The sequence below is a fragment of the Kogia breviceps genome, chromosome 15 (assembly GCF_026419965.1).
Source record: "Kogia breviceps isolate mKogBre1 chromosome 15, mKogBre1 haplotype 1, whole genome shotgun sequence".
In the NCBI taxonomy this organism is placed as follows: Eukaryota; Metazoa; Chordata; class Mammalia; order Artiodactyla; family Physeteridae; genus Kogia; species Kogia breviceps.
This window is the reverse complement of record NC_081324.1, coordinates 27701767-27773855: the sequence shown is the minus strand read 5'-3', so window position 1 is coordinate 27773855 and position 72089 is coordinate 27701767. Positions and strand designations below refer to the sequence as shown.

The window sequence follows — 72089 nt, the reverse complement described above, 5'->3', positions numbered from 1 at the left end:
TTGTTGTAGATTAATTGCCCATAAAAATGTGGGTTCATTTCTGTGCTGTCTATTCTGTTCCATTGATCTGTGTCTCTTTTTGTGTCAGTACTATATTATTTCGATTACTGTAGTTTTTAGTGTAGCTTGAAATTAGGGAGTGTCTTACTTCCAGGTTTGTCCTTATCTCTCAAGATTGTTTTGGCTATTTGGTGTCTTTGGGTTTCCATAAAATTTTAGAATTATTTCTTCTAGTTCTGTGGAAAATGTCATTGTTATTTGGAAGGGGATTGCATTGAATCTGTACATTGTCTTCAGTAGTATGCTAATTTTAATAATTTCAATTATTTCAGGCTATGAGCATAATATATCTTTCCATTTGTGCCATCTTCAATTTCTTTCATCAATGTCTTACAGTTTTCTGAGTATAGGTCTTTTACTTCCTTAGATTTATTTTTAGGTATTTTATTCTTTGTGATGTAATTGTAAATAGGATTGTTTTCTTACTTTCTCTTCCTGATAGTTTGGTATTAGTGTATAGAAATGCAACAGATTTCTGTATATTTTTTGTGTACTTAGCAACTTTACCAAATTCATTGATGAATTCTAATAGTTTTTTGGTGACATCTTTAGGATTTCCTATTTGTAGTAGTATGTCATAGTTTTACTATTTTTCCAGTTTAGATTCCTTTTCTTTCTTTTTCTTCTCTGACTGCTGCTATTAGGACTTCCAATACTATGTTGAATAAAAGTGGCAAGAGTGGGCATCCTGGTCTTATTCTTAATCTTATAGGAAATGCTTTCAGCTTTTTGCCATTGAGTATGATGTTAGCTGTGGACTTGTCATATATGACCTTTATTATGTTGAGGTGTGTTCCCTCTATGCCCACTTTCTGGAGAGTTTTTGGATGTTGAATTTTGTCAGAATGTTTTTCTGCATCTATTGAGATGATCATATGATTTTTATTTTTCCATTTGTTAATGTGGTGTATCATGTTGATTGATTTATGAGAATTGAACCATCCTTGTACCCCCAGGATAAATTTCACTTGATTGTGGTGTATAATCCTTTTAATGTATTATTGAATTCGATTGGCTAATATGTTTTTGAGGATTTTTGCATCCATGTTCATCAGTGATATTGTAGAATAATTTTCTTTTTCTGTAATGTCTTACTCTGGTTTTGGTATCAGGGTGATGTTGGTCTGATAGAATAAGTTTGGAAGGTGTCCTTCCCCTGCAATTTGTTGAAATAGTTTGAGAAGGATAGGTGTTAACTCTGCTCTAAATGTTTGGTAGAATTCACTTCTGAAGCCATCTGGTCCTGGACTTTGATGGAATTTTTTTTATTGTGAATTCAATTTCACGACTGATAATAGGTCTGTTTAGATTTTCTATTTCATCCTGACTCAGTCTTGGGAGATGGTATATTTCTAGGAACTTACCCATTTCTTCTAGGTTGCCCATTTGATTGGCATATAGTTGTTTGTAGTAATCTCTTATGATCCTGCATATTCCTGTGATATTCATTGTAGCTTCTTATTTTCCACTTCTGATTTTATTGATTTGGGCCTTCTCTCTTTTCTTCTTCTTCTTTTTTTTTTTTTGCGGTACGCAGGCCTCTCACTGTTGTGGCCTCTCCCGTTGCGGAGCACAGGCTCCGGACGCACAGGCTCAGTGGCCATGGCTCACGGGCTCAGCCACTCCATGGCATGTGGGATCTTCTCGGACCAGGGCACGAACCCATGTCCCCTGCATCGGCAGGCGGACTCTCAACCACTGCGCCACCAGGGAAGCCCTCTCTTTTCTTCTTGATGTGTCTGGCTAAATGTTTTTCAATTTTATTTATCTTTTCAAAAAACCAACTCTTAGTCTCACTCATCCTTTCTATTTTTTGTCTCCATTTCATTAATTTCTTCTCTGATCTTTTTTATTTCCTTTTACTAACTTTGGGTTTTGTTTGCTCTTTTTCTTATTCCTTTAGGTGTAAGGATAAGTTGTTTATTTGATTTTTTCTTATTTCCTGAGGTAGGCTTGTATCACTATAAACTTCCCTCTCAGAACTGCTTTTGCTGTGTCCCATAAATTTTGGATTGTTGCATTTTCTTTATTTTAAAGTCCATTTTGTCACATACAAGTATTGCTTCCCTGGATTTCTTCTGATTTCCATTTTCATGGAATATCTTTTTCCATCCCCTCACTTTCAGTCTGTGTGTGTCTAGATCTGAAGAGAGTCTCTTGTGGGAAGCATATATCCATTCAGACACTCTGTTTTCAGATTGGAGCATTTCATTCATTTACATTTAAAGTAATGATCGAATGGTATGTACTTCTTGTCATTGTGCTGTTTTGGAGTTGTTTTTGCATTTCTTTTTTGTTTCTTGTTTCTTCTTTTGTTGTCCTTTCCTTGCAATTTGATAATTATCTTTAGTGTTATGTTTGGATTCCTTTCTTTTTTCTGTGTGTGTTATCTGTTATTGATTTGGTTTGTGGTTAACCTGAGGTTATATTTAACTGTATAACTATATATATAAAAATAAAACTACATATATATTTATATTTATAAAATTATTTTAATTTGCTGATCTCTTAAGTTCAAACATGTTTTTAAAATCCTGCATTTTAATTCTACTCCCCAAAAGTTCATTGTTTTTGACAACATATTTTACATCTTTTTGTTTTGTGTATCCTGTAACTATTTATTGTGTATGTGGATGATTTTACTACTTCTGTCTTTTAACCTTCTAGTAGCTTCATACATGGTTGATTTACTACCTTTACTGTATATTTGCACTTTCCATTAAGATTTTTCCTTTCATAATTTTCATATTTCTAGTTGTGGCCTTTTCTTTTTGACTTGGAGAAGTCCTATTAACTTTTCTTGTAATGCTGGCTTTATAGTGCTGAACCCTTTTAGTTTTTCCTTATCTGCAAAACTTTTGATTTCTCCATCAAATCTGAATAAAAGCTTTGCCAGGTAAAGTATTCTTGGTTTTAGGTTTTTCCCTTTCATTATTTAAAATATGTCTTTCCACTCCCTTCTGGCCTGCAGGATTTCTGCTGAAAAGTTTGCAGAGAGCCCTATGGACATTCCCTTGTACATAACTTGATGCTTTTCCCTCACTGCTTTTAATATTCTCTCTTTATCTTTAATTTTTGCCATTTTAATTACAATATGTCTTGGTGTAGCCCTCCTTGGGTTAATCCTGTTTGGAACTATTTGTGCTTCCTAGGACCTAGATGTCTGTTTCCTCAGGGCAGTTTTCAGCTACTATGACTTCAGTTACATTCTTTGCCCTTTTCTCTTTCTCTTCTCTTTCTGAGAACACTATAATGCAAATGTTATTAAGCTTGATGTTGTCCTAAAGGTCTCTTAAACTGTCCTCATTAGTATTTATTCTCTTTTCTTTTTTCTGTTCAGCTTCAGTGATTTCCACTACTCTGTCTTCCAGCTCACTCATCCATTCTTCTGTATTATCTAACATACTGTGATTCCTTTGAGTGTATTTTTCATTTCAGTTATTGTATTCTTCATCTCTTTTTGGTTCTAATTTATATTTTCTAGCTTTTTAAAAAAAAAAAAAACTTCTAACTTCTCACTCTTTCATCCATTCTTCTCCTGAGTTCCTTGAACATCTTTAAGATCATTACCTTGAATTCTTTATTGGATAGATTGCCCATCTCCAATTTACTTAGTTCTTCTGTAATTTTATCTCATTTCTTCATTTGGATCATATTCTTCTGTTGCCTTATTTTGCCTAATTTTCTGTTATTTCCATGGGTTTGGTGGGTTGATTATGTTTCCTAACCGTGGAGAAGTGGCCTTTTGTAGGAGATGTCCTATGGCTCTCAGCAGCATACTCTCCTCAGGTAACCAGAGCTATATGCTCCAGGGTTGCCTCTACGTGAACTGTGTGGGTCTCTCTGTTGTGGCAGGATGACTATCGTGAGTGGCCTGGTAGTCATGGCTGGCTCCTGGTCTAGTTGGTTGCCAGGCTCTGCCTGTGTAGAGGCTGCTGGCCACTGGTGGGCAGAGTTAGTTTATGAGGCAACTGGCTGTGGAGCTTTCAGGGGTCCAGGGGCTAGTGTGGAACACTGGTTGGTGGAGTCAAGTTCTGGTTTGCGTGGTGTGAGGCCAGGCATCTCAGATCTAGTGTTTGCCTGCTGATGGTGTAGCTTGTTCCTGACATGGCTGGCTGAGGGGTATGTAGTATGTCAGAGGTGGTATCAGCCTGTTGATGGGCAGGGCTGGGGCCTGGGTGTTCTGGAGGCTAGTACCAGCTCACTGGTAGGTGGGGCCAAGTCTTGGAGTCTCTCACTGTGGGGACCTGGGGTTCCCAGAACTGGTGTGTCAGCTCATTGGTCAGTGGGGCTAAGGCCCAGGAAGTTTTGAGGCTTGTGCCTTTTCACTGATGGGTGAGTCTGATCTTTGGACTAGTGCAGGCCCACTGGTGGGCAGAACCAGGTCCTGGGGCCAATAAACTAAAGGAAGGACTCTAAAATAGCACTTGCCAGCACCAGTGTCCATGTTGTAGAACGAGTTCCCCAAAATAGCTGCTGCCAGTGTCTATGTCCCCAGGGTGAGCTGCAAGTTCCCTCCTGTCTCTCCAGAAGGCTCTCTAAGATCAGCAGGTGGGTCTAACTCAGGCTCCTTTCAAATTACTGCTCCTGCCCTGGGTCCTGGAGTGTGTGAGAGTAGAGTCTCTATTTCCCATAGTCCTCTGGCTCTCCCCAAAGTAAGCCAAACATTCTAAGCCAAACTAGACTTCAAAGCCAAATCTTCTGGGGGCTTATCTTCCTGGTGCAGAACCCCTGTTTGGGGAACCTGATATTAGCCTTGGGCCACTCACTCCTTGGGGAGAATTGCCGCAATTATAATTATCGTCTTCTTGTGGGTCACCCACCTGGGTGTATGGGTCTTGACTGTATTGCATCCCCACGCCTCCTACCCATCTCACTGTGGTTCCTTTTTTATATCCTTTCTACTAGTCTCGTGGTTTTTCTCATCAATAATTGCTCTGTAAATAGTTGTAATTTTGGTGTGACCATGGGAGGAGGTGAGCTCAGCATCTTCTTACTCCACCATCTTGTAACCAAACTCTAAATATTTCCTTAACTGCAATAAATGCAAATAGACCACATTTCCCAGTTAAAGGTAAATATTTCTAGACTGAATAAACAAAAATCCAGCTATATGTTGCTTGTAAAATTCACACCAAATTTGACTTAAGAAACAGAAAACTCGAATAGTCCTATAACCTTTACATAAATTGAATTGTTAATTAAAAAATCTTCCAACAAACAAATAACCAGGCTCAGACAGCTTCTTTATCAGCTTGAGCAAATTCTATGAGACAGTTACAGAACAGAAATGCCAACTTACTCCTCCACTCTTCCAAAGGATAGAAAAAGGGGGAAGACTTACCAACTCCTAACACAACTTTTTCCAAACCTGGCGTGGAGTTTGAGAACTTTCAATCACATTTGCCTCCTCATGACCCAGCAGCTCTACTGTTTTTCATCACTCCCTCACTTCTGTACGTTGGACCACAATGGATTGATCACCGACTCAGGAGAAGTGCTCCAGCTCCCTCCAATGGGAGAACATTCATGTTCTTGCACCTTTACACCTGCTGTGACTGACTTTACTTCTAATAATGTTCTTTATTGTGTTTACTATCAATATCATTACACCAGATTTCTTTTTGTTAGTAGTGCCTGACATATCTCCTTTTGTTCTGTAATATCACCTTTTGACCTTTATTAAGATATCTCTCTTGTAAGTAAGTTGGATTTGCCCTTGAATTTGGAGTAGAAGCTTCAGCAACCATCATGACACAGATCTTCAGAGTCCAACTCTTTCAGACACCTGATTTGAGTTCAGCCACTGCATGAAGAACTGTATCCTTCTGTCTGCCCAAACTTCATGGTAATTTAGCCCCACCAGGAGCCCCAACACCCTCAGTTGACCCCTAACACCCTCAGTTGAGCCCCCAATGATGTGATTTCCACTGCTTTTCATTTTCTTCTATAGATTCAGGTTTTTCTGTAATATGATGTTACTTCTGCCCAAAGAACTTTTAAGATTTCTCTTAGTGTACATCCACTGGTAGTGAATTTTCTCAGTTTTTGTTTGTCTGAAAATTTTTTTTATTTCCTCTTTATTTTTGAAAGTCCCCTCCCCACCCCTCATGGGGTAGAGAATCCTGTTAACTTTATTTTTTTTAAGCACTTCAAATTTGTTCTCCATTGTCTTCTGGCTTGAACAATTTCTGATGAGCAGTCTGTCTGGTATAATTCTTATCTTGGTTTCTCTATATCATGTGATTTTTTACTTTCTTTGGTTCCCTTCAGGATTTTCCCTTTACTTTTGATTTTTAGCAGTTCAACATGATGTATGTATGTATTTTTTTTGCAGGGGGGTGTAGTGTAGTTATTTATCTGGACTGGTGTTCTCTGAGCTTCTTGGAATTGTGATTTAGTTGTTTTCATTAATTCTGGAAAATTCTTGGTTACTATCTCTTTTAAAAAAATACTGGTCTATATTATTTATTTATTTATATTTATTTTAATTCTTATTGAAGTATTGATTTACAATGTTGTGTTAATTTCAGGTGTAGAGCAGAATGATTCAGTTATAAATATATATATTCTTTTTTTACATTCTCTTCCCTTATAAGTTATTATAAGATGCTGAGTATAGGTCCTTGTGTTATACAGTAGGTCCCTGTTGGTTATCTATTTTATATATAGCAGCATGTATATTTTAATCCCAAACTCCTAACTTATTTCTCCCTCCCTTTACCCTTTGGTAACCATACTTAGAACATTCTCTAACACGATACACAAAAATAAGTTCAAAATGGATGAAAGACCTAAATGTAAAACTGGAACACTATAAAACTCCTAGAGGAGGGCTTCCTCGGTGGCGCAGTGGTTGAGAGTCCACCTGCCGATGCAGGGGACACAGGTTCGTGCTCCCGGTCCGGGAAGATCCCACGTGCTGCGGAGCGGCTGGGCCCGTGAGCCATGGCCGCTGAGCCTGCGCATCCCGAGCCTGTGCTCCGCAATGGGAGAGGCCACAGCAGTGAGAGGCCCGCGTACCGCAAAAACAAACAAACAAACAAACAAACAAACAAAAACTCCTAGAGGAAAACATAGGCCGAACATTCTTTGACATAAATTGCAGCAATAGCTTTTTGGATCCGTCTCTTAGAGTAATGGAAATAAAAACAAAGATAAATAAATGGGACCTAATTAAACTTAAAAGCTTTTGCACAGCAAAAGAAATCATAAATAAAACAAAAAGGCAACCTATAGAATAGGAGAAAATATTTGCAAACAATGCAATCAACAGGGGATTAATCTCCAAAATATACAAATAGCTCACACAGCTCAATATCAAAAAATCAAACCACCCAATCAAAAAATAGGCAGAAAATCTAAACAGACATTTCTCCAAAGAAGACATACACATGACCAAAAGGCACATGAAAAGATGTTCAACATCACTAATTATTAGAGGATTGCAAATGAAAACTACAATGAGGTATCACCTCATACCAGTCAGAATGGTCATCAACAAAAAGGTCTACAAATAATAAATGCTGGAGAGGGTATGGAGAAAAGGCAACCCCCCTACACTGTTGGTGGGAATGTAAATTGGTACAGCTACTATGGAAAACAGTATGGAGGTTCCTTACAAAACTAAAAATAGAGTTACCATATGATCCTGATTTGAAAAGAAACATATACCCCAATGTTCATAGTAGCATTATTTACAATAGTCAAGGCATGGAAGAAACTTAAGTGTCCATTAACAGTTGAATGGATAAAGAAGAAGTGGTATATATACAAAATGGAATATTACTCAGTCATTAAAAAGAATGAAATAATGCCATTTGCAACAACATGGATGGACCTAGAGATTATCATACTAAGTGAAGTAAGCCAGACAAAGACAAATATCATATGATATGGCTTATATGTGGAATCTAAAAAAATGATACAAATAAACTTATAAAACAGAAATAGACTCACAGACAGAGAACACAAACTTATGGTCATTATCTCTTTTAATTGTTTTTTTCCTCCCTTCTGTTGCTATTCTTCTTCTGAGATTTCATTTATATGTATGTTATATTGTCTAATATTGTCCCACAGCTCTTGATGCTCTTTTATGCTCATTTTCTTCTTTTTCCCCATTCTTATTTCTTTCTGTTTCAGTTTGGGTAATTTTTGTTGAACTTTCTTCAAGTTCACTGATTTATTTTCTCCCCTGTGTAGACTCTTCTTATGAGTCCACCAAAGGCATTCTTCATTTCTTTTTTCTCTATTTTTTCATTTTTTGCATTTTCATTTGATTTTTTCTTATAATTTCTATCTTTCTATCTGTTCCATAAAATCTCCTGTATGTTCCTGAATATGTTCCACTTTCTCCACTGAAGCCAATAGGTTATTAATTAAAGTTACTTTAAACTCTTCATTTGGTAGTTGAAGAACCTGGATCATGTCTGAGTCTGGTTTCGTTGACTACTTTTTCTCCTGATAGTGTGTTGTATGAGTTCTTGCTTCATAATTTTTTGTTGGAAGCTGAGTATTTTGTGTAGAACAGTAGATACTAAGACCAATATTATTTATTATTAGAAATAAGTATGCATTTTCCTTTACTATGCCTTTAGTGGTGGGAGGGGAAGTTTAATCACTATAGTTTGGTGTTGAGCTACGTTTGGGCTTTATTCTTGCTATGTTTACCCTTGGCCTACCACAAGCTTCAAATTCCTCTAGCATTACCTTGTGTATGAGACTGGTTTTGTCAGAGGCCTTTTCTCAGTGTCTGACTTGCTATTAGCATTGAGTCTTCTTGTGGTACCTGAGATTTATAGAGGCTCACTCCCTCCATCCCTATAAACTGCTGTTATTTGTTACTCAGTACTTGCTAACCTGGTTAAAGGCAGGGAGAACAGGTGGACATTCTCTGTTGTCCTGGTTCAGCCTCAGTCTTAGATGCTTTGTCCCTGGGTCCATGATCCTGCCTATTTCTCAATGGTATGGGATCTCTATTGTTCTGGACACAAGACGTTTTCCTGTTCCCTTCTATTCCCCAAGTATAGACCATTTACTCTTCCCCCTATTGTGATGTCATCACTTGTACCTTATCTCTTGAAAAGTACAAGGTTTTGTTATTTTCTTAACCTTTTGTTCTCTAAGAGAGACAGAGAAATAGAATACTTGTGGGATTTCATGCCTTTCCTGCAGTTGCTGCTGCTCCCCTCTTCCAAGGCCAGTACCACCTAGGAGGCTTTCTCTCACCTTCCCCCATCTTTTTTGTGAGTATCCAGTGTGGCCCATGGAAAGAAAAGCCTGAGAATAAGAGATAATTTCCTTGTGTCTGTGGCTCCAGTATTTCAATATTCTCACACTATGTGATACTTAGCCTTTAGCAATTGTTACCAATTTTAGCTGACTACTTCTTACCAGCTTGAATGATGCTCAACACATGCCCCAGATGGGCAAGTGCTTATGTCCCATCTCTCCTTGGAGACTTTCCCTTCCCATAGGTCTCAGGCTAGTCAGTTGCCCTGCAACATTAACTTTCTGATTGTATCAAGAAAAAATATATTTTCATAGATTATCCAGATTTTTCTTGTTTTAAAGGTGAGAATGAAATTTTTTCAGCTTTCTACATGCTAAGCAGAAGCCAGTTATTTGTTTCCATTGTTGTTTAATCTGCTAACCTATGTTTTATGGTTTCCTGTTCCCTAAAGATATTTTCAAGAGCTTTTAATATTTTGAGACATAGATATAGTAAACATTTTATAGTATTTCTGTGATGTTTATAAAATATGAAATCTTTGTGATGATATTTTTGCTATCTATTGTTTCTGCTGCCTTGTAAATGTATTCACTTGCTTGTGAATCTGCTTATATTAACTGCAGGCTGGTTATTTCCCTTGAAAATTTATTTGTGGAGGTTCCCCAAGTCTTAAGATGAAGATATTTTCCCCCAGGAAAATTTGTATTTATTTTGCTGAATCTCTACTTTTTAAAGTAAATTGATTGTTTTAAATCAATTCATGCATGATTTGAGGTTTCTTTGGTCATCCTGGGGATACAAAGGTGGGATGTATATCTGTACATAGGTCTACCATCTTGGGATTAGACTGGCTCTCTCTCTCTCCTTTCTGTCTCTTTTTCTTTTTTCTCCTTTTTTCCTTGTTCTCCTTAATAACAAGGCAATTATCCCTCAGTTTTAGGAATGGAAGCTGTCAGGATGAGGCAGACTCATTCACACTGGGACATAGAGGCATAAGAATATGGAAACACTTGAATCCAAAGAATCAGTACTTTATGATAAAAATCTCATACCATCACAGCAGATTATTAAAGGAGAAAGTCTATGGAAGAAAGGGGAACAAAAAGGGAACTCTTCCAAGGAACCTCCAATCTCTGTTATTACCTTTTTCTTATACAGACAAGTAACAGCTGGCACAGAAGACAAATGTGCTGCACTGTATGCTACAGGCAAGAAATAGCTGGATGCTGGATCAACAACTTGCTGGGTGGTCTAAGAATCAGAGGGTAGAAACCTGGGTAGGGCCAGAATTATCACTTTGTTTGGAGGCCAGGCTGGGAGTTTTAATTGACTGGAATGCATTCTACAGAAAAGGTCATTAAGACCTGGGCTGAGTCCAGCTTCCTGGAGCCAGTCAGTGGTTTACTGGGGTTTTCTGTATGTTGGTCATTGAAGACTTGTTTCAATAAGCCTATTCAATGTATCTTCCATAGGCTGTTAGCAAGGAACAAGTTTTTTGACATAAAAATCTATACCTCTATAGCTCTCCCTAAAGCAAAACAGAGTTCAGAGTTTAGCAAAATGAATAAAATTTAAGAAAAGGAATATATTACAGCTTGGCAAATCAGGAACAAAAATAAGCTTTCCCCATTTCCTATCTTCTAGATAGAGAATTTCAAGACCTAAAATCATCTTTTTGTTGCTCAGATTTGAAGACTCCAGGATTGGTCTTTGAAATTCACATCGTGGTTTTGTTTCAACTTGTTATGATCATGAAGAAAAAGAAGAGCTTTGCTCCTGTGTTCTTTTAGGCGATTGCCTACTTTTCCAACTATTCATAGACCAACAAAACAGTCAAATGTTTCCCAGAAAATTCATTCCTGAAGGTTGTGATGTGACCCTAGCCTCATGCTAGTCCTCTGCTACAGACTTGGATAATAAAAAAAAGCAGTGCAAATATTACTTTTATTTATTTAGAGGGGATCATTCAGTCTAGAAGTGTCTTAAGGTGGCTTATAAGGATATGCAAAATATAGCAAAATGGCAAAAAGAAAGAAAGAAAGAGGGAAAGAAGAAAGTAAATGGAGCCAAATATTCCAAAAGTACTACTTATGAATTTTCCAACAAATTTGATTCTAAAATATAGTCTCCTTTGAAAAGGAAAATCTGATGAATTATGAAAACTATATAGTGTCTTATCAGGTAAGGGATGTATTGTTCAGGAGACCCAGAACTCTCCTGATGTTAACACTGACTAGGACAAGGGAAACAATGATGTTGGAAATCAATATCTTGTACATATTTGAGGTTTTCTAAATGTAATGAGTAAATTCAAGGGAGACACGAAATAAATTCTTTCGGTAACTCTAAATTCCTTGAAGACTAGTGTGATAAGACTTTGTATCCTTAACATAGTGATCTTGATATGGTAAATGCTCAATAAATGGTAGTCATTAAACTAAGCCAAAGTAAGCAGAAATGTACATGGTTGGCACAGAGAATAGTGAGAAGGCTCTTGTTACAGAGAAGTTCAAGCAACTTTTCTTCCAGGAGGCTTTTCTTGACACACATCTTCAAACTGAGTTAATCTTCTTCTGAAGAGCTATCTCGCTGTTTACAATCCAGTCCTACTAAAAATTTTCCCCAGGCATTGTGATTAGTCTCCTTCACTACCAGATCCGGGTTCTTTGGGTACAAGGGCTCAAGATTTTACACTGTTGCATCCCAAGTCTAAATTCTTAATTAATGTTTAATTAATTGAATTAATAGGAATATTAGATGGTCCTAAAGGAGTTTGCCCTACCTTATAGAAAGACTTTATTCTACAGAAAAAAATTAAGTCCATTGGTCAAGTTAGTTAAATAGAAAACTTTGTAGGCATATTAGTTGCAAAAATGCAGGCCTGGAATGATGAAGGCCAGAATCATAGTGAGAAAACACAAAACTAAAGCAATTATCTCAGCAGGTAATTTTCTCACAACCAAATTTCTCATGCAGAAAAAAAGTTTTTGATGAAGTTCTGTTTAAATTATACTTCTTTCTTTCATTATTACACAAAATATTATTTCTTTAAGTCCAAAAATAAATGTCCTTCCTATGTGTATTCACATATCTTAATATATCTGGGGGAAAACTATAATGGCATTTATAAGGCAGTACTGAGAGCTGCCATGAGGTTTGTCTGTTTTGAAGGAATGTGGATAAAAGGGAAGTCACATCTCTGAAAGACTGAGAAAGCTGGGCTTTTTTCCTTCTCCAACACTCATGTTGGAAAGTCACTTAACCTTTTTGAGTGTCCATTTCCTTGTTCATTAAAGGGAGAATAATAATATTTTTCACACCTTAGTCATGGGGTGACTGAGGGCAGGGACTCTGAGTTATGACCTGACAGCACCAAGGAGTAGGAGAAAATCCATAAATATTTATGCAAAGAAAAAGGATAAATTATGTAATGAATATTAAAATGTTGAGGCAAGACAACAGATCTCAGGAAACAACATCATAAAAAATAAAACCATCTCATATTTGTGCCATTCTGTTTTGGAACCCCAGCCACAAAGAGGGAAGCAGTTTTTGCTCATGCTTTTGTGCTCACTGAGACATAGCTGATTCTGGGACGGGGACAGGGTACTGCTGATGAGGAAATGGTAAGACACTTTATTCCTTTAGCTCTGAGTGTCTTGGGAGATGTCTACAGAGCTTGGTTGTTTATGTAGAGGATTCTGGATTCCACCCTGCTTGCCAGAGGCTTCTGTGTCAACAGCCAGAATTGATGTGTGTCTAATTTTAACTCAAGTGGAGCAGACATTTATTTTGGGAAGACAGGATCCTTCGGAGAATGGCTGCAATTGCCTGTGGTCTGGGTCAGAGCTGAATTTCTTGATCATCTTCCTTAGCTGGTGAGGAAGATTTTATTTAATTTTTACCTGGCCATGGTATGCTCTACTCCTCTAACTTTCTAAAGGGCCATTAGAATTTATTTTTGACTCCCCAAGATGCCTTATCTATTTCACACTTCCTGGATTCTATCTGGTTTAGCCTTCATATATGACCAAATGAATGTTCAAGCAGTAAACTTTGATGACATTTTGGGGACCACATTCCCCTCACCTTCAGAGTACAGCAGCTGTGATGAGGGGAATGATCCCTGGAGCAAGAATTAGATAAACTGGGGATCCACTGCTAGATCCTCCACTTTTTCACACCATAGCCTGAGTCACCTCAGACACAAGACCTGCTAAGAGTCTCTATTTATTCTTTTATAAAATGTATATTTAAATAAAGTAATATTGCTTTTCTCCTGGAGTTTATGTCATTCATCTTACAAAACTTTCAGGGCATATGTATGTTATTCTTGGAATATCTAACACCTCGATTCCACAATAATTTTTTATATCTCTTTATACTGCCTTAAAGATGGAATGGGTCATGGAAAAGAGGAAGTTATATAGGAAATTTCCCAAGAATGCCTTCAAGATAAGGCTGCTTCTACTTGGAAGCTAGTGGTGTCAGTAAAGACTCAAAGTAGGGCATTGGCAGGTAACTGGTGGCATCTTACTCCTAGTGGGATAAGTGCAAATTGGTGTTTTCTCAAGACTACGTGACCAAGTGATTTTCTCAAGATTAAGCGCTATTGTGGGGGTACTTACAGGTCATGGGACAACTTCATTCTAAGAAACATTTCATTCAGGTTAAGGAATGTCTATTGGAGGCTTCTCTATATTCCTCAGCATACATGCTGCTGGAATAACTATAAGAATGGTCTTGTCCTCAGGAGTTCACAGTTTACTGCAGGTATAGACACAAGAAATCATCAGAGAATACTGATACACAGTGTATATAAAATGTAAGTGGAATGCAACCCAAGTAGGGTGCCAGAAAGAGCAATGGAGGGTCTTAAATGTCAGCTCAGTTTCCACTAGTTCTGTAAACTTAAAAATATCATTTTGTTTTTCTGGACCTCATTATTTCATCTTTTAAATGAGGGGTGGTATAGTGTAGTAGTTAAGTGTGGTCCAGGATCTAGACAGAATTTGAGTCTTTCAGAGACTAGCCTGTAGGCCTTTGGTGAATTAGAAAAAAAGACATCTTTTCCTCCAGGAAATGCTCATTGTTGGCTTGTTGAGCTGAAAATGGGTTAAATACCAGGCTCCAATTGGCCCCATGCTGTGCACTTTGGTACATCACCTAAGTTGCACATGGCAGAGCTAGGTCTATCCTAGCTCTGATACATACTTGCTCTCTGATCTTTAGCAACTTACTTAGCATCCCTAAGCTTCAGCTTTCTTAGCTGTAAAGTGGGAGTAATAATACTATCTACTTAGTAGCATTGTTTTGAGGATTAAGTACAATAACAGATGCAAAGTGCTAGGTGTACACTAAGCATTCAATGTAGGTTATCAGTGAGATCATCAAAATAATTTTGAAAATGCCAAGATGTATTTAACAAACACTGCATTTTTGAAAGCCAAGAAGGGGGAGTGGGTTACCATGAGCTAGAGATGGCTTTGTGAAGAGAGTGCTCATAGGTAGCCTTTAAGGAACAGCTAGAGTTTAGGTGAGCACCTATCCAGGAAAATATATTCTGGGTAGAGGGAATTTCATCGAGTCCAGGGTAAGTGTAACATGTGAAGAGAGCAAGTGAGCAAATTCATTTTTTTGGAACAGAAACTTCATGTCGTAGGAGCCAAGAGGAGGGCATAAGTATTCTGATGCTTCAGGGGATATTTAGGTATGAAAAAGGAGTGGAAGATGGGTACTGATTACTACAGAGATTCTGCAGGTGTTAGGGGTTACCGTTTTGTCTCCACATTGTAGAGAAGTGAAACATCCAAACTACCCCTTAAGTCTTCAGGCTAACATCTGTGTTCTTCCAGGAAGGAAATGTCGCCTCATATGTAAATGTGCTCTGATTTCATGATGAGATGACTGATGTCACTCTATTCTTATCCTTTTGTAGGGAGTCTGCTTTTCCTCTCTGGCAGATTTTAAGAATTTCTTTTCCCTTGATGTTTTAATTTTACAGCTTTGTGTCCAAGTATGTTGTAGTTTGTAATTCTCCTCAGGTTTTCAGATTCTTACAAACCAAGGACTCATGTCTTTTTCCCCCTTCGGTTGGGGATAGTTTCAGGCATTATGTCTTTAAATATTGCCTATTCTCCATTTTTTTTTCTAATTACTAATTCTGGAACTCAGTTAGATGCACTTGGAATTGCTGGATCAAGTTTCCATCTCACTTAATATTAGTCTCTTATTTTCTATCTATCTCCTTGTCTTCTGTGTGAATTTGGCTTAATATTTGCTTACTGGTTTGCCCTTCAGCTATGTGTATTGTTTTTTTTTAGGACTTTTATCATGTCACGTCTTATTGTTATTGTTTTTAAACAACTTTATTGGAGTATAATTGCTTTACAATGGTGTGTTAGTTTCTGCTTTATAACAAAGTGAATCAGCTATACATATACATATATCCCCATATCTCCTCCTTCTTGCGTCTCCCTCCCACCCTCCCTATCCCACCCCTCTAGGTGGTCACAAAGCACGGAGCTGCTTTCCCTATGCTATGTGGCTGCTTCCCACTAGCTATCTATTTTACGTTTGGTAGTGTATATATGTCCATGCCACTTTGGCTGCATTGGGTCTTCAATGCTGTGCGTGGACTTTCTCTAGTTGCTGCAAGTGGGGGGCTACACTTTGTTGTGGTTCACGGGCTTCTCATTGCAGTGGCTTCTCTTGTTGTGGAGCATGAGCTCTAGGCATGTGGGCTTCAGTAGTTGTGGCACACAGGTTCAGTAGTTGTGGCTCGCGGGCTCTAGAGTGCAGGCTCAGTAGTTGTGGCATGTGAGCTTAGTTGCTCTGTGGCATGTGGGATCTTCCCGGACCCGGGCTTGAACCCAAGTCCCCTACATTGGCAGGAGGATTCTTAACCACTGCACGACCAGAGAAGCCCTTGTGTGTTTTTTTTAGTCACTATATTTTTCATCTTTAAAACCCTGGTTGTTTGTTATACTTGCCTACCTTTGTTTCATAATCTCCTGTCTGTTTCATAGCTCTTTTTTAGGGAATATGATTTTTTCCTTTATCTCCCTGAGAATATTTAAGTGTACTATATTAAGAGTTTTTGAGATTACTCTGTTATTGCTGTTCCCTTTCATAGCATTAGCTTTCCTCAGGTTATTGGTGGTTGCTGGCCAAATGCTTGTCTTCAAGAAAATTTTTCTACATGACTTTCCCACACAGCTTTTTATTACCTGTGAGAGCCTCCTTGTGGACAGAGCAACAGGTGTCTGTCCTCGTTGGTACCATGATGTTGGCTTCTCCTGTCAGTCTATCTTTCTCTTTTAGAGATGTTTTCCTTGTTTTTGACTATGGCTTTGTAGTCATTGATTTCTTTTGTATGTGTGTGATAGTTTGGTACAAGATGTGAAAACTTCAGAAAGTGTCCAGTCCCCTTTCTTAAAATCAGAAGTTTTGGATTTTAAAATTCTTAGAAACTACCTGTTTCTAAGATCTCCTGTAAGTCTAAAATTCTATAGTTCTTTAAGTTCCCTTAGGCATAAAACTACACACTGAAATGAAATTTCAAGGTTTAAAATCTTTCACTTGTTTTTTATTTCTTAAAAAAGTCAAATCAGTATTTGCCAAGAAAAAGAGAATCTGTACTAAAATATTACAAAGCACTGAGTTTTTGTTTGTTTGTGTTTAGCTTTTCTTGCTGTTTATTTCCAAACAAAACTGAAGTCATGTTTAATTTTTCCATATGATCTAGAACCACACTCTCCAATATGATAGCCACTAACTACAAGTAGCTATTTAAATTTAATGCAATTAAAATGAAATAAAATTAAAAATTCAGTTTATCAGTAGCATTAGCCACATTTCAAGTGCTCATATGTGAATAGTGGTTACCATATCCAGCACAAATATGGAACATTTTCATCATCACACAGATTTCTGTTAGCATGCTGATTTAGATTATTGAGATTCCAGGGATATAAACAGTATTTGTCCTTATAAAATATATGTATTTATGCTTGTGTGAGTGTGTGATTTCTTATATAATTCTGAGTTTCTTTAGTGAACAATATTGAATATGACTATCATATTTAGATCCTTTAGTTAAAATCTTAACAATATAAATAGGCCGTCTTGAGTTCTTCACTGGTAGAATTCCAACTGAAGTGGCTACTGCTCCCTGTGCTTGTACCATCCTGTCCTGATAGATCAGGAACCAAGATTGATCAGAGTAATGGAAATGACCTACTTGTCCCACCTTTTGGAAGTAGAAGCAACAAATTACCTCTCTCATATATTTTCATCTCCATAAGAAAACCACTTCCATAAAGATAATGTATTAGTTTTCTAGGTCTGACATAACAAAATGCCAGAGTGATGACCTAAACACAGAAATGTATTTTCTCACAGTTCTAGAAGCTAAAAGTCCAAGATCAAGGTGCTGGCAAGGTTGATTTTTCTCTCAGGGCTCTCTCCTTGGTTTGTAGGTGGCTGCCCTGTAGATGTCTCCTCAAAGGGTCTTTTCTTTGTGTGCATTCATCCCTGGTGTCTCTTTTGTGTATCTAAATTTCCACTTCTCATAAAGACACCAGTCATTTTGGATTAGGGCCCACCCTAATGGTCTCATTTTAACTTAATCACCTGTTTAAAGGCCCCATCTCCAAATATAGTCACATGACAAAGTATTTGGATTTGGGGCTTCAACATATGAATTTTGGGGGAACATGGTTCAGTCCATAACAGATAATATCTATAGGACTGAAAAAAAATTATTGTCAACTCCTGTTGTACTAAAAGGCTAGGAGTTCTCCTGGTAAATTTAATTCTTTGTATATTGGAGGACACGTAGAAAGGCCCAGTGGTTTCACCATGTTAAAGTCCTTGTAATTGAAGTCTGTTGTGTATCAGTACTTGCTTTTCCCCACTAATGAGGAGGCTTCAAGGACTGGGAGAGTAAATATTCCTTCTAAAAACATAGAGAAGATTAGAGAGTCACCTTGGGATTGTCATTCAACTTTTAAAAATCTGTGTTCTCCATTATAAAATGGAAATAATCATAATTGTCTTATAATGCTGTTTTCAAAATTAATGCCTGTGAAACTACCTAGCACAAATCCTATCTCACAGTCCATGCTCTACAAATTTCTGTTGGAAAAAGAGGAGATTGAGTTTGTACTGATTTCCAGACAATCTATATTAAAAAAAAAAAAAAAAACTTATCTAGAATGTTTTTCTTCCCTTTCCTGATGTTCAGTAAATGTAGTAAGATTCATGTAATTAAATAGGGTGAAATATATAGAAGACATTTTCCTCTTCGCCGAAGCTTGGTGGTGATCCTTGAGCAAAATTTGTGGGTTAGCTGAGTAAGAGCATAAGGAATCATCTAATCTGAAAAAACTACTATTCCTGATAATCTTCCTTTGGGGAAGTCCCTGTGTTCTGTGTCCATTTGGGAGCTCCCTGGAGGAGTTTTTGCTCCATTACATGTCTTCCTGATTGATTACATCCCTCCAAGAAATAACTAAGAAAAGAACACAAATACTTTTGAATTGGAAGGAAACATAATCCAGCCTTCTACCCAGAGGAGGTATCCTTTCTCCTGCACCTTAAGCTTCCCTTGGGTGTTCCACAGTGTACCAAGTTTACTATCTGACAAGACACATCTTTCCCTTCTAGGGTCTAATTGTTAAGAATTCCTACCATATACTGAGAAAAATATCTTCTTGCCTGTCACTTCTAACCCTGGAAGCAATTGCAACATCTCCCAGTCTAGTCTTCAAAACACTCTGAGGGAGTTCCCTCATGGCCTAAAGGTTAGGATTCTGGCTTTTCATTGTCGTGGCCCAGGTTCAATTCCCGGTCAGGGAACTGAGATCCTACAAGCTACGTGGCATGGCCCCAAAAACAAACAAAAAAACCCCCAACACTCTGAAAGCCAAATTTATAGGCTAGAAAGAGAACAAATTCACTGATTTAATGATAGCATTCACGTTCCACTGGCAGCAGTTTTAAAATGTTGCTCGGAGGACAATCCCTGCAGTTCAAGTTTGCCTGCTGTGCATTGAGTCATTAAAGGTGTGTGGGTGAGTGGGTGATGCCAACCTCATGGAGAGTTGGCTGAATGATTAATGGCCTTGGCTTCTGGTTTTAAAGGTTCCCATTAATTACAAGGGTTTGAGACTTTTTCATGAAGACTCTGTTATGGCTTCTTCTGCCACCTCCTCACTTTCTTGTAAAGTGATTGAGTGTTTTTAATTTTAGAGTGTGGAAACCATTTCTTGTCATTTCCTTTTGGAACTTTCTAGACAAAATCATCCTAAACACACATTTTTTAAATACTATAATATATGAACAGCTCTAGAACAAGGAGAAAATTGGTAAAAATGCCAACAAATGTACTCCTGAAGTTTTATCTTGTGGAGTCAAAATATGGGTCAGGGAACCTGGGTTCGAATCTTCGCTGTGAAATAAACTGGCTATGTTGCACATAATTTTTGTTGGCTTCACTTTTCTCATCAAAATAATAAATGCAAAATATAGATAAGGTTATGTGAAGAACATAGAAAAATCTATATAAATATTAGTCAAATTTTTATTTAAGGCACACTCACCTCTTGTCTTACAACACTTTATGACTCCCAGACTTTTAGCCATACTGTGCAAAATTGAGGTTATCCTCTCTGATAACCTTTCAAGGTCAGCAGCAAACTGACCAACAGGGTTGGAAAGTAGCATAGTGTTGTGGAAAGGGTTTGGAGTCATATGTTCCTGGGTTAAAATTCTAGCTTAACTTACCCACATAATCTTAAGTTACTTTACTTCCTTGATTTAATATTTAAAATGGTAGTAATGTAATTTACTTCATAGGATTATTGTAAGGATAGAAAATGTAATGTGAATAAAGTAACTCCATAGGGCCTGCCACCTAGCAGGTACTTATTAACTATCATGAATATATAAACACCTCTGCTCCCTCCTGCCTTCCCTCCCTTCTTTCCCTTCTTCATTCCATTAAAAATCACTCACTCTCTGACCAGCCAAGATGGAACATGCAATAGATTTGCCTGGATCCAGAGAGTTAGCAGGGCATGAAAACAATCTACCTTGATCTTGTCACTCTGTTAAGGGATAAGAATCTTGTGAGGAATTATTCTCTCCTTTCATCCCAGACCCCTGATGGGTCCTGCCTGCAACATAGAGGAGGAGTAGAAGAAAGATCAAGGAAAGATCCTCGGTCTTAAAACTCTACCATTGCTCTCTTACAGTATCTCCTTTCTCAGGCCAGGACAGTGGGCTGAAAATAAATGCATAAGCTCTCTGAGCTACTTGGAGAAGTGCCCCAAAATTGCATTTTTGACTTATACTTCACACAACAAATGAGAGACCTTCAGATTTTGCTTGCATGTAACCATACTGAGTCTCAAAATTAATCTACTTGGAACATCTTCACAGTAATATTTCCCCAGCATGAGGAGGTTATAAATACTCAGGGTCACGCCTGCTAATCTTCAACAAGCCAAGTTGAAGTTGATCCTGGTTACAGTTGATCTCAGGGCTCCCTGGAGTGGACAGGGTGAAGCCTTGATTAGGCATGCACCTGGGAAGTCCAGGTCAGACCAGAAGCAGCCCAAGGTAATGTGAAGAGCTCTGCATGATAAATTCAGAGACATGGATGCTAGTTCAGACTCCATCATGACTTGTCTGGGACCTCAGGCAGATCTTTTGAGCTTTTAAGGACTTGATTCCTCATCTTTAAAATGTGGATAATTATCCTTATACCTCTTTGCCTCACAATGATATGATGAAGATTAATGCAGATTACAGGTGATTATAGGTATATGTCTTATATAAAACCAAAATGCTATCATTATTTTTAATAATAGTCCTCTGAAGTCTTGCCATAACTGTCCTGGGGCTCTAATCTATGGGAACATTTTATAATGAGGTCTTTTGGGAATTCCAGTAACAAAATGTCCTTGGATGCCATTCAAATTGGACCAGAATCATAGTTTTAGAGAGTATTAGAGCTAGAAGGGATCATAATACCTCTAGTCCAACCCTCTCATTTTACAGATGAAGAAAAAGAGTCCTAGATAAAGAAAGGGACTTGCTTCAGGTCACCTAGCTATACAGTGGAAGAGCTGGTATAGGAACACACTGGCTCTATACACTGAATTTTACTTTTACATAGAGAGTGCATAAACCACTTCTTCCCTTCATCACTGTCACAGCTATAGCTTGACCCCTCCTTATTTCTCAGATGAAGTCTCATAATAGTTCTATCTAGCTTTCAATTTGACAGTGCAATCTCATTCTACTTACTGCCACTGTGAGCTTTTAAAAGTACAGATCTGATTATAAACACACATACACTCACCATTTTAATCCTTTAATGTTTCTCCATTACCATCAATATGAAATTAGAATTTCTTAAATTAGGGAATAAGATACATCAGCCAGGATCCACCTCACATCCAGGTTCCCTTTTACTAGGACTTAACCTTCCAGACCTCCCGACTTGCTTATCATTTATCAAGTGATCCATGCTTTCTCTTCCTCCCTTTACTTTCAGAGTGATCTTCCCTCTACCTGAAGCCCTGTTTCCCCACTTCTTTATACAGAAATTCCCTCCTAGTCACCCATTATGTAACCTCCATCACACCCAAGACCCCTGCTATAGGTGTTTTATTCTCACTCCAGACACACCTTTATTATAACATCTCCACATGGTGGGAGCTGGAAGAATCAGATCAGGGCTGACATAACTGACCTTTAGAGTCTGTGCCAAGGGAGACCTTCAGATGGCAGAAGAGTAAGACATGGAGATCACCTTCTTCCCCATAAATACATCAGAAATACATCTACATGTGGAACAACTTCTACAGAACACCTACTGAATGCTGGCAGAAGACCTCAGACTTCCCAAAAGGCAAGAAACTCACCACATACCTGGGTAGGGCAAAAGAAAAAAAAAACAGAGACAAAAGAATAGGGATGGGCCCTGCACCTCTGGGAGGGAGCTGTGAAGGAGGAAAAGTTTCCACACACTAGGAAGCCCCTTCACTGGTGGAGATGGGGGGTGGGCGGGGGGGAAGCTTTGGAGACACCAAGGGAAGAGCAGCAACAGGTGTGCAGAGGGCAAAGTGGAGATATTCCCATGCAGAGGATCAGTGCCTACCAGCACTCACCAGCCTGAGAGACTTGTCTACTCACCCTCCAGGGTGGGTGGGAGCTGGGAGCTGAGTCTTGGGCTTCGGAGCTCAGATCCCAGGGAGAGGACTGGGGTTGGCGGCGTGAACACAGCCTGAAGGGGGCTAGTGTGCCACAGCTAGCCGGGAGGCAGTCTTGGAAAAAGTCTGGACCTGCTGAAGAGGCAAGAGATCATTGTTTCAGGGTGCACGAGGAGAGGGGATTCAGAGCACCACCTAAACGAGCTCCAGAGACAGGCGTGAGTCACGGCTATCATTGTGGACACGAGAGACAGACATGAAACTCTAAGGCTGATATTGCAGCCACCAAGAATCCTGTGTGCAAGCACAGGTCACTATCTACACCTGCCCTCCCGGGAGCCTGTTCAGCCTGCCACTGCCATGGTCCCGTGATCCGGGGACAACTTCCCTGGAGAACACACAGCGTGCCTCAGGCTTGTGTAATGTTATGCCAGCCTCTGCTGCTGCAGGCTCACCCCGCTTTCCATACACCTCCCTCCCCCTGGCCTGAGTGAGCCAGAGCCCCCTAATCAGCTGTTACTTTAACCCTGACCTGTCTGTCTGGGGAAGAAACGCCCTCAGGTGACCAATATGTAGAGGTGGGACCAATCTGAAGCTGAACCCCAGGAGCTGTGTGAACAAAGAAGAGAAAGGGAAATCTCTCCCAGCAGCCTGAGGAGCAGCGGATTAAATGTCCACAATCAACTTGATGTACCCTGCAACTCTGGAATACCTGAATAGGCAATGAATCATCCCAAATTGAGGTAGTTGAATTTGGGAGAGAATGTAGACTTGGGGTTTGCTTTCTACATCTAACTTCTTTATGGTTTTATGTTTATCTGAGCTTAGTATTTAGAGTTTATTATTATTGGTAGAGTTCTTTATTGATTTGGTAACTCTCTTCCTTTTTCATATATATATATATATATATATATATATATATATATATATATATATATATATATATATATATATTCCTTTGTCTCTTTTTGTGAGTGTGTATGTGGATGCTTCTTTGTGTGATTTTGTCTGTATAGCTTTGCTTTCACCATTTGTCCTGGAGTTCTAACTGTCCAATATTTTGTTTGTTTGTTTGTTTTTGGATATTTTTTGGTGCTTGTTATCATTGGTGGATTTGTTTTTTCATTTGATTGCTCTTCATTCTTTCTTTTGTTCTTTTTTTATTACTTTTTATATTTTAATAATTTTTTTAATTTTTTATTTTAATAACTTTATTTTATTTATTTATTTATTTCTCTTTTTCTCCCTTTTCTTCTGAGCCATGTGGCTGACAGTGTCTTGGTTCTCCAGCCAGGTGTCAGGCCTGTGCCTCTGAGGTCGGAGAGCCAAGTTCAGGACACTGGTCTGCAAGAGACCTCCCGGGTCCAAGTAATATCAAACAGCAAAAGCTCTCCCAGAGATTTCCACCCCAACACTAAGACCCAGCTCCATTAAATGACCAGCAATACACTGCTGTACACCTTATGCCATACAAGTAGCAAGACAGGAACACCATCCCACCCATTAGCAGAGAGGCTGCCTAAAATCATAACAAGGTCACAGACACCCCAAAACACAATACTGGACGTGGTCCTGCCCATCAGAAAGATAAGATCCAACCTCATAGACCAGAACACAGGCACCAGTACCCTCCAACAGTAAGCCTACACAATCCACTGAACCAAACTTAGCCACTGGGGGAAGACACCAAAAGCAATGGGAACTATGAATCAGCAGCCTGCGAAAAGGACACCCCTAAACACAGTAAGATAAGCAAAATGAGAAGGCAGAGAAACACACAGCAGATGAAGGAGTAAGGTAAAAACCCACTAGACCAAACAAATGAAGAGGAAATAGGCAGTCTACCTTAAAATGAATTCAGAGTAATGATAGTAAAGATGATCCAAAATCTTGGAAATAGAATGCAGAAAATACAAGAAATGTTTTTAAAAAAACATAGAAGAAGTAAAGAGCAAACAAACTATGATGACCAGCACAATAAATGAAATTCAAAATTCTCTATAAGAAATCAATAGCAGAATAACTGAGGCAGAAGAATGGATAGGTGACCTGGAAGATAAAATAGTGGAAATAACAACCACAAAGAATGAAAAAAATGGAGGACAGTCTCAAAGACATCTGAGACATAATTAAATGCAGCAACATTCAAATTATAGGGGTCCAAGAAGAAGAAAAGGGCTGAGAAAATATTTGAAGAGATTATAGTTGAAAACTATCCTACTAAGGAAAAGGAAATAATCACTCAATTCTAGGAAGTGCAGAGAGCCCCATACAGGATAAATCCAAGGAGAAATATGCCAAGACACATATTAATCAAACTGTCAAATATTAAATACAAAGAAAAAATATTAAAAGCAGCAAGGGAAAACCAACAAATAACATACAAGGGAATCCCAGTATGGTTAAGAACTGATCTTAGGCAGAAGTTCTGCAAGCCAGAAGGGAGTGACAGAACATATTTAAAGTGATGAAAGGGAAAAAGCTACAACCAAGATTACACTATTGAGCAAGGATCTCATTCAGATTCGATGGAGAAATTAAAACTTGTACAACAAGTAAAAACTAAGAAAATTCAGCACCAACCAACCAGCTTTAGAACAAATGCTAAAGGAACTTCTCTAGGCAGAAACACAAGAGAAGGAAAAGATCTACAATAAAAAACCCAAAACAATTAAGAAAATGGTAATAGGAAAATACATATCGATAACTACCTTAAATGTGAAAGGATTAAATGATCCAACTGAAAGACAGAGTTTGGGTGAATGGGTATAAAAACAAGAATGGTATATATGCTGTCTACAAGAGACCCACTTCAGATGTAGGGGCACATACAGACTGAAAGTGAGGGGATGGAAAAAGATATTCCATGCAAATGGAAATCAGAAGAAAACTGGAGTAGAAATTCCCATTTCAGACAAAAGAGACTTTAAAATAAAGACTATTACAAGAGACAGAGAACACTACATAATGATCAAGGGATCAATACAAGAAGAAGATATAAAAATTGTAAATATTTATATACCCAACAGAGAAGCACATCAATATATAAGGTAAAAGCTAACAGCCATAAAAGGGGAAAACGACAGTAACACAATCTTAGAAGGGAGTATTAAACCCCACTTTCACCAATGAACAGATCATCCAAAATGAAAATAAATAAGGAAACACAAGCTTTAAATGATACATTAAATAAGATGGACTAAAATGATATTTATAGGGCATTCCATCCAAAAAACAATCAAATACACTTTCTTCTGAAGTGCTCATGGAACAGTCTCCAGGATAGATCATATCTTTGGTCACAAATCAAGCCTTGGTAAATTTAAGAAAATTGAAATCATATCAAGTATCTATTCTGACAACAATGCTATGAGACTAGATATCAATTACAGGAAACAACCTGTAAAAAATAAAAACACATGGAGACTAAACAATACACTACTTAATAACCAAGAGATCCCTGAAGAAATCAAAAAATACCTAGAAACAAATGACAATGAAAACATGATGATCCAAAACCCATGGGATGCAGCAAAAGCAGTTCTAAGAGGAAAGTTTATAGCAATACAAGCCTACCTTAAGAAACAAGAAACATCTAGAAGAAACAACCTAATCTTACACCTAAAACAATTAGAGAAAGAATAACAAAAAACGTCAAAGTTAACAGAAGGAAGGAAATAATAAAGATCAGATCAGAAATAAATGAAAAAGAAATGAAGGAAACAATAACAAAGATCAATAAAACTAAAAGATGGTTCTTTGAGGAGATAAACAAAATTGATAAACCATTAGCCAGACACATCAAGGAAAAAACGGAGAAGACTCAAATCAATAGAATTAGAAATAAGAGGAGAAGTAACAACTGACACTGCAGAAATACAAAGAATCACAAGAGATTACTACAAAAAACTATATACCAATAATATGGACAACATGGAAGAATTGGACAAATTTTTAGAAAAGCACAACCTTCTGAGGCTGAACCAGGAAGAAATAGAAAATATAAGCAGACCAATCACAATCACTGAAACTGAAAGTGTGATTAAAAATCTTCCAACAAACAAAAGCCCAAAACCAGATGGCTTCACAGGCAAATTTTACCAAACATTTAGAGAAGAGCTAACACCTATCATTCTCAAACTCTTCCAAAAGATAGCAGAGGGAGGAACACTCCCAAACTCATTCTACAAGGCCACCATCACCCTGATACCAAAACCAGACAAAGATGTCACAAAGGAAGAAAACTACAGGCCAATATCACTGATGAACATAGATGCAAAAATCGTCAACAAAATACTAGTAAACAGAATCCAAGAATATATTAAAAGGATCATGCACCATGATCAAGAGCGGTTTATTACAGGAATGCAAGGATTCTTCAATATATGCAAATCAATCAATGTGATACACCATATTAACAAATTGAAGGAGAAAAACCTATGGTCATCTCAATAGACGCAGAGAAAGCTTTTGACAAAATTCAACACCCATTTATGATAAAAACCCTGCAGAAAGTAGGCATAGAGGGAATGTTCCTCAACATAATAAGGACATATATGACAAACCCACAGCCAACATCATCCTCAATGGTGAAAAATTGAAACCATTTCCACTAACATCAGGAACAAGACAAGGTTGCCCACTCTCATCACTCTTATTCAACATAGTTTTGGAAGTTTTAGCCACAGGAATCAGAGAAGAAAAAGAAATAAATGGAATCCCAATTGGAAAAGAAGAAGTAAAGGTGTCACTGTTTGAAGATTACATGATATTATACATAGAAAATCCTAAAGATGATAACTGAAAACTACTAGAGCTAATCAATGAATTTGGTAAAGTGGCAGGATACAAAATTAATGCACAGAAATCTCTTTCACTCCTATACAATAAAGATGAAATATCTGAAAGAGAAATTAAGGAAACACTCCCATTACCACTGCAAGAAAAAGAATAAAATACCTAGGAATAAACCTATCTAAAGAGACAAAAAAACCCTGCATGCAGAAAACCGTAGGACACTGATGAAAGAAATTAATCATGATACAAACAGATGAAGAGATATACCATGTTCTTGGATTGGAAGAACCAACAGTGTGAAAATGACTATACTACCCAAAGCAATCTACACATTCAATGCAATCCCTATCAAACTACCAATGGCATTTTTCACAGAACTAGAACAAATAATTTCACAATTTGTATGGAAACACAAAAGACCCTGACGAGCCAAAGCAAAAATGAGAAAGAAAAATGGAGGTGGAGGAATCAGGCTCCCTGGCTGTAGACTATACTACAAAGCTACAGTAATCAAGAAAGAATGGTACTGGCACAAAACCAGAAATATAGATCACTGGAACAGGATTCAAAACCCAGAGATAAACCCAGGCACATATTGTCACCTTTTTTTGATAAAGGAGGCAAGAATATACAATGGAGAAAAGACAGCCCCTTCAATAAGTGGTTGTGGGAAAACTGGACAACTACATGTAAAAGAATGAAATTAGAACACGCCCTAACACCATCAACAAAAATAGACTCAAAATGGATTAAAGACCTAAATGTAAGTCCAGTCGCTATAAAACTCTTAGAGTAAAACATAGGCAGAACACTCTATGACATAAATCACAGCAAGATACTTTTGACCCACCTCCTAGAGAAATGGAAATAAACCAAAAATAAACAAATGAGACCTAATGAAACTTATGAGCTTTTGCACAACAAAGGAAGCCATAAACAAGAGGAAAAGACAAACCTCAGATTGGGAGAAAGTATTTGCAAATGAAGCAACTGACAAAGGATTAATCTCCAAAATTTACAAGTAGCTCATGCAGCTCAGTATCAGAAAAACAAACAACCCAATGCAAAAATGGGCAGAAGACCTAAATAGACATTTCTCCATAGAAGATATAGATTGCCAACAAACACATGAAAGGATGCTCAACATCACTAATTATTAGAGAAATGAAAATCAAATTTACAATGAGATATCACCTCACACCAGTCAGAATGGTCATCACCAAGAAATCTAGAAACAATAAATGCTGGAGAGGGTGTGGAGAAAGGGAACCCTCTTGCACTGTTGGTGGGAATGTAAATTGATACAGCCACTATGGAGAACAATATGGAGATTCCTTATAAACCTAAAAATAGAACTACCATATGACCCAGCAATCCCACTACTGGGCATATACCCTGAGAAAACCATAATTCAAAAAGAGTCATGTACCACAATGTTCATTGCAGCGCTATTTACAATAGCCAGGACATGGAAGCAACCTAAGTGTCCATCATCAGATGAATGGATAAAGAAGATGTGGCACATATATACAATGGAATATTTCTCAGCCATAAAAAGAAATGAAATTGAGATATTTGTAGTGAGGTGGATGGACCTAGAGTCTGTCATACAGAGTGAAGTAAGTCAGAAAGAGAAAAACAAATACCGTATGCTAACACATATATATGGAATCTAAGGAAAAAAAAAAGGTCATGAAGAACCTAGGGGTAGGACAGGAATAAAGACACAGACCTACTAGAGCATGGGCTTGATGATATGGGGAGGGGGAAGGGAAGGAGTGACAAAGTGAGAGAGTGGCATGGACATTTATACACTACCAAACGTAAAATAGATAGCTAGTGGGAAGCAGCAGCATAGCACAGGGAGATCAGCTTGGTGCTTTGTGACCACCTAGAGGGGTGGGATAGGGAGGGTGGGAGGGAGGGAAATGCAAGAGGGAAGAGATATGGGGATATATGTATATGTATAACTGATTTACTTTGTTATAAAGCAGAAACTGACACAAAATTATAAAGCAATTATACTCCAATAAAAATGTTTTAAAAAAAAAAACCTCTTTAATGGCCTATATTGGAAAAGAATCTAAAAAGGAGTGTATATATGCATATGTATAACTGATTCACTTTGCTGTACAGTAGAAACTAATATAACATTACAAATCAACTATACTCCAATAAAATGTTTTTAAAAATTTCCAAAGAAAGAGATTAAGATTGCAATGCCTTATGCTAAGCTCTATATTTCACAGGTAAATCAACTAACAACAACAACAAAACTTCTGAAGCAAGTGGAGACAATGTTGTTATAGCTATTTGCTGGATAGGGAAACTGAGGTTAATGGGCTTTAAGTTACATTCCTAATTAGAGATGCTGCGATTGGCAGCCAGGGATCTGACTGCCCATTTTGTGATCAGAAAGGCTAATGTTCTGCCACAAATAGAGAAGGCTAAGCTCTTGTTCCATCACTTCCTAATCATCCCTCTGGTGAGTGAGTGATCCTCTGCCCTAAATAGTTCAAGTTGGTTGAACACCTGACACTTTGACACTGGACAGGTGAGATTGACAGTAGTTTATTTGTAACATATACTCACAGTCGAGGGGGTGGGGAGAGGGACAAAGACACTGCACACTGTGTAAGGCCACATGGGGGTTGCACTTGTGATAGAGTGAAGAGCAGAGGATGTGGAAGGCAGTGTTTGTACTAACAAGAGGATGAGGTGATCCCTGGTTCCTGAAGGAGGATATGATGGACTTGTTTGAATAATTCTACAGTCTGTCAGAGAAGTGAAATCATTGGGCTGAGGACTGAGAGTGGTATAGTTGGTCCAGGTGGGGAGACTTTTGGCTTGATGGGGGTCATATCTGGAGAGAGCAAAGGAACTCACCGTTAGGCCCTTGTGGCCCTGTGGGCTCAAATATGTCAAGGTAGCCCATGAAATTTTAGGTCTTACAGCTCCCCTTCCCTGTGCATCCTGCATCTTCTCTGCTGAAAATACTCTTATCTGCTGTCACTTCCTTTAGGGCTTTCAGTAAGTTTTTCTTTCTCATACAAATGGCTGTTCATAAAAGAAATCCTATCAAGGAGCTGGTCTGTCCCTTGATGGCCCAGTGGAAAAGGAAGCCTGACATGAATTTATTTGCCTAATGAATAGCATGGTAAATTCTTGGTTTGATAAGTGCACCACTTAACCCAAGGTTTAAGTCTTTTAAGTCTTTCATTCACATTCAACTTGGTAAAATGGACATCCCTGTAGAAACTAATTGAATCTTTTTGGTGTCTGGGATAATGAACAATGTCAGCACACTTCAGAGATTAAAGATCCACACCAAAGGGAAGTGGCAGCAGAAGAGATTAGCCATGCTTATTGGATACGTTGGCTGAAGCAGGAGGTCACCGTGGCCTCTCATTTGACCATGCTCCCCACTGCATCCACCGTGATAACCAGTACCACCTTCTAGTTTTTCTTTTCTAAAAGCCTATATTTTTGAATCTCAAGATTTAATTGAAAGCACCTGATTTCCAAGAATGTTCATGTCGAATGAGCTTCACAACAGTTTACAAAACTAAAGATTGTAACTGAATTTTCAAACAGGTTTCCAGTTACTATTAGGGTTAGGTTTTGGTCCTTACTCCGGATCTCCTAATGATTATCAGCAGTGTGACCAGGAAAGAAAGTAAAATCCAAAGTCAAGCAATAAAAGGGCAGCTAAAATAAAGAAGAGGATAAGAATGGCTCAAGACAAGAACATGGGTATGAACTTTATTCTAGATGAGGCCTGTGTTTCCTTAGCTCTAGTCTTATATGCTATATTGTGACAGAGCCAGGGCTCACAGAAGTCAGTTTGGAGTTGTTGCTGGAGTGTAAGATGCTGGGTTTGAACAGATTCTGATTCCAAGGAAGCCCAAGGGTGGGAGAGTTGATGGGATAGTGTTGGTCACAATACATTTTACAGCGTGACACACAGATTCCAAATACAATAAATTTAAGAATTAATGAATTCATGTACATGTAGGTATAACACATCCATTCTGTAAAGTTTTATTGACACAATTAAAATACTTTTATTAGTAAATAACTTATGACAAAACTTTTACTGGGGGATACAAACAAGTAAATTCACTGTCCTCAGTGAATTTAAAACCTGATTTTGGAGGCAAGACTCACATATTGATTACATAAAAGGGAAGGTGAAATCTGTGGGTTGAATTATTCTCTTAATGAGCCTCAACACACTCTCACACTCCAGAGATGCCAACAAAATACCTGACAGTTCCACATCTTCTTGCTTTTACTGATTCTGTACCTTCTGTCTAAACTAATCCCAACCCTCCAAAACCACCTGACAGTGCCTTTGCTTCATTCAAGATTCAATGTCAGTGTCAGTCCTTCTTTATGTCTGTTCTCCACCTCCACCTGTCTGCAGGTAACTGACATTTCCTCATTTTCAGGTCTCTTTTCTTTCTTGAATGAAATCTTTGGGTTAGGATTGGTTAGAAGATTCACCATTGAACCAGGTCATGGCTTTTCCCTGTTGTGTAGGGGTGGCCTCCTCCATGGTTTTTCAAGAAGATGGGAAATAAATACACAGAATGATTAAAACCATGCCTTCTTGTTTTGCTTTATGTGGCCCCCAACTCTGTGGTAAATGCACACTGTACAAGAAGAGCAAAAATGCTGAGAAATGTCAAGGCCATTTCAGAATCAGTAATGAAGGAAAACCAGGATTGGAATGAAGGAATAGAATGCAAAGGTCTTGACCACATTCAGCTTTTGAAGCAAAACCCCTTCACTATCTTATTGTTATGAAAGCAAATATCTTTGTGTGACTATTTTCTGATGTTAATTGTGTATGCCAATATCGATTTAGTTAATATTTACTGAGTGCTCACCATGCCGGGAAATGTTCTACATGTTTTACATGTATCAGTCCATATTATGCATACAACGTTAATATTAGGTAGGTCTTTGTGCTGCTGAAGATTCTGAGGCTCAGAGCAATGCCGCCAAGATGAGTAGATATGGATATTAAATCCAGGTTGTCTGGTTTTGGAGCCTACATATTTAAACCATTTTACAGACTTCTGGTGCTAACTCTGGGAAAATCCTCTGCAACTTGGGAGAAGTTGGTCACTCTAGCTATTCTCCAGAATCAGGGCAACTCCAATAAGGTCTTGAAGGCTATTATTACTATCCTGAGGCTACCATAACAAAGTACCACAAACTGGGTGGCCTAAACAACAGAAATTTATTGTCTCACAATTGTGGAGGTTAGAAGTCTGAAATCAGGGTGTTGGTAGGGCCATACTCCCTCCGAAGGTACTAGGGAAGGATCTCTAGTACCTCCCAGGACTCTCTCCTTGGCTTATAGATTGCCATCTTCATGTTCACACGGAGTTTTCCCTGTACGTGTGTCTGTCTCTTATTCCCCCTTTTTATAAGGACCCTGGTCATGTTGGGTTATCGTCTACCCTAATGGCCTCATTTTAACTGGATTTTTTTTCTGTAAAGACTTTATATCCAAATATGGTCACATTCTGAGGTACTGGGGGTTAAAACTTCAGCATGTGAATTTTATAGGATATAATTCAGCCCATAACAAGGATCATCCAGTAACCAGAAGTCAAGTCAACATCACACCATCAAGTAGATAGGGGTTCTCCATTTTATTGTGTATTAGAATCACCTAGGTGGCTTAAAAGTAAAAAAATAAAATAAAATAAAAAGAACAAATGAACAACAAAAATCAGCAGCTGCAGGCCCCACACCAGGCCAGTTAAATAAGAATTTTGATGGTGAGCCAAACATCGAAATTTTTTTAAAGCTCTCCAGGTTATTCTAATATACAGCCAGGGATGAGAATCACTGATCCCTGAGTTGAGGACACTGCAAGTAACAAGATCAGGAGGAACAAAGTTGGGGAAAGGGTAAGACATTAGCATAAGCAAAGGTACAGTCAAGGGCCCATGTCAATCAATAGCAAAATATGCAACTCTGACTGAGCATGTGGCACAGAAGGTCAGGAGACAGAGGAAGGTGAGATAGGGTCATGCAAAGAGGTAATAGACAGAGGCAGGGCACAGACTTGGACCCAGGTGCTTGGTCATCCAGTCCCGGTATGAGTTATCTCCTGAGCAGAACATGAAAAGTACCTGAGCAATGGCCAGATTCAGGGGCTAGATTTGCTCAAGTGTCCGTCAGAGGTGCCATCTGCCCCCTCTGCTACTGCCTTTTATACATGTTGCAGACTCAGCCTGCCTGTAACTACCTCTAGTCAGGAGAAACTTGGAGTAAGATTCCATAGCTGAAACAGGCAGACTCCAGTGTACCCAGCTTTCAGCAATATACGTTGTTGGAAAATCCAGATTTATAAAATGGATGCAGTAGAGAATATTTACTTCATAAGATGACTCTCAATGGGACTCTTTTAAATAGAAAGTTCCCCTGGGCCAACTGGTTTTATTTGTCGGAAGTCACTCTGATGCAAGCAATGCTCCAATGGACACAAGTAATGTCCAGCATCCTTATGATATGGTGTCTGAATAGAGGCTATTTGGGTCTCGTCAGCCTTCACATCGTACACACAAGCCCCTTCCTCCTGACCCACACCCTTACCTGGTCATCTCTAGGGGAAGTTAAAAACTCTTGACCAGACAGATTTTCACTTCTCTCTCTTCCTATCCCTCCTCAGCAGAAGCACAAACACAGAAGTTCCCAGAGCCAGAAGGATCAAGCACAAGTGGAAACAGAGTACGTGTACGGTGGGATGGGACGGCCTATGCCTGAAGAATTCATACTTTATGCCAAGCCAGTTGGGAATATAATTTTATAAAGAGAGGGAAAGGGAAGTAAAATGAGAAGCATTAGTCTGAACAAAAATATTGAAGGTCTTCAAAGTCAGGCTTGCTTCCATATCGGCTAATCATTCTTTTTTCTCATCACAGGATGTATGCTGTATTTTTAGGAAAATTCCAGAGATAAAGCAGAACTGAGCCAAATCTGGAAATTTGAGTGAGAAACTGGATTTCTTCAGTGAGTTGCCTGGAAGGTAAAATAAGCAATCAGTGCTCCTGAGAACAGGGTCCTTCACATTCCTGAAACCATAAAGCATGTTGAACAGTTACTGTCTAAGGTCATGATGTGGGTCAGCTGGAAAAAGTTCTTTTGGAATACAAACTATCTGATGATACTTATGTCTAGAAAGTGTCTAAACATGATGTTGGAAGTCAAGGTAAATGAATTGTCCAACTAACGAAACCCATTTCTTCAAGCAGGAAAGGCTACAGGTTTTGGAAGGTCCTTAGTGAGCTTGCCTAAGAAGTTCAAAATACTGTGCAAAGCTATCTAAAAGCAAATTTGGCCTGACAGTTCTGACTTGCATCACCTCCTCTTACCAAGTGTTGGAATACACTCTAAAGAACATCAAGCCTCTGTTATAGTGCTCATGTCTGCGGAGAAGGTTTTCTGAGTATGAAGGTGACAGGATTTATGGTCCCCCTCACAGTATATCTTATCAGGTATTTTATAATTGTTTTCTTTCTTCTTGTAAACTGGATTTTAAAATGTGTTATGCTGTAATGCCAAAATTACTCTACATAAGCATGGTCTTCAAGATCTTTATGGCCCTGACTCAGATTCTATTCTTGAGTTTAACTGGCTGGACCTAGAGTCGATTTGATTCCATAGCCACCGACTGAGTTCAAATTCCAGTCCCACCACTCACTAGGCTCATGCATCAGGCAGTTCATATAAGCTTCCTCAGTACCCTTTGCTCCATACATGCCATGAGGACATTGCCAATATCCCATAACACCTGGGAAGAATAAATGAGCTAATGCATGTGGGCACCCAGTATGGGGACTCATTCCCAGTACATGGTCTGTTCGCCTTAGATGGGTTACTTACTCCTTCTCTCTGAGGCTCCTGGCCTTGGCCGTGTCCTTAAGCTGATTTGGCTTGAGGCCCAAAGAGGGCAGCACCAGTCCGTCTGACTCTGTGGGGTTCCATCACTCTCTGGTCTGGCCGCATGACTCTCTTGATGTGGTGAATTAGGCGAGTGTCAGGAAATCCGTGTCGTCCATCAGGGTTCTCAGGGGATGTTATGGTCAATGAGGGAAGACTCGGCTGGCCACAGCTGGTACTGCATTGTGATAACTGCGCAGAGAACATCCTTATCTCCACTTCCTACTGCTCCACAAAGAGACCATATTTCTTCAATCAGCCACTTGAAATATTTTATGTTGACAGTGTGGAACAGAATGTCTTTCAAACATGTTGACAGTTTTTTTTTTTTTTTTTACTACACGCCTTATACTACTGAATGAGATCACCATCCTTGTTAATTCTTATGTGCATTTGGGTCAACATCAAGCCTTGGTGCAGCTGTGGATGTCAGTTGCCCCCTAAGCCGGCGAGCGCAATGGCTCTCAACCACCAGTGAACTGATCACGACCACAGAGAAGGTGAACCAAGCATCTGGGGACTAATGCTTTCCTCCCAGAAACTCAAACAAGAAAGCACAGACACACCAGAGCTGACAAACGTTCATTGTACTCAGACTGTGCCAAGCATCAGGACAGCAAACTGGCTTCAGGTGCTCACACCCTCATCACCATTTCTAGAGAAGTGGTGAGGCATATTTATTAGTAAGTCAGGAGTCCCTATTTTCTAGAACATACAGGTCTGTGAGTGAACAGTCAGGGGATGGTTTGGGGCTTGGGAACTCCCCAGTGAAACTTAGGGACCTTAGGCTATCTGTCCCCAAGTCTCACCTTCTACTCCAGGCTGTAGGCAATCCAACTTCCAGCTTTCCTACCTGACCCTGCTACCCTTCTGGTGACTTCAGCTAGGGCTCATTCTCAGGGTTTCCAGTTGTTGTCTGGTTTTGTAAAAGAGAAGATATTATTTGAGCTCTGTGTATGGGAAGTGGATTGAGACAGTGCTCAAACACAAATTGAGACATGAGCATCCGTTGTTCCCCACTTAAGTTCTACTGTTTTATGTCATAGCCAGGCTTGAGATCATATTTTCTGTGGAGACCTCCTCTACATGCTATTGTGCTGCTTTGCCATGTGTATAATCAAGTGTGAGCTTGGCTGGGGTGTTATTGCAGGCCCACGTCTACTGAGCATGGCTAGCCCAATAAGCAGGCAGTTTTATGAGTAGCTTGGCGGAGAATTCATCCATCTTGATGTTGTCCAGGACCTGTAGCTTCATATTAATGCTGAACAGTTTTCTTTCATAATCATATGGTTCATGACAGTGTCATCTTTGTCAAGCTTTACCTCTCTCACCTCTTGCAACTTTCTTTTAAGGTAACACACAATTGGCAAAAAAAAAAAAAAAAAAAAAAAAAAAAAAAAAAAAGAGTTATTTCACTTTGCAGTTTTAAATTTATTTCCTAAACTTCTTCAGGGAAAAAAACTAATATGATTTTTGGCATGAAATTTACATTTATTTATATTTACCAGTTTGCATAACCAATAGCATGTGGACTATGGAGCCAGACATTTAGATTTGAATTTTGGCTGAACCACATACTAGCTTTGTGTCTATGATCAAGTTGCTAATTTGTCAATGCCTCAGTTTCCTCACCTGTATGATGGAAATAATGAGTAGTGCCTACTTCTTACAGTTTTGTTTAGATTAATTTCAATCACAAACAAAAAAGGTTAGAACAGTACCAGGCCGACAAGAAGCACTCACTAAATGACAGCTTTTACTAATATTTTTGAGATGTTTCAATACTTATATTTGAAGCATGAGCCTTTACATCTAAGTAAAAGTAACCTCATTTTGAAAATTTATCAAATTGTGAGCTAAGTGTTTAGAATATCATTGATCATGAGAAATATTTTTCTTTTTTTTTTTAAATTAATTAATTTATTTATTTATGGCTGTGTTGGGTCTTCATTTCTGTGCGAGGGCTTTCTCTAGTGTGGAAAGCGGGGGCCACTCTTCATCGCGGCCTCTCACTATTGCCGCCTTTCTTGTTGCGGAGCACAGGCTCCAGACGCGCAGGCTCAGTAATTGTGGCTCACGGGCCCAGTTGCTCCGCGGCATGTGGAATCTTCCCAGACCAGAGCTCGAACCTCTGTCCTCTGCATTGGCAGGCAGATTCTCAACCAGTGCACCATCAGGGAAGCCCAAGAAATATTTTTCTTTTAATGAAGCATTCCAATCAGGATATTGTTTCAGTGGAAAAAAACCAGCTCACTTTTTATGAGGCAGTCAGTGCCTTGAACAAGGTGTCACATCTAATGATAGAACAACCCTAAAAGTGAAAAAAATGGGTGTTCAGCATAAACCTCTGCTCCAAATTTATTAAAGCCTATTAGATACTTTAATTCTTGTATCAAATAGTATACAAAGTGTGTTTTTTTGTGGCTTTGGAGACCGGGAGCAAGTTCAATGAGGACAGAGGCCATGCTTGTTTCATTGACTGCTCTATATGGGCTGGACAGTAGTGGACAGTAGTCACCCCATGAATGTTTGTTGACTAGATATACATCCACTGATGGCTTGAGGGTTTGAGTCATGAAGAAATTAACCATATGTAGTTGTTGTCTTTTTACACATTTCTCTTATTTCAACATTCTGGAAAAAAAGTTTTTGAAAGAGGTGGCATTAATATAAAAAGCTGTGTGATTAAAAGTCAACTCTTTGCCACAAGGTAGATTATTTGTTGATGGTAAACTTCCCATATGAAGTATAATATTTTTAAAAATTTGACCAAGTTTAGCCTAGTATTGTATGAAATTTTTCTTAAAATTTTTGGTCACCAAATTCATTCTGACTTTGAGACCTGTGACTGCCACATGTCACCTTACACATCTGACCCCTTCATTGATGTGACAGCCAATATTGACACACCTGGTTCTCACCTAGCCCTCTCCCTCCCTTTGTTGATTCCTTCCTCTTCTAAGGTTGCTCCTGCTGGTGTCCTCTCCAGAGCTCTTTGATAACGCTTAATCACAGAGTCACAGTTACATTAGTTTTTACAATGCCCTTAGAATAATAATACATTTTGTATGAGTCTCTCTTAATGGATTTATGACAAGTTACCCTGAGGTAATTTGAATATGAGACATGGTGAAGTTCTACTTAAGACCATTTCTTCCCTACCCCATGCAGCCTGAGTTCCTGGAAAAATCCAGGGCACCCCTGCTCCCTTTCTTCTCAGGTCCTTCTCCATGCTGAGCACTGCCCAGAGAGTAAAGGACAGCCAAGAATCCTTGCTTACAAAAGCCTCAATCATGGGGTCCAGCTACTGGGCAACACCCTTTATCCATTTTTCTTCCCAACAGAGCTCTTAGGCTGTTAGGAAAACTGGTGCTGCAGGAGCACAACCGATCTCTTTTCTCTTAGCACAGGGAACGGTTTTATCTTGGAACATTGCCAACAACAAAAACATAACCTAAAAAGGACTAAGTACCTCAGGAGAGCTACAGATAAAATGCTGCCTAGAGTTAAATGACACAGAGAGAACATTTCTGGCTGGGATGATGAAGAAAGCCTTTAAAAAAGATGTGGTAGCTGAAGGTGCTTCTTGAAGAAGGAACTTGGAAAAGGCAGAAATAAAAGACTTTAGGGACATTTTTGAGTCATGGCTCTGTCACTCTGCTACAGAGTATTGTTGGATAGTTCTCAGGTCTCTCGTTTGTTTTTATTTAAAGTGACAGTGTAATTCCAGATTCCTAGGGCCTCTTCCACAGCTTCACAAACCAGTGGTTCTATGAATGGGTAGGATTTAGAAAGGCAGAGATGGTGAGCATTAGAGACAGGCAGGAAAGTAAGCTTAGGTCCGAGGTGTGTTTGGGAAATGATGAGTAATCTATGGACAGAGTTAAGACTTGAAAGAGAGAGAATAGACTCAGCATGGGAATGAAATTAAAGAACTTTATTTTGAGGAGAGAAGTGGGTTGGTGCCCTTGGTTTTCTGGGGGCAGAGATTGAATGTTTTCATATGGACACAGAAGGAAATCACCACCTTATGAGACTTTTCAAAGTCCTGCAAAATGTATCTTGTAAATTAAGAGCAACTAGGAAAAAATTGGCAAGCTAAGAATTTAGCTTTGCAAGTGACCTTGTAAAACTTTTTTAATTCCCTGGAAATAATATTAATTTATATTTTTCTTTGTCACTGGTAACACTGACAGACTGTTGTGAACCCTAACATTAATTGTCACTGAGTCCCATCCTATTTTCTTGTGGGTTTGGGTTAATGTGGCATGATTTTGTTATCTTAAATTGAGGAAGAAGCAGGCTGTGATTTAAAGTACATATGTTGTGAGGTAGTCTCAAAAGAAGCGGCCAATTATGAAATGATAAAAAGCACCACTGGAGGTAAGAGGAGATAGAAAATATGTAGCATCCAGTTTTGTCTCTCAAAGGACTTACAATCAATCTAGTTAGGGAAATCAGATGGACACAGCCATTCAAAATGTTAAATGAAGTTCTATAGGACTTTGAGAGTGGGAGAGGGAACTCGGGCCAAAGGCAGGGTTACTAAAGTTAGCAAATAAAAATACAGGATGTCTAATTAAATTTGAATTTCAGACAATTTTTAGCATAAGTATGTCCCAAATATTGAACAAAACATACTTATATTAAAACACTATTGGGCTTCCCTGGTGGTGCAGTGGTTGAGAGTCCACCTACCGATGCAGGGGACGCGGGTTCGTGCCCTGGTCCGGGAGGATCCCACATGCCGCGGAGCAGCTGGGCCCGTGAGCCATGGTCGCTGAGCCTGTGCGTCCGGAGTCTGTGCTTCGCAACGGGAGAGGCCACTACAGTGAGAGGCCCGCGTACTGAAAAACAAAACAATACAAAACACTATTCATTGTTTAACCGAAATTCAGTTTAAGTGGGTGTAGTGTATTTTATAAGGCAACTTTATTTAAAAAAAGTACACCTTATCCTATGGCTTGGTGGATGTGGAAACCTCTCAAAAGAATGGGATCTTTAGAGGAAAGAGGAAGTGTATAATTTAAAAAGTAGGCCACCATTTGCAAAGGGATGATGATTAAAACAGGTGGTCTAGAATGAAGAGCTTATGTAGAAGACAAATGTGGACCTGCAGGAATTCAGTCCTCTCATTACATGGAAATTTAAAACTGATAGGTCCAATGACCTCTGAGTTGCAGATATAAAAGTTAGGTAGATATAATCTTTATGTTTTATAACTAAAAGTTCATGGATAATTAATGCTGGAAGGAAATCTTAACAGTCATCTCTCTCCTCATTTACAGATGAAGAAAGCACAGCCCAAATTCACAGAGCTGGGACCAGAACCCTAATCTTCTGATTCTCAGGTTAATGTCCATTTCATTTCACCATGCTAGGCATATTTTTCTTACCTCTCAAATAAAGTAGTAGTTTCAAAACAACAGTGGTCCCAAACCAACAATCTATTGGGATGTGAAGGTGAAAGCTAAGGAATGAAATTCTTTTCTAAGTTCCATCGTGAATCTCGCAAGTCACCTCAAGCGACTTTGGAAAGCTTGCTTGGGTGTTCAGATTTCCCTGGGCCGCACTTCTTTTATTAGCCCTCAGTGGGGCAAATTGTTACTGACGGCCTAAAAAGTTTAGAGAGGCAGTTTTCCTTTAGAGTTCTGGTAGTTGTTATTTTCCACAGACAACTAAATTCTCCACACACAGATTTGTGCCAGAAAATAATCTTCCATGTGTATCAGTGTCGTAAGCAGTGATTGGCTTGGGTTGAGCGTGTAAATAAGGCTTGACTTTACTCAAAGGATTAGCCCCTTAGTCACTTCATTCCTTCCCTAAACTTTGTCCCTGAGAGACCCTCACACAAAGCTGGCACTGGAGATTTAACTCAGGTGACCTCCCAAGTGTGGCCTGCTCTTTTTCCTAAGTCAATAAACATGTTCAGCTATCATCAAATTAATTTATTGAAAAGAGCCCAATAATTCATAAAGTTAATTCAGAGCTCCCCTTTTAGGTGAGATGAGGTTTCTTAGGAGTCAGTGACATTATTGCTGTAAAATAATGAAGAGTCTAAGTGGAAATGTCATCTGAGAAGTTGCCAAGTATGTGGAAGTCCCATTTTATCTGAATGTTCGTGGATATTTGGTGATAACTGGAGCTTTTCTGGCAACCCTGAGCTATATCTTCTGAATTATTATTTACCTTGCCTACGTATTTGGTTGGTCATAGAAATTCATGAATTCACTTATTTAGCACTTTTGGTTTTTTCCATTTGCAAAGCACTGTTGTGACCTCGTTAAAAGTTATTATTGGGGAGAGAGGTACTTAGAAATTGTCTATTCTCTTCCCTTTATTTTACATATTAGAAAAACTGAGAACCAGAAAGAGAAGTGACTTTCCATAAAGTCACCACTTGTGAGCAAAGTGGTGACAAAATCCTAGCTCTCCTGTCTTCCAATCCTGACTCATCCACAGATTGCCTCAACCCTGGTGGAAATGACTTTGTAAAATATAATTGGTGGGATTGAACCACCAATACAAAACAGCTGCTAAAGATTACAGCTGGTATTTGAAATGTTTACTATTAAATAAACATTTAGTTGGTACTATCAAACTGCCAAATGCTCTTTCCTAATTTTAGATGAATAAAGGCATAAGGAGCAATGGATCAGTTTCACATTGCTTCTGAAAGGGAAAAACGAAAAGCACCTTTCGATGTTGTTAAGGTACTAATGCAGTTAGTGGCCTGTCAGGTAGTGAGTTCTCTGTCAGCAAGGTGATAAACAACTAGATTGCCCTTTGGCATGGCTGCTGCATAAGAAATTTCGAAATGGGTGGGAGATGGAGCTTGATGATATTTTTAGTGTTTTCTCCATCTCTAAGATTCTATAGTCAATCTGAGGAAGTCCTAAAGGAAACTTCATACCTGGTCATTTAAATCTAGAAGCGATGACAATAAATAGTAGCTGCTCAGACGTGGAAGGCCAATATCAGTTTCAGTTTTTCCTTTTGCTGTCGTTCAGTAGAGTGTTGAAGTGTCAAGAGTAGAGATCACCTGAGAAAATGTTTGTAAAGAAGAAAAAATAAACCAAGGCAAAACTTCGCAGTTGGGAGTGGAAAGGACTCAGCAAAATATCCTAATATATAACACTGATAGGTCTGCTGTGAGTCCACTTGTTTGGAGCTGGAGGGTTGGAGAAGAGACCAATTCCTTTGCATGGTGGCAACGGGAAGATTTAGAACCTTACTTGCAACTTGAAACATGAATGAAGGACCACACATAATTGTCAATTATACTTAAGTGTAATTTCTCTTTAAATGCTTGGAAACTAAATGTATGGCTCTGTTTGATAGCACCCTGGCTTTGTGGTCCTTCAGGGAATTGCAGTCTGATGAAGCTGAAGAAGGGTACTAAGATGCCCCACCTGACCTTCCTCCTTCGCCCATTTTTCAGAAGAGGAAACTGAGCCCAAGAGTAGTTCAACAACTTGTCTCAGGACACATAGTTCATAAGTGACAGAGCTTAGTCTCCTGGTTTTACTTTGATTGGGTTGGTGGTCATATTTCAAATCATTTTCTGAGTTTCACTTTAAAGGATATTATGGAAAAAACCATTACCTAATATGAGTGTGTTTGTGTGTGTTACCAGGTCAATTCTTGCACTTGATTATGCTTCCTCACATCCCAAGCAGCCCCTGAACTGGCCTTACCATTTCTATTTTTAAATCACAGGGTAAATCAGATATGTGCACATAGGGAATGAGTTTTCTGCCTGGCAGTGAGCATGTTACAGCAGATCTGTCCCACCATGTCAGCATCTCTATTAAGAGTGACATCTTTCCTTCCCCCTAGCAATGACAAAATCCTGGCCATTTTTCTTTATTGCCAGTCGATTTCCAGGTGGCTGACATGTAGTTGTAAGGATAATTCCTCCTGGACAATTTCCCCCAAATCTTATTCTTTGATCCACCATTTTCCTAACTACTATCTTGAGAATAATTGTTCTAGGAAGACCACTATACGGAGGTTACACATATTCTCTAATTTGCACATTTTTTTCAGAACTGGGAAGAAATGAAATCTTGCTCTAAGTGGAGAGATTCTCCCAGAATCACCTTTAAAAAAAAACAACAACGAAAACCACAGAGTTTGAATGTCAGTCATAAATTGCCATTCCTCCTCGTTTTTTTCCACTTCTAATAATAGTCTCATGTACCTCCCTTCTCCACATATACACAGGTATGAGTTATTAATAGAAAATTAAGGCAAGAATGGGCCCTGACCAAAAACAAAAAGATTGAGTCCCAGTGTGGCATGTTAAAAATTATAGAAGGTTGGGCTTCCCTGGTGGCGCAGTGGTTGAGAGTCCGCCTGCCGATGCAGGGGACATGGGTTCGTGCTCCGGTCCGGGAGGATCCCAAGTGCCGCGGAGCGGCTGGGCCTGTGAGCCATGGCCGCTGAGCCTGCGCGTCCGGAGCCTGTGCTCCGCAACGGGAGAGGCCACAACAGTGAGAGGCCCGCGTACCGCCAAAAAAAAAAAAATTATAGAAGGTGGGCTATACATGTTTAAAATATATGAGAAAAAGAACAACCCGATAGATGGATGGATCATGGATATGATATGCATGGATCAGGCATATGAACAGTGAACGGAAATGGAAATGTAAAAGGCTTTTATATAAAAAGATGCACAACTCTTACATAATAAGAAAAATAGAAATTAAAATTATACTGTGATCCCACTTTTTACTTATCAGACTGGCAAAAATCCAAAAGATCAAAAACATATGCTGTTGGCAAGGCTGGGGGGAAACAGATCCTTTTCATACACTGCTGGTGGGAATTTATTTCAGTACAACCCCTATGGAGGGCAGTTTGGTGGTACCTGTCAAAATTACAAATGCGAATATGCTTTGACCCAGTAATACCACTTCTGGGAATTTATCCCACAGATATACTTGCACAGGTGCAAAATGATACACCTAACAAGGTTATTAATTGCAGCCTTGTTGTAGTAGCAAAAGATTAGAAACAAACCACTAGACTGTCAATAAGAGCCCTTAAAATAAATCATTGTATATCCATACAATGACTTAAACAAGAAGGGAGCTCTCTATATACTGATATGGAAAGATTCCCAAGACATATTAAGTTAAAAAAAGGGAGGAGAAAAATAGTGTCATAATATACTATATTTGATGACTCAATAAATGGGAGTGGAGGAACAATGATACCCAACACAACAACAACGACAACTCTGGAAGATTCCTGAGAGACTGATCGCTTTGCTTGCCTGTGGCAGTGCTGAGGCCTCTGTGTGATAACTGAGAAGCTGGAGAAGGAGGGAGGAGCCTCTTCACTCCATAGAGTTTGACTTTTGTGACTTACGAATGGATCACGTTCCATGGAAAACAGTATCACAGACCTAAGTTCTTGACTAAGTTGTTTTCTAAGTTGACAGGCAGGAAGGAATAACACTTGGGTTCAGAAAGTCACGCTGCAAGGTGTTTGTTGTGATGGGTGACAACATTGTGGAGTATTCTGTGGTGTTGACTTACGGCTGGGCTATGGGGTTAGCAACTTTGATGAGCCTCTATAAAGAGTGCTGACAGCATACTTCCGAAAGAGGTCACACTATTTGAACACTATTTGCTCAGAGGAGAAGAACACAAGGGTCTTAGTTTTCTGAGCTGTTAATTGTCAGTCTATGTGACAAGTAATTCTATTATAAGGGGTTGATTTCTCCTTCACATACCTGTTAAATAAATAAAAATTTAAAACTGTAGCACAAAAGAGTCTCTGACTAACAACCTCCTATTCCCTCCCTGTAAAATTCATAGGAGGAAACAGAATAGACAATGTATCTTAGCAACCTGGTGAAATGATGGCAATGAGCAGATGGCGAGGGAGGCTGGACTAATGTCCACACTGGCTGTCTGCTTCTGCTGCCTCTCCCTGGAAAGAGAATGGGTTTGTCCAGTTGAAGTAAAAATCATAGCTAACACACACTGAGCATTCCTAAGTGCTAGGTGGTCTCAGGAGTACTTTGCAAATATTAATTCATTTAATGGTCACAACCACAACATGTGATAAGGAATATATTTATTCCCATTTACAGATAGAGAAATTGGGCGCAGCAAACTTGCTCAAAGTTCCTTAGCTAGTGAAGAAGCAGAGCTGGAATTTGAGCTCAGGCAGTCTAACTCCAGAGCCCACGTGCTCTTTTTGCCCTATCATTGTCACCTCCCACTCTCAACCCTCACAACATTCCCGCCTCCAGTGAAATACAGGACTTCACCCTACAGAAAACTTCCACACAGTAGATACGGATTGTCCAGCCTGGAGTTTTTCCTTCACAGCCTCCCCTTCCCAATGAGTATTTCCATGTCCATATCTACTCACAGATGGAAACCCCCAGAACATTTTTACAATCCTAGTTAGAAAAATAGGAAAGGAGGGCTAAGGGTAACAAATTTCTTATTTGAGTATGCTCACCATTACTCCTGGAAATCCTCCCTCCTCAGTTACCTTCACACTCAACTCTCCTGATTTTCTTTCTACATTGTGGACCACTCCCATCTGGTCTGATTTGCTGGTTAATTTCCTCAGCTAATAAATATGGATTCCACAAGGCTCAACCCTAATCCACTCCTTAAGCATCTTAATTCTTCTTCCTTGGAGATCTGATGAACACCCATAGCATTTTCCACCAACGACTCACAAATCTTCACTCACCAAAACCTCACAAATCTTACAAGTTAAGCTGAAACCTGTATTTTGAGTTTCATATCTGTATTTTAACTGCCTTCTTGACATTGTTGCTTGGATGACTCAACAGCTTCTCAAGCTTAAATATTATCAATAATAATCTCATACCTTTTCTTTCCAAACCTGTTTTTTAAACTTATTTCAGTGAAAAACTGTACCATTTAGCCAAGTAGCACAAATTAGGACTTAAGGGGCATCCTTGACCCTTCTTTCTCTTTCTATCCCCTTCTCTCACCAAGTTCTGTCATTTTTGCTTCTCATATGTCTCTCCAATCTACCCACTTCCATCCCTATACAAAATGCCTGGTAAAAGCTACCATCCTCTCTTACTCAGGCCGCTGATATAGCCCCTAGCTGGTTTTACTGTCCTCTAATTCATTTTTACTCTCCAATCAGGGAGATCCTCTAGAGAGCAAAATCTGCATATTGTTACACTGTTTAAAACCTGGTTAGTGGCATTCCATTACTTTCAGGATAATGTCCTTAATGAGACTGGCCAGGCCTGCCTGAGCTGTCCCCTGGCTACTTTAGCAGAGCATTGCCTTCCACAAGCCCCCTTGCATTTTGTACTCCAGCCACAGGCTTTTCAGACCTCCTTGGTGCATTTACATTTCCCTCATCTGGAATGCCCTTCCTCCCATTCCTTTGAATGGTTCCAATTCACCCTTCAATGATCAGCTTAGATGTAAATTCCACAGAGAAGTCTTCCTTGATCACTACCCAGATTGAATTTGTTTCTGCTCTGAAATATATGTTCACCTCATTACTCTTTCTCCTCACAGTATTCTGAAGTCCACAATTATGTACTGTTGGTATTATTTATGTGTGCTTCCTTGAGGGATGATGTCAAGAATGTTTTGTTTTACCCCTAGTGCTTAGCATAGTCATGCAATTCATAGTTATGAAATGCCTGGATGCATGAAAAAATGAATGAATGAATGAAAGAGGATGACCCAAAGTGAAGAATTACAGATGAAGGTAGATATCCTCTGGCTTTTCATACATTTTATCTGTTCATAATATCAAAGCCCAAGCTGAAAAAGATGAAGAAGCATTGTATTAGAAAAAATTCTTCTAGGGACTGAGGTTCAGCTAAGACAGAGATTTGACCCCTAACCAAGAGGGCAGAGAGAGGAGTCCCAGGCAAACAACACAGCAACAGAGGATTGGCTCCACTTTTCTTCCAAAATGAAGAAAAAAATCATTTATTACTGAGATCTGTAAAAAACAAAACATTTAAAATAATGGAAAATTTCATATCAAAATATAATGAAAGTGAACTACTATGAAAAAATCATTTAATGTCAAAAGCACAAGAAAATTTGAAAACAGTTTCATTCTTGCTAGAAGGCAATAGGATCAAGTCTCCATAAAAGAATAATTGAAAACCATATTAGAAATGGAAAAAATGAGATGAAAACATTAGTGGATGAGATGAAAGAGATGAGTACATTAAAGAAAAACTGCAAGAAAACCAAAAACACAGTAGCAGAATTAAAGTCTATACTACTGGCACTAAAGAACAAGGACAACATAATGGAAAATTAAACCAGTGATTTAGAGGACAAACCTATGTTTAACCATAATATGAAGCAAAAGCAAAGTAAATTATGAACAAAGAGAAGTATAAATGCCTCTGAATAAATAAATCACAGAATTATAGACATTCCTGAAGGAGGAGCTGGAATAATTGGAGCAGAATTGATGGTCAAGTATGTAACCATGATAATAGTTAACTTTTATCAAGCTCTTTTTTGTGTGCCAGGTATGTGATAAAGCAGCTTTACATCATCAGTACATCGTTACTGCTGCACCAAACAGTGCAAATAGATAACGTTTATCTCCATTTCATAGGTGAAGAAACTCAGGCACCAAGAGGTGAGGTAATTTGTACTAAGTTCTACAGCTCACATATGAGAGAGCTCTGGCCATACTCTGGCCATTTGAGTCCAGCACTGCTACTCCTAATTAGTATGATTAATTTTTTAAAATTTGAGTTAAAGAAAATGTGTGATCACATAAATAGAAAGGATTAATAACTTTCTCAGTAAAATTCATAATTTGAATGTTGTAGCAAGTTTGTATTCAGAGAACTCTGTAAAGTAGATGGTTGCTGCATATGCCAACTGGGGCCTCCCTACCCCTGACAGATCTAAGTAAACTCTATTTAACCTCCACTTCCATTGCTTCAGACAACCATTTTGAAGACTTCCCAAGTGATTTCTGAAAATTCCCAGGGAGTTTACCCTCCCTTTAGCCTCCTTGCTATTTCTCTGACTACCCAGGCACTGTGTCTGTTCCACCTTTATCAGATGGTGTGCCAGACCCAGTCCCTCCATCAGTTTCCACAGAGCCACATGTTACATCTTGACACCAAATCATCTACTCACTTTCATGAGTTGGGAGACTTGGGAAAGGTCCTAAAGAGCTTTTGCAGAATGTGATGTAGGTTGTAGGCCACCTGTCTGACTCTCGTTTCCCTTTCTCTTTGCCCTGTCCTCCACTTTCTCTCCTCTCCCCCAACCCTTGCCTCACACACACCAGTCTAACCAGTTCCCTTTGTCAATGCTCTTAGAGTCTTGCCTCCTGGCCCTAACAGTTTATTGATGTTCTCTTTTGAAAAAGAAAATAAAAAGCAAAAATAACACAGGGTTCTCCCTGAAAGCTATTCTGTGCATGTTTTTTCCACCTTGTTAAAAAGAATAAACATTCTTCTGTTGTTTGAAGAATATGCTCAAGGTTAATTTGAACAAATAAATTTATATTTCGTAAATGAAAGGAATAAAGAATAATAGTAGGGCATATAAGGACTCAGAAAATACACCATTCAAGTACTGTTTTATTTTAAAAAATGACAGGAACTCATAGAAAGATTAATTAAATTTAAGAACTTACTCGTGAAAGACAGCAGAGCAAATCTACTGAAATCATGGGTGCAGCACCTTGCTGCATGGCTTTCAAATCCTGGTTCTGTTGAAAACTAGCCATGTGACTGTGGGCAATTTATTATCTCTGTGCCTCTGTTTATTCAACTATAAAATGGGGATAAAATCAATACACATCTCATAGGGATGTTATGAGGATTAAAAGAGTCATTATTCTAATGTGCTTAGAATTCTTGGTACCTAGAAATTGCTATGTAGTTATTGCTAATTGTAACAAGGAATGTGAAAGTCAAGGCATAAAAGATTGAGAAATAAACATTGAAATCATCCACTTAGACACAGAACTAAAACTAAATAATTTTTGTAAACATGGTTGCTTAAAAATAAATGTCAAAGAATTTGAAAGATGATATATGTATTATAAGAAGAAGAGTGATTTATTGACAAGCTATATAAAAACCCCAGTTTATATTTTAAAGGAAGAAGAGTAGTGTCAAGGCAGGGGAATACAACCATGTTAAATCTCTTCCTTTGTATAGACAGGACTCGAGATTACAATCCATTCTTGATTTTAATAGTTACAGAAAATTAAAACATAGTAAAATGATATTTTTGAAAAACTGAAGGGTATTCACAAATAGATTTCAAAACAGGATATAATCCTTTCAAGTCTCGGGAGCACAAAAAAATCAAGCAACATATATTCCACATAGTAAAATACAGAAAATAAAAGAAAGACCAAAGAAGTATAATAAATAGAAAATGTGAAGTAATGTGTTATCCAAGCCCTTTGGTTGCAAAGTCAGATACTCTTGGGTTCCTTAGGGTGAGAAGGGGACCTGGGGAAGTCCAGGAGCTCAGGACAACAGCCCAGCTTGATGGAAACCTGGAACACCATTCAGCTGTTGGCCTAGTTGTATTCTGCTCCCCACACCAGTTCCCCAGGGCAGCCCCTCCACTGTCCTCTCAGCATCCCCCGATGCCACCAACCAACTGTTCTCTCATCTTCTCCTCTCCTCCTCAGGACTTCTATTCATGGTCTGTGTGTCCTCAGGGGTTTGTACCTCTCTCTTGACTGCTGACTCGCTCTATTTGTCTTGCTTTCAAACTCTTGAAAGGTGAAGGAGTGACTGGGCTGCCCGGTCACCACTCTGTATAGGGTGGCCTACTGAGGTCTCGAGTCCACCCATTTCATAGAATCTCTTTGGATCAGGTGGCTGATCCAACTCAGTTATATTACCTATTTCTATTCATCTAGTCCTATTCCTGGTCCTATTACCTCTGCTCAGTAGTGGCACAAAGCCTTAGGAAGGAGTTGTAGATAGTGTGGGCACTGTGGCTTCTCAGAGGAAGACAGTGTCACTCAAAGTGTCATTGCATGATCTTTTCAATTACCCTGAAGAAAGACCAAACAAGGCAGAGAGTTAATGTAAATTAACTTAACTCCTCTTTTATAGAAGACTTTCCATTTGTAAAATTTCAAGTATATGTTTTTTATAAGTAAAACAGCTCTCAAAAAGTTAAAAAAAACAAAAACTGTAACAAGAAAATTCAAGCATAAGAACAAGTGACAATATTAATTTTAAGTAAAGTAAAATAAAAATTGTACAAAATAAGACAAAGGGTGTTTTGTTTTGTTTTGTTTTGTTTTTTCAGTACACGGGCCTCTCACTATTGTGGCCTCTCCCGTTGCGGAGTACAGCACAGGCTCCAGACACGCAGGCTCAGCAGCTATGGCTCATGGGCCCAGCCTCTCCACGGCATGTGGGGTCTTCCCGGACCGGGGCACGAACCCGTGTCCCCTGAATCGGCAGGCGGACTCTCAACCACTGCTCAACCAGGGAAGCCCCAAAGGGTCATTTTTAATTGATAAAAGATGTCATCTAAAGCAGAGATTTATATACCAATTAATAATATCAAAATAAATTTAAAATTCATAAGAAACATGAAAAGAAATTTGCACAAAACAGGTCACTTTAATATATATCTGTCACTCTTTAATGCATAAAGTAGACAAATTGAGAGATTTGAATATAATAATAAATAAGGTTGCATTGATATATATTAAATACGAATTCTTTTTTTTTGTTTGTTTGTTTTTTTGTTTTTGTTTTCCGGTATGCGGGCCTCTCACTCTTGTGGCCTGTCCCGTTGTGGAGCATAGGCTCTGGACGCGCAGGCTCTGTGTCCATGGCTCATGGGCCCAGCTGCTCCCTGGCATGTGGGATCTTCCCGGACCAGGGCACGAACTTGTGTCCCCTGCATCGGCAGGTGGATTCTCAACCACTGCGCCACCAGGGAAGCCCAAGAATTCATTTTTTTAATCCAGGCAATTTCCATAAAAATAGCTTTTATCAAGAGCAGTGTTTATCAAAATGTATGGTTTGTGGCCAAAAAAAGTACACAGATACATAGTACTTTTAAAGAAACATACTGCTATGGAGGTAAATTTGAAATTCTCAAAGAAATGGATGGTTTTCTTGGAAAGATACACCTTTGCACATTGATTTATAGAGAAGAAAAATAATTGAAAAGTAGTCCTCAAATACTTCAGTTGATTCAAAAAATGTTATTTTAAACTTTGAAAAAATAGAAAATTCTCTTGTACCAGAGCATAGAAAAACAATGGAAAGTATTTAGCAAGAAAAGTAACCTAAACCCACCAAAGCCAACAAAAATATTTGATAATACAGAAAAGATATACAGAAATCAGGATTTTTCCTGTATTCTAAGTAAAAGCACAGAGAAATTATCTTAAAAAGCAATTTTTAAAATGAATACAAAACCACAAAAATATATAAAACAGTAAAAAATACAAAAACATATAAAGTAGTCAAGTATAAAATGTGCTATAGTCACATGAAGAAAGTCAAGAATGTTAACTGAAGGGCATAAATATGACTTAACACATGAGAAATATATTATTTCTATATATAGGAAAACTAAATATTATAAATATGACAGTTCTGATTGTAATATACAGGTTAATTCAATCTTAAGTGATTCTAGAATTTATCTGGAAGAATAAAAATTGCCAAGAAATTTTTTGGCTTGTAATTTTCTTTTTTTGTGATATCTTTGTCTGGTTTTGGTATCAGGGTGACATTGGCCTCATAGAAGGAGTTCAGAAGTGTTCCTTCTTCTGTAATTTTTGGAAAAGTTTCAGAAGGATAGGTGTTAACTCTTCTCTAAATGTTTGGTAGAATTCACCTGTGAAGACATCTGGTGCTGGACTTTTGTTTGTTGGGAGTTTTAAAATTATTGATTCAAATCAGTTGATAGACTTATGGGAGTTCCCTTGTATGTTATTTGTTTCTTTTCCCTTGCTGCTTTTAATAGTCTCTCTTTATTTTTAATTTTTGTCATTTTGATTACAATATGTCTTGGTGTGTTCCTATTTGGGTTATTACTGTATGGAACTCTGCACTTCCTGTACTTGGGTGACTGTTTCCTTTCTTAGGTTAGGACATTTTTCAGCTACCATGTCTTCAAATATTTTCTCAGGCCCTTTCTCTCTTTCTTCTCCTTCTGGGACCCCTATAATGTGACTATTAGTGTATTTGACATTGTCCCAGAGGTCTCTTAAAATGTACTCATTCCTTTTCATTCTTTTTTTCTGTCCAGTGACAGTGATTTCCACTGTTTTGTCTTCCAGTTCACTGATCTGTTCTTCTGAATCATTTAGTTTACTATTGATTCCTTCTAGTGTATTCTTCATTTCAGTTATTGCATCCTTCACCTCTGTTTGGTTGCTCTATTTTCTAACTCTGTTAAAAAGACTAACTTCTCACTCTGTGTATTCATTCTCCTCCCAAGTTCTTTGATCATCCTTATGATCATTACTCTGAACTCTTTCTCAGGTAAATTGCTTATCTCTACTTCACTTAGTTCTTCTTCTGGTGGGTTATCTTTTCCTTCATCTGGAACATATTCCTCTGCCATCTCAGGTTGTCTAAGTTGCTATTTGTATTTTTATGTATGTGGTAGGATAGGTACATTTCTCAACCTTGGCCTTATGTAGGAGATATCCTATGTGCCCCAGCAGTGCACTCCCCTCTTGTCTCCCAAGCTATAAGCTTTAGGGGTTCCCCCTAACAGGGCTGCATGGATCCTTCTATTGTGATGGACTGACTATGTAGACAGTCTGTTAGGCTTGGTTAGACCCTAGTCTGGTTGGTTGCCAGGTCCTGCCCTGAGTGAATGCCGCTGGCTGCTGTTTATTAAGGCCTGGTCATGAGGCAGCTTGTTGTGGAACCCTAGGGGGTCCCAGGGCTAGTGCTGGCTCACTGGTGGGCAGAGTCGGGGTTCTGAAGACTCTGGGGCTGTTGCCCTTCCACTGGCAGGTGAAGTTAGGTCCTGGGGTAAATGCTGGACTACTGGCAGACAGAGATGGCTCCTGGAGTCTGGATGCAGGGCCCAGGGATCCCAGAGCTTGTTTCAGATGGTTGGGGAGGAGAGAATTCCTGACATACTTAGGTATAGAGTTCAGAGTGTCCTGAAGATTACATTGACTTGCTAGTGAGCATTGCCAGTGCCCTGCTGGTATCAGAGTAGGGTCTGGCCTGCTGTTGGTGGGCTGGATCTGCAGGTTGTAGGATTGTAGTTTCCTTGCATCTGGTGTCTGTCCCCTAGTGAGTGAGGCTGGTCTAGAGGCTAGTGCAGGCTTCCTGGAGGGAAGGGGCTGTGCATGCCAACTGGTGGGTGGAGTTGTGTCTTGGCCCTCTGGTGGACATGGCCATGTCTTGGGGCATGTCTAGAGGTGGCTGTGGGCTCAGAAATTCTTGAGGCAGTCTGTCTGTTGATGGATGGGGTTATATCCCTACACAATTAGTTGTTTGGCCTGATGTCTCCCAGCACTGGTGCCTACAGGCTGTTGGTTGGGGCCAAGTCTTGTTGCTATTGAGCCAAGATGGCAGCCACCAGCAGCAGTGTTCACAAGGTTGAATGTTCCCAAATATGTCTTGAACCAGTGTCCATGTCCCCAGCATAAGCTGTAGCCCCCCACCTCTCCAGGAGACGCTCCAAAACCAGCAGGTAGGACTGGCCCAGGCTCCTATCAAATTGCTGCTCTTGCCCTGGGTCCCACTTCACATGAGATTTTGTGTGTGCCCTTTAAGAGAGAAGTCTCTATTTCCCCTAGTCCTGTGGGGCTCCTGCACTTAAGCCCCACTGATCTTTGAAGCCAAATTCTCTGGGGGTTTGTCCTGTCAATGCCAAATCCCCAGCTGGGGTACCTTATATGGAGCTCAGAACTCTCATTCCTGTGGGAGAAACTCTGAAATATAATTATTCTTCAGTCTGTGGATTGTCCACCTGGGGGGTTTTGCATTTGATTATATCACAAGTCTGCCTCTTCTACCCATCTTGTTGTGGTTCCTTCTTTATGTCTTTAGTTGTAGATATTTTCTGGTAGGTTCCAGTCTTTTTCATTGAGAGTTGTTCTGCAGATGGTTGTGATTTTGGTGTGTTCATGAGAGGAAGTGAACTCAGGGTCTCTCTACTCCACCATTGTTGCTGCTCCTGCAGATCTCTGTGCAGGGTCATGGGAAGTTGAGAGGTTCTGTGTCTCCCATGCTGCAGTTAGGGTTGTGGCTGCTTTGTTGGCAACTCCTCAACACCACTACCAGGAATTTTTTAAAAAATTAAAATTATGAGGGAATAATTATAACGGTATGGTATTGTTGTTAGACTTGACAGACTGATGACTAGAATAGCACAAAAGCCAAAAACAGAGATTAGTATAGATTAAAATTATGAGCAGTTAGATTTAGAAATATTGCTCATAGGTTCACCTGTTCATAAGCCCAAAGTGATTATGAGGGTAATGTAAGATGGCTTCCCCCAAAATATTCCCACCAAATTAGATTGAGATGTAGTCTTTCAGTGCTTTAAATCCAGGCACATCATTCAGTTCCTTGCTGCTCCTCATTCATTGGCTCCCAATGTAGGCAACTCTCTCCTTGAAGATCTCTTAATGAGCCCTGAAGACCCTCAGCAGAACCATTTGGAATGGTTCTGTGGTGACTGGGTAGACAGACAACCTCAAAGTTTAAATGGATATGCAACCCAACTTTAAATATAATTTTGAAGAAAGGGGTGGAAGGAATGCCAAATGGAATAAGGTTATCTGCCACCAACCCAAACAGAATGGGACTCACAGCTAGAATTAAATTAAGTCGTGAAACAATAATGATATTTATTTTGGGAATCTAAAGTTGTGAACTGAGATTTACATTCCCTAGGACACTCTTCTTAGGATAAAACAATATTGTTGTTTACTGAAGGCAGGGGAGGAGACAGTCTTAGCACCAGGGCATTGGGAGATCCCTAGATCATCTAGGACTTTTCTGGCATTAATGGGTGGTTGCGAAGAGCACCAAAGAAAATGAGGTCACCTGATAATGCCCCTACAGAAAAACATCAATGACTCAGGAAAAAGTAGCATTTCCAAATCCCTCCTTCCATATTTTCTGATAACTACTCTCCTCCCCCAACCTCTGCTTTTTGTAAAAAATTAGGTTTTTTGGTGATAAGACGGTTTTATCCTTAATGTTGTTGAAAATGTTTATTTTTGTGAAAATATGTCCTTTTGAGTCAAGTTGGAATAATTTCATGCCAGCAGGTATTATAAAGTCAGTAAAATTTCCTAAAGCGCCGATGAGACAGAGTAGGGTTCATTTTTTTCTATGTTGCATTGAGACTTGAGGGCATCTGTGGCTACTATAGGAAGTGTCCTATCACTGCTGATAGGGGGTATCTCCCAACTCATCAAGGACAGGCCTGTGCCATAGGCAGTCACTGCCCTCCAGGTTTGCTTCTTCTTATGCCAAGTGAATCTTCAGAGTAGTCTCCGTGGACAGGTGAGACTTACGTCAAAGTTTAGAAGATGCATATATATCCTGGAGATGTTAATCTTCCCTGTTGGGAAGGTATAAGTTAGACGGTATTACAAATTAAATATTTCGGTGTGGCTACAATTTAGAGGTTCTTATAAAACAGACATAATGGTTGAGTTGGAGATGATGGAAGATGGAGTCAGTGTTGGTAGACCAAGGATATAGCTTGAAGGAGGTATAAGAAACGTAAAATTTAGTAGGCAACCAAAAGTAGTGTTATATCTTGCCTTATTCCCCTATTTCCCATTCTTCCAATGCCCACTGGTGAGAATTTACAGAATCTTTGGGCACCTGCTCAATTATGACTATCACTAATTTATACTGGCCACTGATCCTGATCTAATTTATGTCCTATGTCTTGTAACTATGTTATCATCTTTTCCACTTATGTCTAATTCTCTGCTTTGGTAACCTATCGGCAAGCTGGGGTCCTCTAGGACTATAATCTTCTGTGTCTAGAACTTCCTGCTCTTGTCCCTGTATTCCAGCTACTTGTTGTCACAGACCCTGGACTAGTATGCCTATCATAGGGCCTTCCAGATACAAATCCTTGCCTACTAAAACATCTTTACTTTCACCTTCTCCCAAATTTTCCTGCTGCTAAGAATTGCCTAGAATTTGACTATGGTCTTTGTTCTAGAGCCTCCCTGAGTTCTTGGCCCCACATTAAGCATATGCCTTGTCACCAGGACTTGAAACATCCCTTCCTTTCCCTGTCAGTCCTGCCTAGGGTGGAGTGTGTGGGCAACCAGACTTGGGGAGTTCCCCAAAATGAAGAGATCAAATAAGAGCCAGGGATCAAAGTTATTTGGACAATTGAGAGTTCAGGACACTACATTGTGTCAGATGGCAAAAGAAAGGGAAATGAGGAATGAGCTCTTTGACAATATGTCAAGGAACAGGTAAAAGTGGGGACACTTCTTCCTCGAGGCCTCCTGTTGGATGATTCTATATTTTGTGCTCTGTTCCAAACAAGGCAGTTACATGCTTTCTCTTAGGGTTAGAGTTTATGACTCAATTTCCAGGACAAAAGCCAACCCATAATTCTGAGGCAGAAAGAGCTGATTTACATAAGAAACTAGTAAGTAGATTAAACTAGATGTGTTATGTGATAAAAGATACTGACAAATATCATAGAAAGCAAGAAGTATGCTTGACGGTTATGAGCTCGTGCTTTGTAGTAGAACGACTTGAGTTCAAAGCTAGACTCAACAATTATGAATTCTGTAACTCTGAGCAAAATTCTCAGGCTCAGTTTCTTTTTAGATTGAATGACAATAATAATATAACCTGCCTCATAGTGTTCTTGTGAAAGTTGAATGAAATAATGCACAAAAGCACTTGGAAGTGTCCCTGGTATACTACCTATGTGCCAATAAGTGTTGTCTTTCTTGTTGATAGAAAATAAATCTGCAGGCCAAATGCAAGAGTATTTAGCCTATGGAGAAACTGTCATCAATACATAAAATGAAGTTATTGCAGGTATGAGGCAGAAGAGCAGTATGACTAAGACCCAGGTGTTATACTTACACTTCAGTTGTCTTACCAGCTGTGAGACATTGGCCATGTTATTTAACCTCTCTGAACCTGATTTCCTCTGTCTGCAAGGCATGTATATTTCATGTATATGTTGAGAAAAAGCATGTGAAATGCTTAAAGCAGTGCCTGGTCCTTAGTAAATTCTCATTAAGAGATAACAATTGTCCTTTCATTTTACTCTAAGTGAAATAAGCCAGCCACAGAAAGAGATACAGCATGACTCCACTTATATGTGGTATTTAAAATAGTCAGAAAGTGTCTGGCCTAGAGGCGAGAAGATGGCGGAAGAGTAAGACGCGGAGATCACCTTCCTCCTCACAGATACATCAGAAATACATCTACACGTGGAACTTCTCCTATAGAACACCCACCGAATGCTGGCAGAAGACCTCAGACCTCCCAAAAGGCAAGAAACTCCCCACGTACCTGGGTAGGGCAAAAGAAAAAAGAATAAACAGAGACAAAGAGTAGGGACGGGACCTGCACCAATGGGAGGGAGCCGTGAAGGAGGAAAGATTCCCCCACACTAGAAGCCCCTTCGCGGGCGGAGACTGCAGGTGGCGGAGGGGGAAGCTCTGGAGCCGCGGAGGAGAGCGCAGTAACAGGGTGCAGAGGGCAAAGCGGAGAGGTTCCCGCAGAGGATAGGTGCCGACCGGCACTCACCAGCCGGAGAGGCTTGTCTGCTTACCGGCCGGGGCAGGCGGGGGCTGGGAGCTGAAGCTCGGGCTTCAGTTGGATCCCAGGGAAAGGTCTGGAGTTGGCAGAGTGAAAACAGCCTGAAGGGGCTAGCGCACCACGGCTGGCCGGGAGGGAGTCCGGTTGAAGTCTGGAGCTGCCGAAGAGGCAAGAGACCTTTTCTTCCCTCTTTGCCTCCTGGTGCGCGAGGAGAGGGGTTTAAGCACGCCGCTTAAAAGAGCCCCAGAAACGGGCGCGGAGCTGCCGAAGAGACAAGAGACTTTTTCTTGGCTCTGCTTCCTGGCGTGCAAGGAGAGGGGATTAAGGGCACCTCGTAAAGGAGCTCCAGAAACGGGCGTGAGCCGCGGCTGTCGGCACGGACAGTAGAGACGGGTGTGGGACGCTAGGGTTGCTGCTGCCGCCACCAAGAGGCCTGTGTGCGAGCACAGGTCACTCTCTACACTACCCCTTCCGGGAGCCCGTGCAGCCCGCCACTGCTGGGATCCCGGGATCCAGGGACAGTTTCCCTGGGAGAACGCGCGGTGCGCCTCGGGCCAGTGCAGCATCACGCTGGCCTCTGCCGCCGCGGGCTCACCCCGCATCTGTGCCCCTCCCTCCCCCCGGCCTGTGCCAGAGCCCCTGAATCAGCTGTTCCTTTAACCCTGTCCTGTCTGAGCGAAGGGCAGACGCCCTTGGACGACCTACATGCAGAGGGGGGGGCAAGTCCAAAGCTGAACCCCAGGAGCTGTGCGAACAAAGAAGAGAGGGGGAGGTCTCTCCCAGCAGCCTCAGAAGCAGTGGATTAAAGCTCCACAATCAACTTGAAGTGCCCTGCATCTGTGGAAAACCTGAATAGACAGCGAAATATCCCAAGTTGAGGAGGTGGACTTTGGCAGCAAGATATACTATTATTTTCCCCATTTTTCTTTTTGTGAGTGTGTATGCGTGCACTGCTGTGTGAGATTTTGTCTCTATAGCTTTGCTTGCACCATTTGTCATAGGGTTAGACTGACCCGTTTTTTTGTTTGTTTTTTTTTAATAGAAATTTTACTTCTTAATAATTATTTTTTATTTTAATAACTATATTTTATCCTACTTTATTTTGTCTTCTCCCTTTCTTTCTTCCTTTCTTTCTTCCCTCCTTCCTTCCTTTCTTCCTTCCTTCCATCCTCCCTTCCTTCCTCCCTTTCTTTCTCCATTTCTGCCTCCCTTCCTTCCTCTCTTCCTTCCTCCCTTTCTTCCTCTCCTCCTTCCTTCCTTCCTTCCTCCCTTCCTTTCTTCCTCCCTTCCTTCCCTCCCTCCCTCCTTCCTTCCTTCCTTTCCTTTCTATTTTTTCTCCCTTTTATTTTGAGCCGTGTGGATTAAAGGCTCTTGGAGCTCCACCCAGGTGTCAGGGCTGTGTCTTTGAGGTGGGAGAAACGACCTCAGGTCACTGGTCGACAAGAGACCTCCCAGCTCCACGCAATATCAAATGGCGAAAATCTCCCAGAGATCTCCATCTCAACACCAAGACCCAGCATCACTCAAGGACCAGCAACAAACAGTGCTGGACACCCTATCCCCAACAAAGAGCAAGACAGGTCTACAGCCCCATCCATTAGCAGAGAGGCTGCCTAAAATCATAATAAGGCTACGAACATCCCCAAACACACCACCAGACGTGCACCTGCCCACCAGAAAGACAAGATCCAGCCTCATCCACCAGAACAGAGGCACAAGTCCCCCCAACCAGGAAACCTACTCAACCCACTGAACCAACCTTAGCTACTGGGGACAGCAACCAAAAACAACGGGAACAACGAACCAGCAGCCTGCAAAAAGGAGACCCCTAACACAGTAATATAAGCAAAATGAGAAGACAGAAAAACACACAGAAGATGAAGGAGCAAGATAAAAACACACCAGACCTAACAAATGAAGAGGAAATAGGCGTCTACCTGAAAAAGAATTCAGAGTAATGATAATGATTCAAAATCTTAGAAATAGAATAGACAAGTTGCAAGAAACAGTTAACAAGGACCTAGAAGAAATAAAGAGGAAGCAAGCAATGACGAGCAACACAATAAATGAAATGAAAAATACTCTAGATGGGATCAATAGCAGAAACACTGAGGCAGAAGGACGGATAAGTGACCTGGAAGATAAAATAGTGGAAATAACTACTGCAGAACAGAATAAAGAAAAAAGAATGAAAAGAACTGAGGACAGTCTCAGAGACCTCTGGGACAACGTTAAACGCACCAACATTCAAATTATAGGAGTCCCAGAAGAAGAAGAGAAAAAGAAACGGACTGAGAAAATATTGGAAGAGATTATAGTAGAAAACTTCCCTAATATAGGAAAGGAAATAGTCAATCAAGTCCAGGAAGCACAGAGAGTCCCATACAGGATAAACCCAAGGATAAACACGCCAAGACACATAATAATCAAACTGTCAAAAATTAAATACAAAGAAAACATATTAAAAGCAGCAAGGGAAAAACAACAAATAACACACAAGGGAATCCCCATAAGGTTAACATCTGATCTTTCAGCAGAAACCCTACAAGCCAGAAGGGAGTGGCAGGACATATTTAAAGTGATGAAGGAAAAAAAACTACAACCAAGATTACTCTACCCAGCAAGGACCTCATTCAGATTTGATGGATAAACTAAAACATTTACAGACAAGCAAAAGCTGAGAGAGTTCAGCACCACCAAACCAGCTTTACAACAGATGCTAACTGAACTTCTCTAGGCAAGAAACACAAGAGAAGGAAAAGACCTACAAGAACAACCTGAAACAATTAAGTAAATGGTAATAGGAACGCACATATAAATAATTACCTTAAATGTAAATGGATTAAATGCTGCCAGCAAAAGACACAGACTGGCTGATTGGGTACAAAAACAAGACCCATATATATGCTGTATGCAAGAGACCCACTTCAGACCTAGGGACACCTGCAAACTGAGAGTGAGGGGATGGAAAAATATATTCCATGCAAATGGAAATCAGAAGAAAGCTGGAGTAGCAATTCTCATATCAGACAAAATAGACTTTAAAATAAAGACTACTACAAGAGACAAAGAAGGACACTACATAATGATCAAGGGATCAATCCATGAAGAAGATATAACCATTGTAAATATTTATGCACCCAACATAGGAGCACCTCAATACATAAGGCAAATACTAACAGCCATAAAAGGGGAAATCGACAGTAACACAATCATACTAGGGGACTTTAACACCCCACTTTCACCAATGGACAGATGATCCAAAATTTATACAAAAATAAATAAGAAAACACAAGCTTTAAATGATACATTAGACAAGATGGACTTAATTGATATTTATAGGACATTCCATCCAAAAACAACAGGATACATATTTTTCTCAAGTGCTCATGGAGCATTCTCCAGGATAGATCATATATTGGGTCACAAATCTAGCCTTGATAAATTTAAGAAAATTGAAATTGTATAAAGTATCTTTTCCGACCACAACGCTATGAGACTAGATATCAATTACAGAAAAAGATCTGTAAAAAAATACAAACACATGGAGACTAAACAATACACTACTTAATAACGAAGTGATCACTGAAGAAATCAAAGAGGAAATAAAAAAATACTTAGAAACAAATGACAATGGAGACACGATGACCCAAAACCTATGGGATACAGCAAAAGCAGTTCTAAGAGGGAAGTTTATAGCAATACAATCCTACCTTAAGAAACAGGAAACATCTCAAATAAACAACCCAACTTTGCACCTAAAGCAATTAGAGAAAGAAGAACCAAAAAAACCCAAATTTAGCAGAAGGAAAGAAGTCATAAAGATCAGATCAGAAATAAATGAAAAAGAAATGAAGGAAACGAAAGCAAAGATCAATAAAAGTAAAAGCTGGTTCTTTGAGAAGATAAATAAAATTGATAAACCATTAGCCAGATGCATCAAGAAAAAAAGGGAGAAGACTCAAATCAGTAGAATTAGAAATGAAAAAGGAGATGTAACAACTGACAGTGCAGAAATACAAAGGATTATTAGAGATTACTACAAGCAACTGTATGCCAATAAAAGGGACAACCTGGAAGAAATGGACAAATTCTTAGAAATCCACATCCTGCCGAGACTGAACCAGGAAGAAATAGAAAATAAGAACAGACCAATCACAAGCACTGAAATTGAAACTGTGATTCAAAATCTTCCAACAAACAAAAGCCCAGGACCAGATAGCTTCACAGGCGAATTCTATCAAACATTTAGCGAAGAGCTAACACCTATCCTTCTCAAAGTCTTCCAAAAGATAGCAGAGGGAGGAACACTCCCAAACTCATTCTATGAGACCACCATCACCCTAATACCAGAACCAGACAAAGACATCACAAAGAAAGAAAACTACAGGCCAATATCACTGATGAACATAGAGGCAAAAATCCTCAACAAAATATTAGCAAACAGAACCCAACAGCACATTAAAAGGATCATACACCATGATCAAGTGGGGTTTATTCCAGGAATGCAAGGATTCTCCAATACACGCAAATCAATCAACGTGAAACAACATATCAACAAACTGAAGGAGAAAAACCATATGATTATCTCAATAGATGCAGAGAAAGCTTTTGACAAAATTCAACACCCATTTATGATAAAAACCCTGCAGAAACTAGGCATAGAGGGAACTTTCCTCAACATAGTAAACGTCATATATGACAAATCCACAGCCAACATCATCCTCAATGGTGAAAAACTGAAACCATTTCCACTAAGATAAGGAACAAGACAAGGTGTCTCACCACTCTTTTTCAACATAGTTTTGGAAGTTTTAGCCACAGCAATTAGAGAAAATAAAGAAATAAAAGGAATCCAAATCAGAAAAGAAGAAGTAAAACTGTCACTGTTTGCAGATGACATGATACTATACATAGAGAATGCTAAGGATGCTCCCAGAAAACTACTAGAGCTAATCAATGAATTTGGTAAAGTAGCAGGATACAAAATTAATGCACAGAAATCTCTGGCATTCTTAATCACTAATGATGAAAAATCTGAGAGTGAAATTAAGAAAACACTCCCATTTACCATTGCAACAAAAAGAATAAAATATCTAGGAATAAACCTACCTAAGGAGACAGAAGACTTGTATACAGAAAACTATAAGACACTGATGAAAAAATTGAAGATGATACAAATAGGTGGGGAAATATACCATGTTCTTGGATTGGAAGAATCAACATTGTGAAAATGATCCTACTACCCAAAGCAATCTACAGATGCAATGCAATCCCTATCAAATTACCACTGGCATTTTTTACAGAACTAGAACAAAAAATTTCACAATTTGTATGGAAACACAAAAGACCCTGAATAGCCAAAGCAATCTTGAGAACGAAAAATGGAGCTGGAGGAATCAGGCTTCCTGACTTCAGACTATACTACAAGCCTACAGTAATCAAGACAGTATGGAACTGGCACAAAAACAGAAATATAGATCAATGGAACAGGGTAGAAAGCCCAGAGATAAACCCACACACATATGGTCACCTTATCTTTGATAAAAGAGGGGAGGATATACAGTGGAGAAAAGACAGCCTCTTCAATAAGTGGTGCTGGGAAAACTGGACAGCTGCATATAAAAGTATGAAATTAGAGCACTCCCTAACACCACACACAAAAATTAACTCAAAATGGGTTAAAGACCTAAATGTAAGCCTAGACACTATCAAACACATAGTGGAAACATAGGCAGAACACTCTATGATATAAATCACAGCAAGATCCTTTTTGACCCATCTCCTAGAGAAATGGAAATAAATACAAAAATAAACAAATGGGACCTAATGAAACTTAAAAGCTTTTGCACAGCAAAGGAAACCATAAACAAGATGAAAAAACAACCCTCAGAATGGGAGAAAATATTTGCAAATGAAACAACTGACAAAGGATTAATCTCCAAAATTTATAAGCAACTCATGCAGCTCAATAACAAAAAAACAAACAGCCCAATCCAAAAATGGGCAGAAGAACTAAATAGACATTTCTCCAAAGAAGATATATAGATTGCCAACAAACACATGAAAGAATGCTCAACATCATTAATCATTAGAGAAATGTAAATCAAAACTACAATGAGATATCATCTCACGCCGGTCAGATTGGCCATCATCAAAAACTCTAGAAACAATAAATGCTGGAGAGGGTGTGGAGAAAAGGGAATACTCTTGCACTGCTGGTGGGAATGTAAATTGATACAGCCACTATGGAGAACAGTATGGAGGTTCCTTAAAAAACTAAAAATAGAACTACCATGAGACCCAGCAATCCCACTACTGGGCATATACCCTGAGAAAACCATCATTCAAAAAAAGCCATGTACCAAAATGTTCATTGCAGCTCTATTTACGATAGCCAGGACATGGAAGAAACCTAAGTGTCCATCAACAGATGAATGGATAAAGAAGACGTGGCACATATATACAATGGAATATTACTCAGCCATAAAAAGAAAGGAAACTGAGTTATTTGTAATGAGGTGGATAGACCTGGAGTCTGTCATACAGAGTGAAGTAAGTCAGAAGGAGAAAAACAAATACCGTATGCTAACACATATATATGGAATCTAAGAAAAAAAATGTCATGAAGAGATTAGTGATAGGACGGGAATAAAACAGACCTACTAGAGAATGGACTTGAGGATATGGGGGGGGGAAGGGTAAGATGTGATGAAGTGAGAGAGTGGCAGGGACATATATACACTACCAAATATAAATTAGATAGCTTGTGAGAAGCTGCCATATAGCACAGGGAGATCACCTCAGTGCTTTGTGACCACCTAGAGGGGTGGGATAGGGAGGGTGGGAAGGAGGGTGACGCAAGAGGGAAGAGACATGGGAAGATATGTATATGTATAACTGATTCACTTTGTTGTAAAGGAGAAACTAACACACTCTTGTAAAACAGTTATACTCCAATAAAGATGTTAAAAAAAAAATAGTCAAATTCATAGAATCAAAGAGTGGAACGGTGGTTCCCAGAGGCTGGAGGGAGGGGGATGTGGGGAGTTACTAATCAATAGGCATAAAGTCTCAATGAAGCAAGATGAATAAGCTCTAGACATCTGTGTACAACATCGTCCCTATAGTCAACAGTCACGTGTTTTACACTTAAAAATTTATTCAGTGGGTAGCTCTCATGTTGTGCTCTTGCCATAATAAAATAAAATTTAATATATAAATAAAGAAAACGACAACAGAAAAAAAAAGGGAACAATTGTCATTAATGAAACCGTTAATCTATGTGTGAAGGCCTAAGGGCCTTGGCTTAGAGTGATGAGAATGGAGGCAAAAGCACAAATCTAACAAATGCAGGGAAAGCCAAGGGTGTGTGTGTAAGTAGGCAGGCAGTGCCACCCCTTAGTTCACATTTAGATGAGCACCCCATCTCTCAGGGTTCCTCTGGGGAGTGTCACTGCCTGGCCCCAGAAATACCCCAAAAGCATAAAGGTTGAGGTGAGGGCCCTGGTTTCCCCAAAATACAGCTGATACCTGGGTCCTAAGCAGAGCACAGATTTCTAATATGAATTTGAAAATCAAGAAAAACTTTTCAGGTGTGAAAAGAATCACTTGTAATTAGCACATTCCCTGTTTAACAGCATTATTTGCATACAAAGTGGATTTTAGGTTGCCTGGCAACCATTTGTTGACCTTTCTTCAGCAGCTAAACATTTTCCTTGTTTATACAACAATTTTCTGTACAAACTCTTTCTTTAGATCTTGCTTCGGGAAGCAGGAAATCAAACTAGAAAATTTTGCAAATCGTTTTTTGCAAGATAGACAAATAAATGCGTATTGGCACTTTGTGTTGAAATAGACCTCAAGGGGTACTAGTTTCCAAATGGTGCTTTAAAATTCTGAAGTAGGTAATTTAAAATATTTTTTCCCTTCCCCTCTTCCCATGCTGAATGGAACAGAACTTCTGGGTTGGTCTAATAGTCTGCATTTTTACCAGCTGCTGCAGATTACTAGTGTAAACAGCTGGGTTTGGGAATCAGCATTTCAGGTTACTCCCTTTGGAGTTTCTGCCAAGGAATCAATGACCAAGTTGGTCAACTGGTTTAACGCCCGATTTGTGATAAAGATGGTCTGTATCAGTGTCACAAATTTCACCAGATTTCACACCTCTGTTCCTCCAAAGCCATTGTCTTCCCATTGCCTGCATCTCAGAACCAGACATCTTCCTACCAATTCTGTGGCACGAAGGAAGTTCATCCTGCCAGCCCAGCTTGTATAAAGCATCTACTGAGAGGCATTATCACACAACCCTTAGGGTATCATCTAATTTATTAACCAAAAATGAAGATATTGTTATTCAAGTTTTACAGATGAGAAAACTGACACTCAGAAGTGGTAAATAATTTGCCCAAGGGCTTCCCTGGTGGCGCAGTGGTTGAGAGTCCGCCTGCCGATGCAGGGGACATGGGTTCGTGACCCGGTCTGGGAGGATCCCACATGCCGCGGAGCGGCTGGGCCCGTGAGCCATGGCTGCTGAGCCTGCGCTTCCGGAGCCTGTGCTCCGCAACGGGAGAGGTCACAACAGTGAGAGGCCCGTGTACCACAAAAAAAAATAATAATAATTTGCCCAAGTCCTCATAGCTCAGAACTGCAGGGCCAGTATTACAACCAAGTGCATTTTTTGCTTTTCCATGTGGCTTTAGAAGGGAAATGCGTCCTGTTTCCCTTGCTCCAGGTAGGGCATTTTTGCTTTCATTGACATGGTACAAAGAAAGAGAACATTCTCCCTGTGCTGAGGGACTTACAGCTCAATGGGGAGACAGGAGTGCAGCCCCTGTTCTCCCAACTGGCGGCAAGCTTCATCTCCTCTGAGCCTCCCTCCCCTTGGCTTATGTCTCTCTAAGTCACATTCTAACCAGATTCCTGTCTGATCCCAATCCTTTCCCCCAGTAGACCAAGCTCCTTGTAGGCAGAGGCTGTGACCTGTTTGGAGTCATGCTCAGCACTGTTGCCCTCTGTCACCCCACCTCTGGTGCCTGACCCATGGTCTCACTCATACTTTGCACTATGCATTTATTTATATATCCTGTTATTTTTTTGTAAATAAAATTACAGTGTATGTAACTCTTTTTTTTTTCTAGCTCCTTTAACATATTCAACATAATTATGTTGAGAGTCATCTATGCTATTGTGTGTATCAAAACTCCATTCCTTTTTATGGCATTGCATGGATATACCACAATCTGTTTATCCATTATTTTGTTGATAGATACATGGGTTGTTTCCAGTTCTTGGCTATCGTATATAAAGCTGCTATGAGCATCCATGTACAAATCTTTGCTGTAAACATATGTTTTTATTTCCATTGGGTAAATACTTAGGATTGGGATGGCTGGATTATATAGTAGGTGTTGTTTAACTTTCTAAGCAACACTAAACTCTTCAAAATTGCTTGTATCGTCTTCCATCCTCACAGGAATGTACACAACTTTTAACTCCACCACATCTGTCAACACTGGATATGGTCAGTCTTTTATATTTTAGCCTTTCTAAGAGGTTAATAGTGGTATCTGAATGCAGTTTTTATTTTCCTTTCCCTAATGAGCCTCTTTTCATGTGCTTATTTAAAAATTTTTAATCTTCTTTGGTCAAATATCTGTTGAAATGTTTTGCTCATATTTGTATTGGGTTGCTTGTTTTCTTATTTTTACATTTTGAGAGTTATTTATATATTCTGGATAAAAGTCCTTTATGATGTATAATTTGTCCATATTTAGATCCTGTCTGGGACTTGTGTTTTCAAATGGGTAGTGACCCATTTGTGGGCCTTTCAAAAAGCAAGTAAAATAGACGTGCAACTTAAATGGTAGTGTTTTGTTGATATTTTTTCAGTAAAAAAAATTCTCTTAACATTTTCTTAACAGTGTCTTTTGCAAACACTTTCCATTTTGAGAAAGTCCAATTTATTAATTTCTTCTTTTATGGATCATGTTTTCAATGTCATATCTAAGAAATTGTTACCTAACTCAGGAACACAAAGTTTTTCTCCAGTTTTCTTCTAGAAGTTTTATTCTTTTAGGATTTACATTTAGTCTATGATTCATTTTGAGTTAATATTAGCATATGATATGAGTATGTATTCAAGTTCACTTTTACGTATATGCCTATCCAGCATCTTTTGTAGGAAAGATTGTCTTTCTACACTGAATTTTGCAACTTTGAAGAAAGTAAGTTGTCCGTATATGTGACAATTTATGCCTGGACTCCCTTTTCTGTTTGATGGTATATGTGTCTATCTTTATGCCAATAGTACACTGTTTTAATTACTGTAGCTTTATAGTTAGTCTTAAAATCAGGTAGTGTTAGCCATCCAACTTTGTTCTTTTTCAAAGTTGTCTTGGTTCTTGTAGGTTCTCTGTATTTCCAGAGGAATTTTAGAATCAGTTTGTCAATTTCTACAAAAGTGCTAGTGAGATTTTGATTGCAATTGCATTGAATCTAGAGATGAATTTGAGGAAATTGACATCTACCCCAAGAACACATTTATTTAAGCCTTTTAAAATTTCTCTCAGTAATATTTTACAGTTTCAATGTGTAAATTTTGCACATATTTTGTCAAATTTCCCTACGATATTTTATGTTCTTGATGCTATTTTAAGTCGTTCTTTTAAAGTTTTAATTTGAAATTTCATTCCTCTTCCTATTGAGACTGGGGATGGGAAGAGGAGGTGGGGTTTATTGAGGGGGAGCCATCTGTGGCCTCTCAGAAAGCTCTGAAGGGAAGCTGCAACTGTTCACAGTGAGCAGGGACTTTGGCCTTTGCCACAATCCAGGACAACAGGAAAAGCTCTAAAACACATCTGGGCACAGAAGTTACAGAGATAGAGGATCTTATCAAATATTCCAAAGAACTTTTTACTGATCAGAGGGTCACTAAAAAGGTTGAAGCAGGTACTGAATTATATGGGAATAAGAAATTCCTATTTGGAATGTGGAAAAGTAATTTATATATTAGAGTCATAAATTCAATATAGCCATCATTTCAACATTAAAAATGAATTAGAATGGAATAAAATAGCATAGGATGGGATAGAATAAGAGAAGATAGGATATGCAATATTAATTAAACCACATACAATAGAGTTTCCAGAAACTTGTTTCATTCTCATTCTCTTCCTCTCTCATTCAATCACATGTATACACTATGTTGCAATGTAAAATGGAGGTTTTCTTGTAGATTTTGTAGCAGTTAAAGAACTTTGAAGCTCCTGAGCTAAAGGACTTTCACTCTACAAAGCTGTGATTCTCTGAAGTGCAGGAGACACTACTCAGTAAGGGAAGGTTTGCAGCTGTTGCTGATAGTCCTTTAGGCTCGCCCTCTAAGTCAAAACCTGCTTTGAGTTTGTCAACCTTAAGGTAATTTTGAGCTGCCTGCTACCTTTGCAGAACAGTGGAGTAGTATGGCTATAGATAGTTTGAGGGTGCTCTGGGCCCCAACTCACTCTGCTTGATCCAGAGGAGTGGAGCTGGTATCTTCTCCCCACAGAGGAGTCTGAGCCATATGACTTGCCACACAGCAATCAAGAAACATGTAGTTAATTCTCTAGTGCCTTGTAAGTTGTCAGCACTGTTCTTAAGCTGTGTTTCAGCCCCTGAAACAAGAAGCTGCTCTCAGGAGCCTCTCCTATTTACTTGGCAAACAGAACCTAATATCCCCTAAATAAATCACAGGTCAAAACAACATATAAATAAGGGCTAAGCTGCATATAACATAAGTACAAAAGGAGTTCAGAGGCAACAGAGAAGGGATGAGCAAATGGAGGGGCCTTCTCTGGTAGACTCGGACTAATTATGAAGGATAGGCTTTAGACACCCAGAGGGAAATGTAGGGCATTCCAGAGTCAGAAGATATTAGTTCATGAATTTGAATGTGTCACACAGGTTTTGTCCTCCATCATGTACCCACTCCAGAAAACAAATAATGGCCTATTATGTGCTCCAACTAATTCTCTAATCTGGGAGTGAATCCAATGCCATGACAGAGAGTTTTCATTGTATTAAAATGTGTGATCATGTATTAGATTATTGATTACCTTTCTCATTCAGCTATCCTACCCCTAAAACCTGTGGCATGCCCAATAACTTGGTTCTGTAACCATGATAAACAAAAGACCTACCACCTACCCTCAGATTTTGTCCAGTTGTAGAGAAAAATTGTGACCCAGTAAGAAAAGTAAAATCTATCAATATGAACCAATAATAATCAAGCTAACAGGCTCCATAAACAAGTAAAAATTCAGGGTCATAAGGAGGTCAGGGTGAGGACCAGTATAGTCAGGAAAGACATCCTGGAAGAGGTTGGTGTTTATGTTTGTGACAGTCTTGTGGGTCCTTCTCAGCAGTGACTCAGCAAAATGATTTTGGAGGCAGCCTCTGGGCACTTACATCCCACTGATGGGTTTATAATGAAAATGCTGACGCACCGTTCAGTTGCACTGGGACTGTTGAGCAGCACTACAGAATTGAGTGGGTCATTTCCCCTGAACAATGCATCTCATTCATTGCTTGAAGTGTGACCATTCATGTTGAAAATGAAATTCCACAGAGTGATCTGCTTGGGGAAATTATTCAGAGATACTCACTTAAATATCTTGCTATCTTTTGTGGTCCTCAATTAAGGCTCACAAGAACCTCTCCAGGGTAAATTGGTGCCAATCTAGGCATTGAAAGTAGAAGAAAAAGTAATGAAAAACCAAAACTTGTACGAACATTCAAAAGTCATCTCTAAGGACCCAAGAGAGCAGCTAAAATTGATTATAACTAGAACATTTAGAATATTGGTGTAAAGGAAAGAACCATGGACTTGAAATTAAGAAACCTTGGTGCTAGTCTTGATTCCACCTGTAGCTACCTGGGTGCTTTGAGATAATACAGAGATATACACATTATTAGACTTAGAAGGGATAACCTAGCCTAAACACTTTTTGTAAAAAAAGAAAGTAGAAAAACATAAGGCATATAAAGAAAAATCAAATAATACTTGGGTTTCCATCATTTCTAATTAAACCTGAAAATTTCCTATATTTGTATTATCTCTTTTTAATATACAAATAATTAATATATTATAGAAAGGAGTCTTCTTGGACTCCTCACCCAATATGCAACCACTATCATGAGTTTGATTCCTTGTTTAAAATGTTCTGTAGAGTTGATTATGTGTATGTGCATGTGTATGTGCATTAAAATTATTTTATGAGACTTGAAAATTTTACATAATAGGAATCAATGTTATATACAAATTATTATTCTGAAACTTGCTTCTGCATATACATTTGGATTTATTTCTGCCACCTTATTTTGCATGTTCTCATTATGATATTTTTGGTTTACTTCTTTGTTCCCCTTTATTAGCAGTCTTTATTGGATTGATATAATTTTCTTTCTTTTGCTCTTTTCCCTCATACACTAGTTGGCAAGTTACACATTTTATTTCTGTTCTTTTAGTGGTTGCCTTCAAATTTTCAATATACATATTCTATTATTAATTTTCTAACAAAGTGTACATAAAGGATCTTAATGTACCTCATACTCCTTAGATCCCCTCACTCCCAGTTTTCATGTTATTGCTATCTAAAATTTTAATTCCAACATGTTTTAAACCCAAAAGAAACATATCTTCTTTATTACTTATAGTAAATATCTATTTATTTTTATCATCACTATATTCAATTTCTTTGCTCACCAACTTTCTTGAATCCCACACCTTAGTTCTGAATTTACTATTCTTTTTGACAAGTTATAGGCTTTAATAATTCTTGCAGTGAGGATCTGATAGTAATAAACTTAGTCCTTAAATGTCTAAAAATGTCTTAGTTTTACACTTACTCTTGAAGGCATAACATTGTGTATTCACAATTATTTTCCCATGGCACTTTGAATGCATTCTTCTATTAATTGAAAAATGAGCTGTCAACAAGATGCTGTTCTTTTTAGGTAATTTTCTCCTCTAGTTGGTTTTTCAGTCTATGTGTGGATGTATTTTTTAAAATTTCTTCTGCTGTGT

General features: G+C 39.1%; 1 long non-coding RNA gene across 1 annotated transcript; it reads left to right on the top strand.

Moving 5' to 3' along the window:
* The first annotated feature begins 34006 nt into the window (after positions 1–34006).
* LOC136792685 (uncharacterized) lies at positions 34007–40609 on the top strand. Its single transcript, XR_010836830.1, has 5 exons — positions 34007–34065; positions 34260–34363; positions 34590–34832; positions 35687–35908; positions 40566–40609. It is a non-coding gene; the product is annotated as an uncharacterized lncRNA (long non-coding RNA).
* Positions 40610–72089: the final 31480 nt, after the last annotated feature.